General features: G+C 46.8%; 3 non-coding genes across 3 annotated transcripts; all 3 read left to right on the top strand.

Moving 5' to 3' along the window:
- Nucleotides 1–37,705: 37,705 nt before the first annotated feature.
- On the top strand, nucleotides 37,706–37,777 carry TRNAR-UCU (transfer RNA arginine (anticodon UCU)). The gene has a single exon. It is a non-coding gene; the product is annotated as a tRNA-Arg (tRNA).
- A 664-nt stretch (nucleotides 37,778–38,441) lies between these two features.
- On the top strand, nucleotides 38,442–38,514 carry TRNAV-UAC (transfer RNA valine (anticodon UAC)). The gene has a single exon. It is a non-coding gene; the product is annotated as a tRNA-Val (tRNA).
- A 918-nt stretch (nucleotides 38,515–39,432) lies between these two features.
- TRNAV-UAC (transfer RNA valine (anticodon UAC)) lies at nucleotides 39,433–39,505 on the top strand. Its single transcript has one exon. It is a non-coding gene; the product is annotated as a tRNA-Val (tRNA).
- The last annotated feature ends 32,584 nt before the right edge of the window (nucleotides 39,506–72,089 follow it).

Consider the following 72,089-nt stretch of genomic DNA (forward strand, 5'->3'; position numbering starts at 1 on the left):
TGCACAAGTCTTGCCGTCCCCACGACTTGTGTGTCAATCCTCTGTCTGTCCAAGTTCCGCCACTGCTTCTGCCTCCTCCACTTCATCTGGGTCCTCCACCTCTGCCCCAAGCCTGCCTGGTCAGGCCACCAGCGTTCTCACTGCGCAGAAGGAATCACGCACCCCTCATTACTATGCTGGCAGCAGAGCGCAACGGCATCAGGCGGTCTTTAGCTTGACATGTCTTGGGAATAAGAGTCACACAGCTGAGGAGTTGTGGTCAGCTCTGCGGTCCGAGTTTAATAAATGGTTGTCTCCACTCAACCTGCAGCCTGGTAAGGCCGTGTGCGACAATGCTGCAAACCTGGGTGCGGCCCTTCGCCTGGGCAAGGTGACACACGTACCTTGTATGGCTCACGTGTTGAACCTTGTCGTGCAACAATTTTTAACACACTATCCCGGCCTAGATGGCCTTCTGAACAGGGCACGAAAACTGTCTGCTCACTTCCGCCGTTCAAGCGCCGTAGCTGAGCGACTTGCATCGCTCCAGAAGTCTTTCGGCCTGCCGGTTCATCGCCTGAAATGCGATGTGGCGACACGCTGGAATTCAACTCTCCACATGTTACAGCGACTGTGGCAGCACCGCCGAGCCCTGGTGCAATACGCCATGACGTATAGCCTGGGCCAACGAGATGCAGAGGTGGGGCAGATCACCCTGATGGAGTGGTCTCAGATCAAGGACCTATGCACCCTTCTGCACAGTTTCGACATGGCGACGAATGTGTTTAGCGCTGACAATGCCATTATCAGCATGACAATTTTTAGTCATTTACATGCTGGAGCACACGCTAAACACTATTCGGAGTCAGGGGGTGGGACAACAGGAAGGGGAGGAACTACAGGAGGATTTATATGCGCAAGACACAACAACATCACCAAGGTCCAGATGTTCATCATCACCAACGCGGCAGGCATGGGACCATGGGGGACAGGGATCAACAAGGGCGCATGGTAGCAGGCGAGATGTTGAGGAAGGTGCAGGAGAACATGAAGAAATGGAGGATGAACTGTCCATGGACATGGAAGACTCAGCAGATGAGGGAGACCTTGGTCAAATTTCAGTTGAAAGAGGTTGGGGGGAGATGTCAGAGGAAGAAAGAACGGTTAGGACCTCTATGCCACAAATACAGCGTGGACTTGGTCCGCATTGCTGCGCAAGACACATGAGTGCCTTCTTGTTGCCCTACCTCCAACATGACCCTCGTATTGTCAAAATTAGAAGTGATGATGACTACTGGCTTGCAACACTATTAGATCCCCGGTACAAGTCCAAATTTTGTGACATAATTCCAGCCATAGAAAGGGACGCACGTATGCAGGAGTATCAGCAGAAGCTGTTACTCGATCTTAGCTCGGCATTTCCACCAAACAACCGTGCAGGTGCAGGGAGTGAATCTCCCAGTTGTAACTTGACAAACATGGGACGGTCTCGTCATCTTCAACAGTCTACCCGTACCAGTAGGACCGTATCTGGTGCTGGTAACAGCAATTTTATGGAATCTTTTCATAATTTTTTTAGACCCTCTTTTGCAAGGCCACCAGAGACAACAAGTCTGACACATAGTCAACGGCTGGAGAGGATGATACAGGAGTATCTCCAATTGAACATCGATGCCATGACTTTGCAAATGGAGCCTTGCTCCTTTTGGGCTTCAAATCTAGAAAAATGGCCAGAGCTCTCCAGTTACGCCTTGGAGATTTTGTCGTGTCCAGCTGCCAGCGCTGTCTCTGAACGTGTCTTCAGTGCTGCTGGGTGTGGGCTGACAGATAAGCGCACGCGTCTGTCCAGTGACAATGTGGACAGACTGACGTTCATCAAAATGAACAAGTCATGGATCCAGAAGGAATTTACTACCCCTGTGTCATCCTGGGGAGAGTAAATGCTTGTGGATTTGGAATGTGCTTGATGCAAATCAAAACACCCTGTTTGCAACTAGGGCACAAGTGCTGCCACTGATGGGGTGGGTGTCTGTGTGGCCCAATTTTTTTAAAAAAGGGAGACTCCGCTTGGAGTAACCCTTACTTACATTGTTTTTAAAAGAAGCCAAGATGAACAGAGCTGGGATCAGCAAAGACTTTGCTACCTACCCCGGTGTCATCCTGGGGACGGTTAAGAATAGCATATTTTTGAATGTGCTTGATGCAAATCTAGCTGTGAATTGTACAACTGGGGCACAACTGCTGCCACTGAAGGGGTGGGTGTGTGTGGGGCCCAATTTTTGGAAAAAAGGAAGACTCCGCTTGGAGTAACCCTTGCTTACATTGTTTTTAAAAGAAGCCAAGATGAACAGAGCTGGGATCAGCAAAGACTTTGCTACCTACCCCGGTGTCATCCTGGGGACGGTTAAGAATAGCATATTTTTGAATGTGCTTGATGCAAATGTAGCTGTGAATTGTACAACTGGGGCACAACTGCTGCCACTGAAGGGGTGGGTGTGTGTGGGGCCCAATTTTTGAAAAAAAGGGAGACTCCGCTTGGAGTAACCCTTGCTTACATTGTTTTTAAAAGAAGCCAAGATGAACAGAGCTGGGGTTAGAAAAGACTTTGCTACCTACCCCGGTGTCATCATGGGGACGGTTAATTATGGCGTATTTTTAAATGTGCTTGATGCAAATCAAAACATCCTGTTTGCAACTAGGGCACAAGTGCTGCCACTGATAAGGTGTCTGTGTGGCCCAATTTTTTGAAAAAAGGGAGACTCCGCTTGGAGTAACCCTTACTTACATTGTTTTTAAAAGGAGCCAAGATGAACAGAGCTGGGATCAGCAAAGACTTTGCTACCTACCCCGGTGTCATCCTGGGGACGGTTAAGAATAGCATATTTTTGAATGTGCTTGATGCAAATGTAGCTGTGAATTGTACAACTGGGGCACAACTGCTGCCACTGAATGGGTGGGTGTGTGTGGGGCCCAATTTTTGGAAAAAAGGAAGACTCCGCTTGGAGTAACCCTTACTTACATTGTTTTTAAAAGGAGCCAAGATGAACAAGTCATGGTTCAGCAAAGACTTTGGTACCTACCCCGGTGTCATCCTGGGGACGGTTAAGAATAGCATATTTTTGAATGTGCTTGATGCAAATCTAGCTGTGAAGTGTACAACTGGGGCACAAGTGCTGCCACTGAAGGGGTGGGTGTGTGTGTGGCCCAATTTTTGGAAAAAAGGGAGATTCCGCTTGGAGTCACCATGCGGTGTTTTACATGATTTTAGAAGGGCGTGTCATGCCTATATCTGTGTCTCGAGAAATGGGGGGGAGCCAGCACTGCTTATGAGTGGCATGCAGCAATGAAAAAGTAAAAAGTGTAATATTCACAAATTCATTCCTACTGTAACAATTCAATGAGATTTTTGGCAAATAATTGATCAATGATTTGAGCCCCCCTGCCCCGTCACGGCAAATCTCTATAAGGGGGGTCCCTACACTACAGTTATAATATACAAACGTACCATGAGGTCTAGTATAATGCGCAGGACCATATAGGAACATCACCTACCTGAGAAGTGTCAGAACCGCTCCCATGCTGCAAGGGCTGACAACTGCGAGTAGATGGGCAGTCCAGGTGCCAGCGTGTGCGGCAGAACCACACACACCAGCACAATGTCAGAACTAGCAACCACAGTGTCAGACCAGCAGACATGGATGAAGGGCGGAACAGCCCCAGGCAGGTGGTGCTTAAGTAATAATGCCTAAGGAACAGGAGGCGGTGGCTGTATGTGAACAGGCACCAACATAAATTTTGATGGCAACAGAAGGAATTTGCAAACCACACTGGGCGTGCACGGCATGGTGGCAGTCAACCACCTGACCAATAAACGAGAAATGGGGGGGAGCCAGCACTGCTTATGAGTGGCATGCAGCAATGAAAAAGTAAAAAGTGTAATATTCACAAATTCATTCCTACTGTAACAATTCAATGAGATTTTTGGCAAATAATTGATCAATGATTTGAGCCCCCCTGCCCCGTCACGGCAAATCTCTATAAGGGGGGTCCCTACACTACAGTTATAATATACAAACGTACCATGAGGTCTAGTATAATGCGCAGGACCATATAGGAACATCACCTTTGGTGTGTGTGGTTCTGCCGCACACACTGGCACCTGGACTGCCCATCTACTCGCAGTTGTCAGCCCTTGCAGCATGGGAGCGGTTCTGACACTTCTCAGGTAGGTGATGTTCCTATATGGTCCTGCGCATTATACTAGACCTCATGGTACGTTTGTATATTATAACTGTAGTGTAGGGACCCCCCTTATAGAGATTTGCCGTGACGGGGCAGGGGGGCTCAAATCATTGATCAATTATTTGACAAAAATCTCATTGAATTGTTACAGTAGGAATGAATTTGTGAATATTACACTTTTTACTTTTTCATTGCTGCATGCCACTCATAAGCAGTGCTGGCTCCCCCCCATTTCTCATTTATTGGTCAGGTGGTTGACTGCCACCATGCCGTGCACGCCCAGTGTGGTTTGCAAATTCCTTCTGTTGCCATCAAAATTTATGTTGGTGCCTGTTCACATACAGCCACCGCCTCCTGTTCCTTAGGCATTATTACTTAAGCACCACCTGCCTGGGGCTGTTCCGCCCTTCATCCATGTCTGCTGGTCTGACACTGTGGGGGCTAGTTCTGACATTGTGCTGGTGTGTGATGTTCTGCCGCACACGCTGGCACCTGGACTGCCCATCTACTCGCAGTTGTCAGCCCTTGCAGCATGGGAGCGGTTCTGACACTTCTCAGGTAGGTGATGTTCCTATATGGTCCTGCGCATTATACTAGACCTCATGGTACGTTTGTATATTATAACTGTAGTGTAGGGACCCCCTTATAGAGATTTGCCGTGACGGGGCAGGGGGGCTCAAATCATTGATCAATTATTTGCCAAAAATCTCATTGAATTGTTACAGTAGGAATGAATTTGTGAATATTACACTTTTTACTTTTTCATTGCTGCATGCCACTCATAAGCAGTGCTGGCTCCCCCCCATTTCTCGTTTATTGGTCAGGTGGTTGACTGCCACCATGCCGTGCACGCCCAGTGTGGTTTGCAAATTCCTTCTGTTGCCATCAAAATTTATGTTGGTGCCTGTTCACATACAGCCACCGCCTCCTGTTCCTTAGGCATTATTACTTAAGCACCACCTGCCTGGGGCTGTTCCGCCCTTCATCCATGTCTGCTGGTCTGACACTGTGGGGGCTAGTTCTGACATTGTGCTGGTGTGTTTGGTTCTGCCGCACACGCTGGCACCTGGACTGCCCATCTACTCGCAGTTGTCAGCCCTTGCAGCATGGGAGCGGTTCTGACACTTCTCAGGTAGGTGATGTTCCTATATGGTCCTGCGCATTATACTAGACCTCATGGTACGTTTGTATATTATAACTGTAGTGTAGGGACCCCCCTTATAGAGATTTGCCGTGACGGGGCAGGGGGGCTCAAATCATTGATCAATTATTTGCCAAAAATCTCATTGAATTGTTACAGTAGGAATGAATTTGTGAATATTACACTTTTTACTTTTTCATTGCTGCATGCCACTCATAAGCAGTGCTGGCTCCCCCCCATTTCTCGTATATCTGTGTCTCCTCCTCTTTTTCCTTGTCCTGCTCTTTTGTTTTCTCATGAGTATATGTCCTTGTCACTTTCTCATGTGTTTGTGTCGTGTTGTGAGTTGTTTGTCACCTTTTGGACACCTTTGAGGGTGTTTTCTTGGTGTTTTTATGTGTTTGTGAATGCCTGCCATTGTTTCCTATGCGGTTCGAGTTCGGTTCGACGAACCGAACTCGAACGGGACTTCCGTTCGGCGAACCGACCTCGAGCCGAACCGGGACCGGTTCGCTCACCTCTAGTTCTTAGTGCGTCCGTGCTTGCATTTAAATACCGCACGTGTGTGCCTGTCGGTGGCAGCGTACAGGTGCACGATTTGCACAAACTATTATATAACGCACAAGTCTAGTGTATAATACACGTCAGTCAGCAGTGTCTGATAGTGTCAGACTTCTCAGTAATTGTCGCTCCTAAAAACCTGTTAGGTTCTTAGTGTGTCCGTGCTTGCATTTAAAAACCGCACGTGTGTGGCAGTCGGTAGCAGCGTCAGGCTCCATATTGTCCCTGGATAGAGACGTGCATGATGGCCTGTAAACCTGAAGTGCCCATTGTAAGGAAGTGGGTCTATTGTAGTATAGCCCTTAGGCAGGGCAGCCAAAAATTTGGAGGCTCCACATTGTCCCTGGATAGAGATGTGCATGAGGGCCTCAAAACATTGTTCCCATTGCAAAGGAGCGGGTCTCCTGTCGTTGTAATGCCCATTCTGAAAGAATGGGCGAAAAAATTTACCACTGGGGGTATACCTGAAACAACGGCCTAACTATTGTAACGGTCATCATGATGGCGCATGAGGAGAAGGAGGAGCAGTCCAGCGATTAGCCAAAGTCCAGAAGTGTGTTACCATGGGTGAGTGGAGGTACATGGCAAATTCCCGCTACAAACTTTAAATTCCGCTGTCATTTGCTGGTGGTCTGGTGAAGTCTGGCCCAATCCAACCCTTGTTCATCTTGATCAGAGTCAGCCTGTCAGCATTTTCAGTTGACAGGCGGGTGCGTTTATCTGTAATGATTCCACCTGCGGCACTAAAAACACGCTCTGACAAAACGCTAGCGGCAGGGCAGGCCAGGACTTCCAAGGCGTAGAGAGCCAATTCATGCCACGTGTCCAGCTTGGATACCCATTAATTGTAAGGCACAGAGGAATGTCGGAGTACAGTTGTTTGATCTGCAAGGTACTCCTTGAGCATCTGGGCAAACTTAGGATTTCTTGTGGCACTACCCCGCACCTCAGGGGCTGTGGTATGTGAGGGGCTGAGAAAACTGTCCCACATCTTAAAGACTGTTCCCCTACCTCTGGCGGATTGGACTTGTGCCCCTCTCGGCTGTACGCCTTGGTTGTCCACTGATTCCTGACCTATGCCGCTAGCGTTTTGTGAGGGGAATGCTTTGCCTACTTCCATGACTATGGCCTTCTGGAACTGCTGCATTTTGCCTGACCTCTCCGCCTCGGGAATAAGAGACATAAAGTTCTCCTTTTAGCGTGGGTCTAACAGTGTTACCAACCAGTAATGATTGTCGGCCAAGATGTTCTTAACGCGAGGGTCACGAGACAGGCAGCTTACCATAAAGTCAGCCATGTGTGACAGACTCTTAACAGCCATCACTTCAGTATCCTGACCAACACGATGACTGAACATGCTGTCCTCCTCCTCCTCCTCCTCCTCATCATCTACCCTGTCCTCTGGCCAGCCACGCTGAACCGAGGATATGACTGCATGTCATATCCTCAATTTGGCCGGAGAGTTGCTCCATGTCTTCATCCTCCTCCTCGTCATAGTCCTCCACTGCACGTTGTGATGAGACGAGGCTGGGCTGTGTGTTATCACCCACACCCACTACTGTTTCTTGCTCCAACTCATCGCGCTCCGCCTGCAATGCATCATGTTTGTTTTTGAGCAGAGACCATTTTAGAAGGCAGAGAAGCGGTATGTTGACGCTAATAATGTCTTCATCGCCGCTCACCATCTTGGTGGAGTCCTCAAAGTTTTGGCGGATGGTACATAGGTCGGACATCCGTCTCCACTCCTCAGGTGTTATGTATGGAGTTTGACCCATTTCCCTACGGCTTAGGTGATGCAGGTACTCAACAACTGCCCTCTTCTGCTCACATATCCTGACCAACATGTGCAGAGTTGAATTCCAACGCGTGGGGACATCATACACCAGTCTGTGAGCCGGAAGATGCAAATGGCGCTGAAAGCCCGACAAGGCCGGCTGAAGCAGTAGGTGACTTTCGAAAATGTGCAGACAGGCGGCGAACTTCAAAATATATAGTTCCCTTAAATACAAAAGCAAAAGACCAAACTATGGAGAAAAAAGTAACACATTCAATATAAACTTCAATTTAAGCAAAATCCCTTTGTAGGAATAAAACTGATAAAATATGTAATAAAAATTGTAAATGTTTCATTAACCAAAAATACTTTCCTTCAGCAATAAAAAGGCCCCGTCAGTCACAATTCTGCTCTGCTAGCCAATACACAGTAACTTTCCATCAGGTTTCATAGAGTAGTGGTCATCATGTCTTCTTAACACGCAGAAGCTCCTGCGTTCAGTCCCCAGTAAAACCCATGTGTTCTTGGTGTTGAAATAATACCCGATTAAACTACAATATATGAAGTTCTTGGCTTTGTTGCCGAATGACGGGGTGTTTTGGCTTCCATCACAAACAGAACTACAAATTATTTTTTTTTTTCCCCTGGCGGTCAAAACTCGTCTCTAAATGCCATTACTTTGCATGATTTCACAGGTTTCGTAGTGGAGTGGTCATCACGTCTACTTCACACGCAGAAGGTCCTGGGTTCAATCCTCAGTAAAAACAAGCCATTTTCACTGTTGAAGTAATTTGCTATCAACCTGTAATATATGAAATTCTTAATTTTGTTGCCAACTGATAATATATTTTGGCTTCCATCACCAAGAGAACTACGATTTTGGGTTTCTTTTTTATTGACCATTTTAGCAGAAAACATAATCCCATATTATAAAAATCCTGTTTGTTTCAAAATATATAGTTCCTTTAACCCCTTCACCCCCAGCCACTAAAACACCCTAATGACCGGGCCATTTTTTGCAATTCTGACCAGTGTCACTTTGACAGGTTATAACTCTGGAACGCTTCAACGGATCCTGGCAATTCTGAGATTGTTTTTTCGTGACATATTGTACTTCATGTCATTGGTAAATTTAAACCGATAATTTTTGCGTTTATTTGTGAAAATTTAGGAAATTTTGCAAAAATGTTGAAAATTTTGCAATTTTCACACTTTGAAAATTTATGCCCATAAATCTGAGAGATATGTCACACATAATAGTTACTAAATAAACTTTCCCACTTGTCTACTTTACATCAACGCAATTTTCGAAACAAATTTTTTTTCCGTTAGGAAGTTAGAAGGGGTCAAAGGTCATCAGCGATTTCTGATTTTTCCAACAAAATTTAGAAAATAATTTTTTTTAGGGACCACATCACATTTGAAGTGACTTTGAGAGACCTAGGTGACAGAAAATACCCAAAAGTGACCCCATTCTAAAAACTGCACCCCTCACTCTGCTCAAAACCACATCCAAGAAGTTTATTAACCCTTTAGGTGCTTCACAGGAACCAAAGCAATGTGGAAGGAAAAAATGAAAATTTTACTTTTTAACACAAAAATATTACTTTAGCCATAAAATTTTCATTTTCACAAGGGAGAAAAGAGAAAGTGCACCCTACAATTTATTGTGCATTTTCTCCTGAGTACGCTGATACCTCATATGTGGTAAAAATCAATTGTTTGGGCGCACAGCGGAGCTCGGAAGGGAAGGAGCGCCATTTGAATTTTTGAACGCAAAATTAGCTGCACTCATTAGCGGACGCCATGTCGGGTTTGAAGACCCCCTGAGGTGCCTAAACAATGGAGCTCCCCCACAAGTGACCCCATTTTGGAAACTAGAGCCCTCAAATAATTTTTCTAGATGTTTGGTGAGCACTTTGAACACCTGGGGGCTTCACAGAAGTTTAGAACGTTGAGGCGTGAAAAGAAAAAATTTTTTTTTTACCACAAAACGGTTGCTTCAACTAGGTAGCTTTTTTTCCACAAGGGTATCAGGAAAAAATGCACCATAAAATGTATTGTGCATTTTCTCCTGAGTACGCAGATACCTCATATGTGGTGGAAATCAAATGTTTGGACACACGGCAGTGCTCGGAAGGCAAGGAGCGCCATTTGAATTTTTGAGTGCAAAATTAGCTGCACTCATTAGCGGACGCCATGTCGGGTTTGAAGACCCCCTGAGGTGCCTAAACAAAGGAGCTCCCCCACAAGTGACCCCATTTTGGAAACTAGAACCCTCAAATAATTTTTCTAGATGTTTGGTGAGCACTTTGAACACCTGGGGGCTTCACAGAAGTTTAGAACGTTGAGCCGTGAAAAGAAAAAAAAAATTTTTTAACCACAAAACTTGCTTCAACTAGGTAGCTTTTTTTTCACAAGGGTATCAGCAAAAAATTCACCATAAAATTTATAGTGCATTTTTTCCTGAGTACGCAGATACCTCATATGTGGTGGAAAGTAATTGTTTGGGCGCATGGCGGGGCTCAGAAGAGAAGGAGCGCCATTTGACAGCAAAATTGGTTGGAATCATTAGCGGACGCCATGTCACGTTTTGGAGACCCCTTATGCTGCCTAAACAGTGGAGCTCCCCCACAAGTGACCCCATTTTGGAAACTAGACCCCTCAAGGAGTTTTTCTAGATGTTTAGCGAGCCCCAAGGGGCTCCACAGAAGTTGATAATGTTGAGCCATGAATACAATTTTTTTTTTTTCACCACAAAACTGTCATTTGAACCAGGTAGCTTTTTTTTCCACAAGGGTATCTGGAAAAAATGCACCATAAAACGTATTGTGCAATTTCTCCTGAGTACGCAGATACCTCATATGTGGTGGAAAGTAATTGTTTGGGCGCATGGCGGGGCTCAGAATAGAAGGAGCGCCATTTGACAGCAAAATTGGTTGGAATCATTAGCGGACGCCATGTCACGTTTGGAGGCCCCCTATGGTGCCTAAACAGTGGAGCTCCCCCACAAATTACCCCATTTCGGAACTAGACCCCTCAAGGAATTTATCTAGATGTTTGGTGAGCCCCTTATACCCCCAGGGGCTCCACAGAAGTTGATAACGTTGAACCGTGAAAATTATTATTTTTTTAACCACAAAATTTTTGTATCAACCAGGTAGCTTTTTTTTTTACAACGGTACCAGGAAAAAATGTACCATAAAACGTATTGTGCAATTTTTCCTGAGTACGCAGATACCTCATATGTGGTGGAAAGTAATTGTTTGGGCACATGGTGGGGTTCAGAAGAGAAGGAACGCCATTTGACTTTTCAAACGCACAGACGCAGTGCACTGATCGGCTGCTGCAGGACGCACGGTCGGATGAGATACAAAAAGCATTGGGGATACGGAAAAAAAAAAGGTCACGCCAAAAATTGAGCAGGGATGCAGATCCGTTATGTGCATCCCTGATCAGAGCTTGGCGGGACGCACAGACTGATGCGATACAAAAAGCATCGCAAATACGGAAAAAGTCACGCCAAAAATTGAGCAGGGATGCCGATCCGTTATGTGCATCCCTGATCAGCGCTTGGTGGGACGCACGGACGCATGCGATACAAAAAGCGTCGTGAATACGGAAAAAAGTCATGCCAAAAATTGAGCAGGGATGCCGATCCGCTATGTGCATCCCTGATCAGCGCTCGGCGGGACGCACGGACGGATGCGATACAAAAAGCGTCGCAAATACGGAAAAAAGTCACGCCAAAAACTGACCACGGATGCAGATCCGTTATCTGCATCCCTGATCAGCGCTTGGTGGGACGCACGGAAGGATGAAGTGTAAAAATGGACAGGATACAAGAAAAAAAAAAGTTATACTCACAGTACCAAGAGGACTGACCAGAAGAGCTGCAGAGGAACAAGAAGGCAGTGAGATAGACAGCTTTAGGCTATGTCCGCACGTTGCTTTTTACCTGCTTTTTTGCTGCTTTTTCAACTGCAGCATATAATGGCAAAATGGTTGTGTTCTGCTTTTCAAGCAAAGTCTATGGGAATTTGGGTTTCTTGTCCGCACTATGCAGTTCAAACTGCAGCCTTTTTGTTGCAGAACTTTGGTCAAAAACTCAGCTTTGCAGTGCAAAACCCAAATGGCAAAAACAATTGACATGTCAGTTGTTTTTGCCATTTGGGTTTTGCTCTAGCAGGATACAGCTAAACCCTGCATGATATAAGGTGGAGTACGGCTTGGCAGCCCGCCTGATCTAATAGAAGGGCGTTACCTAATAGGCTGCGGGTTTGTGACTGTGTCATCTGCATGTGAACAGCGCTCTATGCAAGCCACTTGTGTGCAGTTTTATCATCTAGCAGTCACCTCCCCTCCATTCCATGAAGGTGTGTGTGTGATCTGCTTCTCCTGCACCTGTGATGCCTTCACTTAGTGGGGGTTTAGCTGTATCCTGCTAGAGCATCAGTTTTTGGCCAGGGCGATGTACACACTGCAGCCCAACTTGCTGTGAGTAATACTTGATTTTTGGAGGACATTATCCTCTTATTGTTGCTTTTTTTATATTTAGTGTAGGGACCTACAGACATGAGGTCCCTTGACGAGGGTGTAGGCTTACGTTTTATGGCCATAAATACCAACAAAAACCTCATATTTTTTTGTTTGTACAGGATACAGCCAGGCCCCTTTCTGTTGGGCCTTGCATTGTAGAGTGTCTGTCCGTGCATGATATACAGTGGAGTACGGCTTGGCAGCCCGCCTGATCTAATAGAAGGGCGTTACCTAATAGGCTGCGGGTTTGTGACTGTGTCATCTGCATGTGAACAGCGCTCTATGCAAGCCACTTGTGTGCAGTTTTATCATCTAGCAGTCACCTCCCCTCCATTCCATGAAGGTGTGTGTGTGATCTGCTTCTCCTGCACCTGTGATGCCTTCACTTAGTGGGGGTTTAGCTGTATCCTGCTAGAGCATCAGTTTTTGGCCAGGGCGATGTACACACTGCAGCCCAACTTGCTGTGAGTAATACTTGATTTTTGGAGGACATTATCCTCTTATTGTTGCTTTTTTTATATTTAGTGTAGGGACCTACAGACATGAGGTCCCTTGACGAGGGTGTAGGCTTACGTTTTATGGCCATAAATACCAACAAAAACCTCATATTTTTTTGTTTGTACAGGATACAGCCAGGCCCCTTTCTGTTGGGCCTTGCATTGTAGAGTGTCTGTCCGTGCATGATATACAGTGGAGTACGGCTTGGCAGCCCGCCTGATCTAATAGAAGGGCGTTACCTAATAGGCTGCGGGTTTGTGACTGTGTCATCTGCATGTGAACAGCGCTCTATGCAAGCCACTTGTGTGCAGTTTTATCATCTAGCAGTCACCTCCCCTCCATTCCATGAAGGTGTGTGTGTGATCTGCTTCTCCTGCACCTGTGATGCCTTCACTTAGTGGGGGTTTAGCTGTATCCTGCTAGAGCATCAGTTTTTGGCCAGGGCGATGTACACACTGCAGCCCAACTTGCTGTGAGTAATACTTGATTTTTGGAGGACATTATCCTCTTATTGTTGCTTTTTTTTATATTTAGTGTAGGGACCTACAGACATGAGGTCCCTTGACGAGGGTGTAGGCTTACGTTTTATGGCCATAAATACCAACAAAAACCTCATATTTTTTTGTTTGTACAGGATACAGCCAGGCCCCTTTCTGTTGGGCCTTGCATTGTAGAGTGTCTGTCCGTGCATGATATACAGTGGAGTACGGCTTGGCAGCCCGCCTGATCTAATAGAAGGGCGTTACCTAATAGGCTGCGGGTTTGTGACTGTGTCATCTGCATGTGAACAGCGCTCTATGCAAGCCACTTGTGTGCAGTTTTATCATCTAGCAGTCACCTCCCCTCCATTCCATGAAGGTGTGTGTGTGATCTGCTTCTCCTGCACCTGTGATGCCTTCACTTAGTGGGGGTTTAGCTGTATCCTGCTAGAGCATCAGTTTTTGGCCAGGGCGATGTACACACTGCAGCCCAACTTGCTGTGAGTAATACTTGATTTTTGGAGGACATTATCCTCTTATTGTTGCTTTTTTTATATTTAGTGTAGGGACCTACAGACATGAGGTCCCTTGACGAGGGTGTAGGCTTACGTTTTATGGCCATAAATACCAACAAAAACCTCATATTTTTTTGTTTGTACAGGATACAGCCAGGCCCCTTTCTGTTGGGCCTTGCATTGTAGAGTGTCTGTCCGTGCATGATATACAGTGGAGTACGGCTTGGCAGCCCGCCTGATCTAATAGAAGGGCGTTACCTAATAGGCTGCGGGTTTGTGACTGTGTCATCTGCATGTGAACAGCGCTCTATGCAAGCCACTTGTGTGCAGTTTTATCATCTAGCAGTCACCTCCCCTCCATTCCATGAAGGTGTGTGTGTGATCTGCTTCTCCTGCACCTGTGATGCCTTCACTTAGTGGGGGTTTAGCTGTATCCTGCTAGAGCATCAGTTTTTGGCCAGGGCGATGTACACACTGCAGCCCAACTTGCTGTGAGTAATACTTGATTTTTGGAGGACATTATCCTCTTATTGTTGCTTTTTTTATATTTAGTGTAGGGACCTACAGACATGAGGTCCCTTGACGAGGGTGTAGGCTTACGTTTTATGGCCATAAATACCAACAAAAACCTCATATTTTTTTGTTTGTACAGGATACAGCCAGGCCCCTTTCTGTTGGGCCTTGCATTGTAGAGTGTCTGTCCGTGCATGATATACAGTGGAGTACGGCTTGGCAGCCCGCCTGATCTAATAGAAGGGCGTTACCTAATAGGCTGCGGGTTTGTGACTGTGTCATCTGCATGTGAACAGCGCTCTATGCAAGCCACTTGTGTGCAGTTTCTTCAGCGCTCTATTGGGAGACCCAGACGATTGGGGTATAGCTACTGCCCTCCGGAGGCCACACAAAGCACTACACTAAAAAGTGCAAGGCCCCTCCTCCTCTGGCTATACCCCCCCGTGGTATCACGGGTTCTCCAGTTTTAGCTTTGTGTGCGAAGGAGGTCAGACATCCACGCATAGCTCCACAGATTTTAGTCAGCAGTAGCTGCTGACTATTTCGGATGGAAGAAAAGAGGACACATATAGTGTCCCCAGCATGCTCCCTTCTCACCCCTGGATGGTGTTGTAAGGTTGAGGTACCTATTGCTGGTACGGAGGCTGGAGCCCACATGCTGCTTTCCTTCCACATCCCCCTGAGGGGCTCTGAGGAAGTGGGATCCTGCCGGCCTCAAAGCTCTGACGCCGGGCTCCATCCACAGACCCATTTGAACCTGCTGGATACGGAGCTGGAGTACCGTTCAGGGACATGGCCCTGCACCATTACAGGTACTCTGTGTCCCCGTACACACAGGCACAGCACACTCCAGACTTGCTGGGTGTGCTAGTGCGCCGGGGACAGTAAAGGGTTACAGTCACTGCAGCTTTGCTGAGTGACTTTGTGTTTTGGGAACTACCGCGCCGGACGCTCCGGGAGCGGCGGCGCGGCTGGGACTTGTAGTTCGCCGGGGACTGGGCGCCGACCGCGCTTTTACGGCGGCGGCGCTTATAACTCCAGTCCCCGGCTTCTGCGGCCTAGTGCCGCTTCGTTCCCGCCCCCTCCCTGTCACTCAGGGAAGGGGACAGGCGCTGAGCAATCAGCAGCGCCGAGGGCTGGGGCCTTTTTACATGCTCCAGCCCTCTCACTGCACTCTGTCGGACGCCGGATTCCCGCTCTGCCTTGGGGGCACGCCCACGGCCCGCCCCTACTCACACGAGCTGGGGAAGAAGCCGGCAGCCATTACTGCAGAGCTCGGACTTTCAGCTCCAAGGCAGGACGGTGGCGATCATACACCCGCTTATAGGCGGGCGGTAAGAGGCACACATAGTGCTGACCACGATATAACTGCAGTGTATACATGTGTATTTTAACTACATAGGTCGCTATATGCCCGCTTGGGGAGCGACACATCAGCAGCAGGAAAGCAGGTGTGCTAAAGCACAGGCTTTCTAGGCTGCTTGTTTTGCACGACTGAGGTGTTCATTTGTGTTTATGCTGATATGCTATACATTGCACTGTACAGTCGCTAGTCTTAGCTATATTCTTCTGGAATGGCTAGACTACAGCAGCAGAAAACCAAGGGTGCTGGGGCACAGGTTTTTTTCTATGCTGCTTGTATGCATGGGCTGCAGTGTGCATTTGTACTTGTGCTTGTATGCTATACATTGCACTGTATGGTCACTCTTCTGGGCTATATTCCCCTAGATGACCAGTCTACAGCAGCAGAAGAGCAGAGGTGCCAGGGCACAGGCTTCTATGCTGCTTGGATTGCATGTGCTGCAGTGTTCATTTGTACTTGTGCTTGTATGCTATACATTGCACTGTAGGGTCACTCTTCTGGGCTATATTCCCCTAGATGACTAGTATACAGCAGCAGAAGAGCAGGGGTGCCAGGGCACAGGCTTCTATGCTGCTTGTATTGCTTGTGCTGCAGTGGTCATTTGTACTTTATGCCTGTATGCTATACATTGCAATGTACGGTCACCAATCTTGGCTATATACTTCTAGATAGCTAGTCGGCAGCGGCAAAAAAGCAACACAGATTTCAGTGCTGTTTTTACTACATGGGATGCTGTTCATGACACCGTCCCATTGTGTGCATGCTCCCCTGTAGCACGTCGTCTGCCGGGGTCTCTAGCACTTCGTCTGCCGGGGCTCTACTAGTTGTGGCCAAAGAAAGCTCCTGTCAACCCTGTCCATGGACAGGGACGGAGTAGTCATAATATAGAGACTTGCACCCATGGGCAATCTACTTGACCAAAAGGCAGCTCTTCAGGGCTTTGATACTGACATCGCTCTCAATCCGGATACACCGGGTGGTAACGCCATACGGAATGATCCTATACCGTCCATCAATGGAAGGTTGGATCTTTCTCCCTCAGCTCCCCCAGTGGAGATAGGAGACGAACAGGAGAAGTTCCTTTTCAGTGTCTCACGCAGATATTGAGTATTTTTCTGGCCACGCTGACTTCAGAGAAGCAGTCCAGGAACACCACGCTTACCAGATAAGCGTCTTCTCCAAACGTTTTTAGGATACACGTTATCCCTTTTTTCCCCTGACGTGGTCAGCGCTGGACCCAGGGTCCAAAGGTGGATTCTCCAATCTCCAGGCTTGCATATAGAGCCATAGTTGCACTGGAGATGGGGCTTCACTTCAAGATGCCATTCACAGACAGATGGACTCTGGTTGAAATCTGTCTAGGAGGCTATCGGCGTGTCGGTTGCTCCGGCATCCACAGCCGTATTGGCAACCTAACCTTTTCTGCTGTTCTTGCGCAGCTGACCTTGAGCAGGGACATCTGTACCGCAGAGGCGTCCGTAACCCCGCAATGTCTGCACTGCGACTTACCCTGTTAATACTGTCCTAAAAGTACAGTCGAGGTTTCGGTCCTTCCCAAGCTCCGGCAGGTCCCAATTGTCCTCGTGCAAAAGGGCTACAAAACCTCAGACGGGCTCAGATTCCGGCCGGGCTCAATCTCGCCCAAGGAAGGCAGTCGGAGGAACCGCTACCAAGGCGGTCTCCTCAGGACTCTCAGCTCTCTCTCTCTCTCTCCGCATCCGCGGTTGATGGCAGACTCCCCCGCCTTTGGCGACATTTAGCTGCCACAGGTCACTGACCGGTGGGTGACGGACATTGTGCTCACGTGCACAGGACAGTGTTCTGTTCTCGTCCTCCGACTCCATTCTTCAGAACGGCCCCACCTCTCCACCGAGCAGATGCCCTGCTGCAGGCGGTGGACGCTCTAAGAGCAGAAGGAGTGGTGATCCCTGTCCCCCCTCAGGAACGAGGGCGAGGGTTTGTACTCCAATCTCTTTGTGGCTCCAAAAATGGACGGTTCCTTCCGTCCTGTTCTGGTTCTGAAACTGCTCAACGAGCATGCGAACGCCAGGCGGTTCCGGATGGGATCCCTCCGATCCGTCATTGCCTCAATGTCTCGAGGAGACTTCCTTGCCTCAACAGACATCAAAGATGCCTATCTCCACGTGCCAATTGCTACGGAGCACCAACGTTTTCTACGTTTTGTGATAGGAGACGAACATCTTCTGTTCGTAGCTCTGCCATTCAGTCTGGCGACAGCCCCACGGGTGGGCACCAAGGTCATGGCAGCAGTGGTAGCAGTCTTGCACTCTCACGGACACCCGGTGATTCCGTACTTGGACGATCTACTCGTCAAAGCAACCTCCCTCGAGGCATGCCAACGCAGCCTGAATGTTACGCTGGAGACTCTCCAGACTTTCGAGTGGATCATCAATTTGGCAAGGTCAAATCTGTCTCCGACTCAATCACTAACGTATCTCGGCATGGAGTTTCATACTCTATCAGCCATAGTGAAGCTTCCGCTGAACCAGCAGCGTTCACTGCGGACAGAGGTGCAGTCTCTCCTTCAAGGCCAGTCGCACCCCTTAAGGCGCCTCATGCACTTCCTAAGGAAGATGGTGGCAGCCATCGAGGCAGTTCTCTTTGCGCAGTTTCATCTGCGCCAACGGCAATGGGACATTCTCCGCCAATGGGATGGGCAGTCAACCTCCCTGGACGGGAAGTCTCCCTTTCCCTGACGGCCGAGGACTCTCTGCAATAGTGGCTTATTCCCACCTCATTGCCATAGCCCCCATCCTGGGCAGTGGTCACGACAGATACGAGTCTGTCAGGGTGGGGAGCAGTTTGTCTCCGCCACATGGCTCAGGGGACGTGGACTCAGCAGGAGTCCACCCTTCAGTTCGATGTGCTGGAAATCGGGGCAGGGTATCTTACCCTATTAGCTTTCCAAAAGTGGCTAGAAGGGAGCAGATCCGAATCCAGTCGGACATCTCCACAGCGGTGGCATACATCAACCACCAAGGAGGGACACGCAGTCAGCAGCCTTCCAGGAAGTCCGGCGAATCCTCATGTGGGTGGAGGACACAGCATCCACCATATCCGCAGTTCACATCCCGGGCGTAGAAAACTGGGAAGCAGACTTCCTCAGTCGCCAGGGCATGGACGCGGGGGAATGGTCCCTTCACCCGGACGTGTTTCAGGAAATCTGTTGCCGCTGGGGGGGGGCCGGACGTCGACCTAATGGCGTCTCGGCACACCAACAAGGTCCCGGCATTTATGGCACGATCGCGCGATCACAGAGCTCTGGCGGCAGACGCCTTAGTGCAAGATTGGTCGCAGTTCCGGCTCACATATGTGTTTCCACCTCTGCCACTCTTGCCCAGAGTACTGCGCAAAAATCAGATCCGATTGCAGCCGCGTCATACTCGTCGCACCAGGCTGGCCGAGGAGATCGTGGTACCCGGATCTGTGGCATCTCACGGTCGGCCGACCGGGGTCACTACCAGACCGACCAGACTTACTGTCTCAATGGCCGTTTTCTCCATCGGAATTCTGCGGCCCTGAACCTGACTGTGTGGCTTGTGTGTCCTGGATCCTAGCGTCTTCAGGATTATCCCAAGGGGTCGTTGCCACCATGAGACAGGCTAGGAAGCCCACGTCTGCTAAGATCTACCACAGAACGTGGAAGATTTTCTTAATCTGGTGCTCTACTCAGGGAGTGTCTCCCTGGCCATTTGCATTGCCTATCTTTCTTTCCTTCCTACAATAGGAGTTAGAAAAGGGCTTGTCGCTAGACTCCCTCAAAGGGCAAGTCTCAGCACTATCCGTTTTTTTTTCAGAAGCGTCTAGCACGTCTTTCTAAGGTGCGCACGTTCCCGCAGGGGATTTGTCATATCGTACTCCCGTTCAAGCGGCCGTTGGATCCATGGGATCTGAACAGGGTTCTAGTTGCTCTCCAGAAGCCGCCTTTCGAGCCTCTGAAGGAAGTTTCCTTTTCTCGCCTGTCACAGAAGGTGGCGTTTCTCGTTGCGATCACATCGCTTCGGCGAGTGTCTGAGCTGGCAGCTCTGTCATCCAAGGCTCCCTTCCTGGTGTTTCACCAGGACAAGGTAGTGCTGCGCATCATTCCGGAGTTTCTCCCTAAGGTAGTATCCTCGTTTCATCTTAATCAGGATATCTCCTTACCGTCCTTTTGCACTCATCCGGTTCACCGGTATGAGAATGATTTACGTTTGCTAGATCTGGTGAGAGCACTCAGAATCTACATTTCCCGCACGGCGCCCGTACGCCGTTCCGATGCCCTTGTCGCTGGTACGCGCAAGAGGTTGCAGGCTTCTAAAGCCACCCTGGCTCGATGGATCAAAGAACCAATTCTGGAAGCCTACCGTTTTGCAGGGCTTCCGGTTCTTTCAGGGCTGAAAGCCCATTCAACCAGAGCCGTGAGTGCGTCCTGGGCGCTACGACACCAGGCTTCGGCTCAACAGGTGTGCCAGGCAGCTACCTGGTCGAGTCTGCACACTTTCACCAAACATTATCAGGTGCATACCTATGCTTCGGCGGATGCCAGCTTAGGTAGAAGAGTCCTGCAGGCGGCAGTGACATCCCCGTAGGGGAGGGCTGTTTTGCAGCTCTAACATGAGGTATCTCTTTACCCACCCAGGGACAGCTTTTGGACGTCCCAATCGTCTGGGTCTCCCAATAGAGCGCTGAAGAAGAAGGGAATTTTGTTACTTACCGTAAATTCCTTTTCTTCTAGCTCTTATTGGGAGACCCAGCACCCGCCCTGTTGTCCTTCGGGATTTCTTGGTTGTTTGCGGGTACACATGTTGTTCATGTTGAACGGTTTTTCAGTTCTCCGACGTTATTCGGAGTTAATTTGTTTAAACCAGTTATTGGCTTCCTCCTTCTTGCTTTGGCACTAAAACTGGAGAACCCGTGATACCACGGGGGGGTATAGCCAGAGGAGGAGGGGCCTTGCACTTTTTAGTGTAGTGCTTTGTGTGGCCTCCGGAGGGCAGTAGCTATACCCCAATCGTCTGGGTCTCCCAATAAGAGCTAGAAGAAAAGGAATTTACGGTAAGTAACAAAATTCCCTTCTTTATCATCTAGCAGTCACCTCCCCTCCATTCCATGAAGGTGTGTGTGTGATCTGCTTCTCCTGCACCTGTGATGCCTTCACTTAGTGGGGGTTTAGCTGTATCCTGCTAGAGCATCAGTTTTTGGCCAGGGCGATGTACACACTGCAGCCCAACTTGCTGTGAGTAATACTTGATTTTTGGAGGACATTATCCTCTTATTGTTGCTTTTTTTATTTTTAAAATATATAGTTCCCATAAATACAAAAGCAAAAGATCAAACTATGGAGAAAAAAGTAACACATTCAATGTAAACTTCAATTTAAGCAAAATCCCTTTGTGGGACTAAAACTGGTAAAATATGTAATAAAAATTGTAAATGTTTTATTAACCAAAAATACTTTCCTTCAGCAATAAAAAGGCCCCGTCAGTCACAATTCTGCTCTGCTAGCCAATACACAGTAACTTTTTGTCAGGTTTCATAGTGTAGTGGTCATCACGTCTGCTTAACACGCAAAAGGTCTTGGGTTCAATCCCCAGTGAATCCAATCTGTTCTTAGTGTTGAAATAATACTTCAATAGTTTGGATCAGCTCACCGTGGAGAAAGCTCAGTCTTGATTTCGTCCTGGAGCACGGACAGGCACTGCCACAGCCCAAAATAATATGAAAGATAAGGATGTCCAGCTCTTCAGGCAAAAAAATCACGTCTTTATTTTATCATGCAGACACAAAGAATGACATGACCAGCACAACGCGTTTCAGGTGAAAGCACTCACCCTTAATCATGATACTGGATAGACGGTGCTGCAAAGCTTATATGCAAATGCTAATCAGTGTAACAGATGTTTAAATTACTTCAGCACCTTACATGCACGAAATAAATTTTACCATGAAAATTATTACATACATATAGAATTAAAAAACAATACAATACAATACAATACACATTTTTTAATGGTTTTCTGGATTTGAAGATATATATATTTTTATAAGCAGTCCAGTTGTAGTGCGCCATTCAGTGTGCGCAGATATAACACTTTCAAATTAGTGCACATACATATGTGCCAATATATCATATTTAAATGAATGAATCTGCACACAATAAATAGCGCACACCGGAATTTTTTATGCATACTTACTCATGTATATCCCCATGTATATGCAAACATATTGCCCTTCTATATTTGAGCTCAATTGTCATACTATGTGAAAACTTTTTAGTTCCGACATGGAAGTTTAATATCTATATTATGTGGATTTCCCTACACTTCGGAATACCTAAATACTTATATATGAACTCCAATGGATTCATATACTTTGAAAGAAGCCTCATTTTTTATTGTTAAAAATTTATTTTAATTATTTTAAATTTTGTTGAGTTTTTTTAAAAAATTTTTTTTTTTTTTTTGGAAAAAATTTTTTTTGAGAAAAAAAAAAATTCTTTTTATTATTATTTTTTTTAGTTAAATTATTATTTAAACTATGCTTTAATTTAAGAAACACATTGTTGTTCTACATTGTAGTAGGGCACAAAGCGCCATGTTGAATGTGGCGCAATATAACCACACAAGTCGCAAGTGATATAAATTAAAAACTCAGAAATTTTAGCTATGTATGCATGCACACTACCCTTCTATATTTGTACTCGATTTATACTGTATGAGGGCTGTTAGGTTTAAACTAGGAAGTTTTATATCTGTATTATATGGATTTCATTCTACTCAGGAAAAACTCATCCAATGATGTATATAAAACATGCTTTAATAAATTTATATACTTAAAAAGAAATACCACAGCCAAATTTATAATGAGCTAACTTTCAGCTTCAACATTAGGGGTTAAACTACAACAATTGTTCCAAAGAGGCTAAAACACACCCTGCAGTTAGCATTTGTTGCAACCACACAGGGGGAGCCAAGTATCTCCAACATCGAGGGAAAAGAGAAATTCACACAACAACTAAATGTGTGTGACGCCTATAGCCACATAAATCGCAAGTGGTATAAATTAAAATCGCACGTTACAACTTTGGCTGTGGGTTCTTGAATTATGACATAATTGTCAGTATATATTTATTTCCCCCTGTATTTTTTTATTTTTTTATTTTTATTTTTAAAACCAATTTACCAATGTTATGACAATATGTCAATGGATTTATTGGGCGCAAAATTGTTTTTCCCACCCACCAAAAGCAGTGCAAGACAAGGCATTGGTTTTTATCACCTAATAAAAAATCATGAGATCCCTGCGGAGATTCAAACCACAAGGAAAAGTAGTTTTTAATTTGAATATCCACCAGGCCTCTCTCTTGCGCAAAAGCTTTTCCATGTTACCCCCTCTATGCGACTTTTGTATTTTTTCTATTCCATATACCCGCAAAGTATCCAATGTGCCTTGGTGTTTATTGATAAAATGTTTTGATAACTGGGATGTACCTCCAGAGGTTTTTTTATGTATTACATCATATATATGTTCTTTTATGCGTATGTGCAGTTCTCGTTTTGTACTTCCAATATATTTTAGTTTACAAGTTATGCATTCTGCCAAATACACTATATATGAGCTTCTACAATTTATGAAAGTTTTTATCGCATAGCTACTGCTAGCATCACTATTTTCAAAGGATGAAATTTTCTTAGGAGTCAATGGGCACATTTTACACTGTTTTCTCGCACAATGGTAAAAACCCTTTAGAGACAGCCAGTTGGTGCCTGAGAGATTCGTTTGTTTATTTTTATTTTTAATGTCACTCGGAGATCACCTATCTCCCAGTGACATTGCTTTTTTGGCAACTACTCTACAATTATTGTTGAGAATTTTTTTCAAGGTTGTATCTGTTTTTAATATAGTTAGATTGCGAAAAAAATCTTTCGTATGTCCGCAAACTGATTGCTATATCGTAAGGCTAAAGTGATAGCTGAATTAGCAGTTGGTTGTTTTTTAGTCGTGGTCTGAGTGGTGGTTTTTGTTGAATTATTTTTTGATTTTACAATCTTTTGTGCTCTATCTAACATCCATTTTTATAACCTCTTTTTTTGAGTCTTGTATTAATGGTGTCTGCTTCAGTTAGAAGGTTTTTCTGAGAGTTACAATTTCTATGTGCTCGTTGCATTTCTCCTACTGGTATGGCCTTGATGGTATGTGAGGGATGGTGACTTGCTGCATGCAAAATTGTATTTCCTGATACCTGTTTTCTATGGGTGCATGTTTCTATTAACCCAGTGTTAAGACCCGTCATTCGTAAGTCTAAAAAATTCACAGTGTGTTGTTGAAAATCCACCTTAAATTTTAGATTAAAAGGATTATTATTTATGTACATAGTGAGGTCAGATACGAGAGACCCACCGCCCGCCCATACCATGATGACGTCATCGATGAATCTCCCGTACCAGACCACACATCCCACAAATGGATTACTGTCACAATAGATATATACCTCTTCCCACCAACTCATAACTAAATTAGCGACTGACGGGGAATACTTAGCACCCATAGAAACTCCAGTTTTTTGAATGAAGAATTGGGAGTCAAACAAAAAGTAATTATTCGCCATAAGAAACCTGATAGCTTCTACTATGAAAGAAATTTTTTCGTTATCAAAATTTGAATATTTTACCAAATGATGTTGGACTGCCATTATTGCTATTTGTTGGGGTATTGAAGTATAAAGAGAAATGACATCTGCTGTTATCCAGCCATAGGTATTTTGCCACTTTATGTCATTAACTTCATTTAAAACACTAATAGTGTCCCTGAGGTATCCTGGGACGCGGCGGGCCAGGGGCTGCAAAACAGAATCAATCCACTGCCCCAGCCTCTCGCCCGCCGAGCCAATGCCCGATACTATGGGCCGCATGGGGGGTGGATTCTCCCCTTTATGTGTTTTAGGTAACCCATAAAGAATGGGTGTTCTGGGATCCTTAATTTTAAGCCGCTCAGCGTATTTTTTGTCATAACAACCAAGGGAAGCCCCCTCATTGATTAGCTTGTGAATTTTCTTGTTGATAGTGATAGTGGGGTCAATGGCGACAGGGACATAAGTATTGGTATCAGACACCAAGAGGCGCATCCAATCAATATAGTCAGCTCTGTCCATTATCACCACCGATCCCCCCTTGTCAGATTTTTTGATTATAATGTCTGAATTTTTTTCAAGTTGACAAAGTGCCTCTCTCTGTTGGACATTTAGGTTACTGAGATTATTATTTTTGCCAGATTCATATAGCAGTCTCAGATCCCTCTCCATATTTTTTTGAAAGTCTATTATGGCTTCACATCTTTCATTTAACGGATAAAAATCAGGATTGGAAATACTAGGTGCAGAATCTCTACCATTAGGGGACTCTAGTTTGTATTGATCTCCCAACTCCTCCAATGTCAGCAATGCCATTTGTTCTTTAAATTTAAAATTTGTATACACGTTTTCATGTTCAACTATGTTGGCATCGGATTGCACAGTATCATCCCCAACAAAATGTTTTTTTACCACAACATTGCGAACAAATTTGTTAATATCACACAAAGTACCAAACAAGTCAAAATTATTAGTTGGTGCAAAATTTAAACCCAGAGCAAGAAGTGCTCTTTGTGTTGCCGATATGTCACAGGAAGATAAATTGATGACATCAAAATTTACATTAGAGTCTATGTCTTTTTGGGACGCAGGGTATAGCCTTTTGGATTTGTGTTTCCTACCTCTTCTTCTGCATTTCCTCTGAAATACTTTTGTTTTTTGTAGTAGTTTTTTGAGGGTTGAAATGTTGATTCAGCAGATGATTCATCTGTGGTGTAACCCACGGAAGTATCTAGATCAGAGGAGCCAAATGAAACTTTGGATTTTATTCTGGGAGTCTTTAGTATGGAGCGCAGACTTTTCCATCTGTTGGTATTTTCCCATCTGCCCCATTCATACACTTGGTTAGCTGAATAGTCATGTAAGTCTCTGTTTACCTTGCGTTTTTTTCATATCCATGATACTTAATTCAATTTTGTCAACTGCTGCTTGTATGCGATTAATCGTATCCATGTAGTCTGCTTCAGAGGTAATTGTTTTTAATGTGGATTTTGCTTCATCCAAGCCTGTCTGAGTCTCCTTGAGTGTGATTTCCTCATGTTCAATAATCAAGCCCATGAGTTTCAAGGAGCATGAGGATAACGTGTCATTCCATTTAGAAACAAAGTTCTCAGAGTAAATTGTGTTAGGAATTTTCTTCAGGCGTAAGCCCCTTGGAATAATGGATTTTTCAACATAATTTTTTAAGGTGGTTATATTCCACCAAATTCTATTTTCTTTCTCTGCTAATCTTTGCAGTGTTTTAACAGATTCATTGCTTATTGCAAAAACAGCAGGTGCATTGATATCTGTGGCTCCAAACAGCAGTTTTGCTTTATTCAAACATTGACTACAGCCATTCATGTTAAAGGCTGAATGAGCAAGAAGGGTAAAGTCCAGAAAACCAACTAGTTGTCTGCTAATTAAATATAGAGAGCAAAACACGGGAGTCCCGATAAGCAGAAAGTAAAAGTTCAATAGTTTGAATCAGCTCACCGTGGAGAAAGCTCAGTCTTGATTTCGTCCTGGAGCACGGACAGGCACTGCCACAGCCCAAAATAATATGAAAGATAAGGATGTCCAGCTCTTCAGGCAAAAAAATTACGTCTTTATTTTATCATGCAGACACAAAGAATGACATGACCAGCACAACGCGTTTCAGGTGAAAGCACTCACCCTTAATCATGATACTGGATAGACGGTGCTGCAAAGCTTATATGCAAATGCTAATCAGTGTAACAGATGTTTAAATTACTTCAGCACCTTACATGCACGAAATAAATTTTACCATGAAAATTATTACATACATATACAATTAAAAAACAATACAATACAATACAATACACATTTTTCAATGGTTTTCTGGATTTGAAGATATATTTATATTTATAAGCAGTCCAGTTGTAGTGCGCCATTCAGTGTGCGCAGATATAACACTTTCAAATTAGTGCACATACATATGTGCCAATATATCATATTTAAATGAATGAATCTGCACACAATAAATAGCGCACACCGGAATTTTTTATGCATACTTACTCATGTATATCCCCATGTATATGCAAACATATTGCCCTTCTATATTTGAGCTCAATTGTCATACTATGTGAAAACTTTTAAGTTCCGACATGGAAGTTTAATATCTATATTATGTGGATTTCCCTACACTTCGGAATACCTAAATACTTATATATGAACTCCAATGGATTCATATACTTTGAAAGAAGCCTCATTTTTTATTGTTAAAAATTTATTTTAATTATTTTAAATTTTGTTGAGTTTTTTTAAAACATTTTTTTTGAAAAAATTTTTTGAGAAAAAAAAAAAAAATCTTTTTATTATTATTTTTTTTAGTTAAATTATTATTTAAACTATGCTTTAATGAAAGAAACACATTGTTGTTCTACATTGTAGTAGGGCACAAAGCGCCATGTTGAATGTGGCGCAATATAACCACACAAGTCGCAAGTGATATAAATTAAAAACGCAGATAGAAATTTTAGCTATGTATGCATGCACACTACCCTTCTATATTTGTACTCGATTTATACTGTATGAGGGCTGTTAGGTTTAAACTAGGAAGTTTTATATCTGTATTATATGGATTTCATTCTACTCAGGAAAACCCATCCAATGATGTATATAAAAAATGCTTTAATAAATTTATATACTTAAAAAGAAATACCACAGCCAAATTTATAATGAGCTAACTTTCAGCTTCAACATTAGGGGTTAAACTACAACAATTGTTTGTATATACATGGGGATATACATGAGTAAGTATGCATAAAAAATTCCAGTGTGCGCTATTTATTGTGTGCAGATTCATTCATTTAAATATGATATATTGGCACATATGTATGTGCACTAATTTGAAAGTGTTATATCTGCGCACACTGAATGGCGCACTACAACTGGACTGCTTATAAAAATATATATATATCTTCAAATCCAGAAAACCATTGAAAAATGTGTATTGTATTGTATTGTATTGTTTTTTAATTGTATATGTATGTAATAATTTTCATGGTAAAATTTATTTCGTGCATGTAAGGTGCTGAAGTAATTTAAACATCTGTTACACTGATTAGCATTTGCATATAAGCTTTGCAGCACCGTCTATCCAGTATCATGATTAAGGGTGAGTGCTTTCACCTGAAACGCGTTGTGCTGGTCATGTCATTCTTTGTGTCTGCATGATAAAATAAAGACGTGATTTTTTTTTTACTGAAGAGCTGGACATCCTTATCTTTCATATTGAAATAATACGCTATCAAACTACAATATATGAAGTTCTCGGCTTTGTTGCCGAATGACGGGATGTTTTGGCTTCCATCACAAACAGAACTACAATTTTTTTTTTTTTTTCCCCCTGGCGGTCACAATTCGTCTCTAAATGCCATTATTTTGCAAGATTTCACAGGTTTCATAGTGGAGTGGTCATCACGTCTACTTCACATGCAGAAGGTCCTGGGTTCAATTCCCAGTAAAAACAAGCCGTATTCGCTGTTGAAGTAATTTGCTATCAACCTGTAATATATGAAATTCTTGATTTTGTTGCCAACTGATAATATATTTTGGCTTCCCTCACCAAGAGAACTACGATTTTGGGTTTCTTTTTTATTGACCATTTTAGCAGAAAACATAATCCCATATTATAAAAATCCTGTTTGTTTCACAATATATAGTTCCTTTAAATACAAAAGCAAACGACTAAACTATGTAGAAAAATGTAACACATTCAATGTAAACTTCAATTTAAGCAAAATCCCTTTGTAGGAATAAAACTGGTAAAATATGTAATAAAAATTGTAAATGTTTCATTAACCAAAAATACATTCCTTCAGCAATAAAAAGGCCCCGTCAATCACAATTCTGCTCTGCTAGCCAATACACAGTAACTTTCCATCAGGTTTCATAGAGTAGTGGTCATCACGTCTGCTTAACACGCAGAAGGTCCTGCGTTCAATCCCCAGTAAAACCAATCTGTTCTTGGTGTTGAAATAATACGCAATTAAACTACAATATATGAAGTTCTTGGCTTTGTTGCCAAATGATGGGATGTTTTGGCTTCCATCACCAACAGAGCTACGAATTTGTTTTTTTTCCCCTGGCGGTGAAAAATCGTCTCTAATTGCCATTACTTTGCAGTATTTCAAAGGTTTCATAGTGTAGAGGTCATCACGTCTGCTTCATACGCAGAAGGTCCTGGTTTCAACCCCAGTGAAACCAATCCATTTTTGGTGTTGAAGTATTTTCCTATCGACTTGTAATATATGAAATTCTTGGTTTCGTTGCCAAATGACAATACATTTTGGCTTCCATCACCAAGAGAACTACGATTTTTGGGTTTCTTTTTTATTGACCATTTTAGCAAAAAACATAATCCCATATTATAAAAATCCTGTTTGTTTCAAAATATATAGTTCCCATAAATACAAAAGCAAAAGACCAAACTATGGAGAAAAAAGTAACACATTCAACATAAACTTCAATTTAAGCAAAATCCCTTTGTAGGAATAAAACTGATAAAATATGTAATAAAAATTGTAAATGTTTCAATAACCAAAAATACTTTCCTTCAGCAATAAAAAGGCCCCGTCAGTCACAATTCTGCTCTGCTAGCCAATACACAGTAACTTTTCGTCAGGTTTCATAGTGTAGTGGTCATCACGTCTGCTTAACACGCAGAAGGTCCTGGGTAGAGATGAGCGAACCGGTCCTGGTTCGGCTCGAGGTCGGTTCACCGAATGGAAGTCCCGTTCGAGTTCGGCTTGTCGAACGTTCGACAAACCTTACTCGAACTGCATAGGAATCAATGGCAGGCAATCACAAACACATAAAAACACCTAGAAAATACCCTCAAAGGTGTCCAAAAGGTGATAAACAACTCACAACACAACACAAACACATGGGAAAGTGACAAGGACATATACTCATGCGAAAACAAAAGAGCTGGACAAGGAAAAAGAGGAGGACACACAGATATATGAGTATATGAAAGGAAACATCGACGCCATTACTGTGCAACTTGATACCTGCTCATTTTAGGCTTCCAATCTGGATAAATTGCCTGAGCTTGCCACGTACGCCTTGGGGATCTTGTCGTGTCCTGCAGCCAGCGTTCTCTCGGAACCTGTCTTCAGTGCTGCTGGGGGTCTGCTGGCAGATAAGCACATGTGTCTGTCCACTGAGAATGTGGAGATGGCTCTCAGAGGACTTTTCTTCCCCTGGGTCTGCCAGGGGACGGGAAAGGCACGCGTATTTTTGAGAGTGCTTCATGCAAAGCATCTTTTTCATTTTGAAAAGGGGGGTCAACTGATGCCAGTCAAGTGGGGTGTGTGTGGTCCAATTAGTGGCAGCGAGGAAGACTGTGGTTGGAGTCCCCTCGCTGTGTTTTACATGCTTTTAGAAGGGCATGACATGGCTTAGAGGTTGACTTTCAGCATCTGGAAACTGTTGGCTACCAAAATGCTGCCTTTCCAACCTTTTTAACCGAGGATTTACGAGACCTTATGCCCATCGCAGTGCCCCAAGAGCCGATGCCCAGGCGCCACTCCTTCTCCAACAAAGGCGTGCACGCGCTACACCAGCCTGTCGCACTAAACATCACTGATTCCTTGAGAAACTCTGTGTGACATGGTGCATTTCACCACAGATAATTGGCCCAGTAAGCATGGACAGGGGCGTTACATGTCGCTGACTGGGCAATGGGTTACTGTGGGGAGAGATGGAGAAGGGTCTGCTGTACAAGTCTTGTCGTCCCCACGAGTTGTTTCAATCCTTCTTCTGTATGTAGAAGTTAATACACTGCTTCTGCCTCTTCAACCTCGTGTGGGTCCTCCACCTTGGCGCAAACCCTGTGTGGTCAGGCCACCCTTCCTTGTAACTGCGCACAAGGAATACCACACACCTCCTTACTATGCTGGCAGCAGAGCTCAATGCCATCAGGCGGTCAAAGGTTTACTTTGAAATGTATGGGAAATGTTAGTCACACCGCTGAGAAGTTGTGGACGGTTAGCTCTGGAGACCGAGTTTCATCAATGGTTGTCTCCACTCAACCAGCAGCCAGGGAAGGCCGGGTGCGACAATGATGCAAACATGGGTGCGGCCCTTCGCTGTGACAATGTGACACACGTGAATTGTGTGGTTCACTTGTTGAACCTGGTTGTCCAGCAATTTTTAAAGCACTATCCTGGCCCACATGGCCTTCTGCAGAGAGCACGGTGTAACGCCTTCCTTGATCCACACACTCAGATGGGCTGTAAATGATAGGCTAGAGGGAAGCCACTCACCAAGCAGGACCCCTAGAACCCTGAAACCCTTTAACCCCTATTCAGGGATTAGGAATTACACAGGGCCCAAGGTGATTAATACCTGTGGAAGGCTGCAGTTCCAGAGAATAGTAGTCAGGCAGGGTCAAAACATTAATTGAGGAATGGGACGGCCAGGACTTAATCAGAAAACAAGCAGAGGTGAAATGCGGATCAGCCAACAAGGTACATAAACAGCAAGCAGGAAAAGTAGTCAGGTAACAAGCACACAAAATCATAAAACTGAACTGGGGGTAAAATTTACCAGAGGTTCATAGCTATGTCTGGCAGTGGTCTGCAGACAGGATGGGCCTAAAAAAGGGTGTGGTGTCTTCCCATTGGTTGTAGCTGAATGATGGTATTTCATCTGTGAGATACCCACCAGCTACATTCAGCCAGAGATTCTGCATCTGTCAAGGTAATGCAGCCCAGTGGGTGAGCATAACCTGCGTCCACCTGCGCCGCTGGCATCGACTCCTCTCCCATCATCAGCACTATGCATGAAAGGAACACGTTGTCACCTGGCGACCGGAGTACAAATTGACGGAGCGTACTCCGTTGGTGACTTAACAGCCGTGTGCGGCAATGATGCAAACCTGGCTGCGGGCCATCGTCAGGGCAATATGACACACGTGCCTTGTATGGCTCACGTGTTGAACCTAATTCTCCAGCAATTTTTAAAACACCATCACGGCCTTCATGGCCTTGTGCAGCGGGCACGCTCGCTATGTGCTCACTTCCATCGTGCGCACACAGCAGCTCAACAACTTTCGTCGCTACAGAAGTCCTTAGGTCTGGTGGTTAAACGCCTGAAATGCGATGTGCCGACACGCAGGAATTTGAATCTGCACATGTTGCAGCGTTTGTGGCAGCACCGCCGAACCCTGCTGCAATACGTTATGACTTATAGCCTGGGATAACTTGATCCAGAGGTGGTGCAGATCACGCTGCTGGAGTGGTGTCAGATCAAGGACCTATGCACCCTGCTACACAGTTTACAAATGTCGACGAAGATGTTTAACACTGGCAATGTCATTCTCAGCGTGACAATTCTGGTCATCTACATGATGGAGCACACTGTAATTATTATTCGGAGTCAGGTGTTGGGACAAGAGGAAGGGGAGGAAGAACAGAAGGAGTCATATGCGGAAGGGATAACAAGATCTACGAGGTCCAGATGGTCAGCGGCACCTATGCGGCAGTCATGGTGAGGGAGAGGGATTAACAAGGGCGCATAGTATCAGCAAAAAGTGTTGAGGAAGGTGCAGGAGCCCATGAAGAAATGGCGATGGGCATGGAAGACTCAGCAGATGAGTGAGAGCTTGCTCACATTTCGGTTGTGCGAGGTTGTGGGGAGAGGGCAGAGGAAGGAGGCACGATTCTCACCTCTCTGCCACCAACACACCAAGGACTTGGTCCTCCTGGATGCACAAAACACATGAGCGCCTTCTTGCTGCACTACCTACAACATGACCCTCGGATTGTACGAATTCAAAGTAATCCTGAATACTGGGTTGCCACACTGTTAGATCCCCGGTACAAGACAAAATTTGGGGAAATAATTCCTGCCATAGAAATGGACGCACGTATGCAGGAGTATCAGCAGAATGCGGTACGCAATCTTAGATCTGCTTTTCCACTAAACACCAGTGCTGCACAGAGTGAATCTCAACGCTTTGTCATGAATAGGAGGAAATGGTCTTTTACTTGTCCACATCTGAGGGACCGAGGGCTGGCTGCTGTGCTGAGATGGCGTTGAGTACGGTGTCCCTGCAGAGTTGCACTTTTGGTCATATACCAAAATGAGTTGAAAAAGGACAGATGCTGGTGGAAAGGGGAACAGGTGTGTTAGAAAGGGGAAAAAAGTTTTGGTCCGTGGATTTGGTGGTTAAGCAACAGTAACATTTGCTGAAGAAACACCATCTGTTACAGTGGGACTGGCAGATTTGGATAAAGTGGTATATATTATGTTACCGCTATATAACGAAAATGAATAAGAAAAGAAAGAGAAAGGTATATATCCCCATCAGCAGTCAGTGTCAACCGTGCTCCCAGTTGGAAAAGGAGAGGTTGGCAACTGGAAGGTTTGGTGGAGGATACAGAGCTGTGTGGCTATGAAACTAATAGTAGCCTGAACCGAGTTAGACGCCATTCGAATCTGGAGACTGGGAGCCCTGTTAGCGTCACAGGGTCCACATGCCCACCCAGCCCAGGAACTCCCTGTTAACAACACAAGGGCGATTGAGTACGCTGACCGTGTGCGTAGGGGCCACACCTGTGGACAGCAGGCGCATCAGCAGCAGCAGGCCTGTTAATGTCACTGGGCTGCACAAGCAGGACTGGTAAGACAGGAGCTGGTCTTAACCGTTCTGCGTTACCAACTGTGGTGGTGGCCTGCATCGACACCCTATCCCTGCCTACCTCTGGCCTAAAGCCGCAATGGGTTCAACACATGGAGGTGTGCTCTTTCGGAGCATAATAGAAGACTGCGCACCTCCTTGTTGGCTCCAGCCCCTTTTATAACCTGTGTCCGCCCCAAACCAGGGTGAACCACAATGCACCTCCTGGAGACAAAAGTAAAGTGACACGTCATGAGTGGCATAACTAGCGTCCTATTTGGAACCGCAACTTCAATGATGACCTCATGGCTGCCATGACCCAAACACCTCACCAGTCATCGTCTGACCATCAATAATGCGGTGACAAGTCATAGGGGTGGGCCTCTGCAAGCCATTTGGGAGGACACCTGATGCCCTGTGGTCTATATGGGACCCCCACATCAGGGGCATGGCCAAAGAGTTCATTACCGGACCTAGTCTCTGATGCAGTAAGTGCCTGAGCATGCTCAGTAGCATGAAATACAGTCTCTGAAAAAAGACTATCAGCTTTAGCATGGTGTCTAGGCACAAAACAGGACTTAGACCTGGCACGGAATGCAAGTACCTGTGCAAAGAGGCTTTTCGCACTAAGTGTGGGAGCATGCGCTGTAGCCCGAAATGAAGACTTAGCCTCAGAAATGGCACAGTCAGGCTGAGCATACTCACTAGGCGAAACACTGGAGTTAGGCTGCGGCTGGGGTAAATCGGCACACGCATGCGCACTAGCTGCCTCTCCACACTTAGACGTGGAGGAGAAATTGCTCTTCGGGTGTGAACTTGGAGATGCTGTCTATGAACAGAAGGAAAAGCTAAAGGAAGCCTCACTTTCTATCCCTCCGAATTATCAAATGCAGCAATGAATTCCCTGAGTTTGCTATAACATTAGCGTAGCAAAATGTGCATGAGGGTGTCATGTAGAGGTGCTAGAAATAGCTTGGCACCAGTAGGGCACTAATGGAATACAACTGCCAGTTCTATGATGCCACAAAATGGCAGTATTTTTTGCTATCATTATAGCTCATTAAAAACAGAGCAGGAGGGTGTCATGCAGAGGTGCTGCACATAGATTTGCACCAGTGGGGCACTAATGGAGTACAACAGCCACTTCTTGTATGCCACTAGGTACACTGAGTGTTTGCTAGTATAATGGCTTAGTAACAATGAGTTTGAGTGTTCAATGCAGGCAGAGGTGCTGCAAATATCTGTGCACTAGTGGGACTATACAGAAGTCCAATAGCCACGTTTAGGATGCCACTAGGTACACTGACTGTTTGCTAGTATAATGGCTTAGTTAAAAAGAGTTTGAGTGTGCAATGCAGGCAGACGTGCTGCACATATCTTTCCACTAGTGTGACTACACAAAAGTCCAATAGCCATGTTTAGGATGCCACTCGGTACACTGACTGTTTGCTAGTATAATGGCTTAGTTAAAAAGAGTTTGAGTGTGCAATGCAGGCAGACGTGCTGCAAATGTCTTTGCACTAGTGTGACTAGACAAAAGTCCAATAGCCACGTTTAGGATGCCACTAGGTACACTGAGTGTTTGCTAGTATAATGGCTTAGTTATAATGAGTTGGAGTGTGCAATGCAGGTAGAGGTGCTGCAAATATCTTTGCACTAGTGGGACTATAGCAAAGTCCAATAGCCACGTTTAGGATGCCACTAGGTACACTGAGTGTTTGCTAGTATAATGGCTTAGTTATAATGAGGTGGAGTGTGCAATGCAGGTAGAGGTGCTGCAAATATCTTTGCACTAGTGGGACTATAGCAAAGTCCAATAGCCACGTTTAGGATGCCACTAGGTACACTGAGTGTTTGCTAGTATAATGGCTTAGTTATAATGAGTTAAAGTGGGCAATGCAGGCAGAGGTGCTGCAAATGTCTTTGCACTAGTGTGACTAGACAAAAGGCCAATAGCCACGTTTAGGATGCCACTAGGTACTCTGAGTGTTTGCTAGTATAATGGCTTAGTTATAATGAGTTGGAGTGTGCAATGCAGGCAGAGGTGCTGCAAATGTCTTTGCACTAGTGTGACTAAACAAAAGTCCAATAGCCACGTTTAGGATGCCACTAGGTACACTGAGTGTTTGCTAGTATAATGGCTTAGTTATAATGAGTTGGAGTGTGCAATGCAGGCAGAGGTGCTGCAAATGTCTTTGCACTAGTGTGACTAGACAAAAGTCCAATAGCCACGTTTAGGATGCCACTAGGTACACTGAGTGTTTGCTAGTATAATGGCTTAGTTATAATGAGTTGGAGTGTGCAATGCAGGTAGAGGTGCTGCAAATATCTTTGCACTAGTGTGACTAGACAAAGGTCCAATAGCCACGTTTAGGATGCCACTAGGTACACTGAGTGTTTGCTAGTATAATGGCTTAGTTATAATGAGTTGGAGTGTGCAATGCAGGCAGAGGTGCTGCAAATGTCTTTGCACTAGTGTGACTAGACAAAAGTCCAATAGCCACGTTTAGGATGCCACTAGGTACACTGAGTGTTTGCTAGTATAATGGCTTAGTTATAATGAGTTGGAGTGTGCAATACAGGCAGAGGTGCTGCAAATGTCTTTGCACTAGTGTGACTAGACAAAAGTCCAATAGCCACGTTTAGGATGCCACTAGGTACACTGAGTGTTTGCTAGTATAATGGCTTAGTTATAATGAGTTGGAGTGTGCAATGCAGGCAGAGGTGCTGCAAATATCTTTGCACTAGCGGGACTATAGCAAAGTCCAATAGCCACGTTTAGGATGCCACTAGGTACACTGAGTGTTTGCTAGTATAATGGCTTAGTTATAATGAGTTGGAGTGTGCAGAGGACAGGAGGGTACAGTGCCAGGATTGTGGGGCTCTGGGTAGAGGAATGGAAGCCTGCCTTTCTATTCCTTCCTAATGGGGAAATGCAGCGACGAAATCCCTGACCTTGGCTACACAGTCGCTGTCGCTGTTTTCAGGACCTGTCACCTATGGCTCTGACCCTGCTGGTACGAGCCCTTAAAAGGACTGATGGAAAGTGCTATCCCTATGCTATCCCTATGCTGTCCAGCGCTGTGTATGGAGCGCATACAGCTGTATCAGCGATAGGACTCAGGACGGAGCTGCGCCAGTGATGTCTGACACCAAGGACGCAGAAGGGAGATAATGGCGTCCTGGAGGAAAATGTCCGGTTTTATAATGCAGCGACATGTGACATGGACATCCTATCACACATGCCGTTGCTTCTCTGGCTAAAAGTACACTTAGCTGTGTGTGTGTCTGGGATTGGCTGACATGCTGGCCTGCCCCACAAGACGCGCGCGCTTAGGGAAGGAAGACAAGGAAAAAAAAAAAAAATGGCGTTCGCCATTATACAAACAGCAGTGATCTGAAGGCGCTGTTCACGCTCACTATACACTGAAATGTCATAATAGTGTGAGTACGCTATCCAACTACAATATATGAAGTTCTCGGCTTTGTTGCCGAATGACGGGACGTTTTGGCTTCCATCACAAACAGAACTACAAATTATTTTTTTTTTTTCCCCTGGCGGTCAAAACTCGTCTCTAAATGCCATTACTTTGCAGGATTTCACAGGTTTCATAGTGGAGTCGTCATCACGTCTACTTCACACACAGAAGGTCCTGGGTTCAATCCCCAGTAAAAACAAGCTGTTTTTGCTGTTGAAGTAATTTGCTATCGACTTATAATATGTGAAATTCTTGGTTTCGTTGAAAAATGACAATACATTTTGGCTTCCATCACAAAGAGAACTACGATTTTGGGTTTCTGTTTTATTGACCATTTTAGCAGAAAACATAATCCCATATTATAAAAATCCTATTTGTTTTAAAATATATAGTTCCTAGAAATACAAAAGCAAACGACTAAACTATGTAGAAAAAAGTAACACATTCAATATAAACTTCAATTTAAGCAAAATCCCTTTGTAGGAATAAAACTGGTAAAATATATAATAAAAATAGTAAATGTTTCATTAACCAAAAATACTTTCCTTCAGCAATAAAAAGGCCCCGTCAGTCACAATTCTGCTCTGCTAGCCAATACACAGTAACTTTTTATCAGGTTTCATAGAGTAGTGGTCATCACGTCTACTTTACACGCAGAAGGTCTTGGTTTCAATCCCCGGTGAAACCCATGTGTTCTTGGTGTTGAAATAATACCCTATCAACCGGCAATATATAAAGTTCTTGGCTTTGTTGCCGAATAATGGTATGTTTTAGCTTCCATACCCAACAGAGCTATGAATTTGTTTTTTTTCCCTGGCGGTCAAAACTCATCTCTAATTGCCATTACTTTGCAGGGTTTCAAAGGTTTTATAGTGTAGAGGTCATCACGTCTGCTTTCTACGCAGAAGGTCCTGGGTTCAACCCCAGTGAAACCAATCCATTTTTGGTGTTGAAGTAATTTCCTATCGACTTGTAATATGTAAAATTCTTGGTTTCGTTGCCAAATGACAATACATTTTGGCTTCCATCACAAAGAGAACTACGATTTTGGTTTCTTTTTTCTTGACCATTTTAGCAGAAAACATAATCCCATATTATAAAAATCCTATTTGTTTTAAAATATATAGTGCCCATAAATACAAAAGCAAACGACTAAACTATGTAGAAAAAAGTAACACATTCAATGTAAACTTCAATTTAAGCAAAATCCCTTTGTAGGAATAAAACTGGTAAAATATGTAATAATAATTGTAAATGTTTCATTAACCAAAAATACTTTCCTTCAGCAATAAAAAGGCCCCGTCAGTCACAATTCTGCTCTGCTAGCCAATACACAGTAACTTTCCATCAGGTTTCATAGTGTAGTGCTCATCACATCTGCTTAACACGCAGAAGGGCTTAGGTTGAATCCCCAGTAAAACCTATCTGTTCATGGTGTTGAAATAAAACCCTATCAACCTGCAATTTATGAAGTTCTTGGCTTTGTTGCCGAATGACGCGATGTTTTGGCTTCCATCACCAACAGAGCTACGAATTTGTTTTTTTCCCCCTGGCGGTGAAAACTCGTCTCTAATTGCCATTACTTTGAAGGATTTCAAAGGTTTCATAGTGTAGTGGAAATCACGTCTGCTTTACATGCAGAAGGTCCTGGGTTCAATCCCCAGTGAAACCCATGTGTTCTTGGTGTTGAAATAATACCCTATCAACCTGCAATATATAAAGTTCTTGGCTTTGTTGCCGAATAACGGGATGTTTTGGCTTCCATAACAAACAGAACTACAAATTATTTTTTTTTTCCCCTGGCGGTCAAAACTCGTCTCTAATTGCCATTACTTTGCATGATTTCACAGGTTTCATAGTGGAGTGGTCATCATGTCTACTTCAAACGCAGCAGGTCTTGGGTTCAATCCCCAGTAAAAACAAGCCGTTTTAGCTGTTAAAGTAATTTGCTATCAACCTGTAATATATGAAATTCTTGGCTTTGTTGCCAACTGATAATATATTTTGGCTTCCATCACCAAGAGAACTACGATTTTGGGATTCTTTTTTATTGACCATTTTAGCAGAAAACATAATCCCATATTATAAAAATCCTGTTTGTTTCAAAATATATAGTTCCTTTAAATACAAAAGCAAACGACTAAACTATGTAGAAAAAAGTAACACATTCAATGTAAACTTCCATTTAAGCAAAATCCCTTTGTAGGAATAAAACTGGTAAAATATGTAATAAAAATTGTAAATGTTTCATTAACCAAAAATACTTTCCTTCAGCAATAAAAACGCCCCGTCAGTTACAATTCTGCTCTGCTAGCCAATACACAGTAACTTTCCATCTGGTTTCATAGAGTAGTGGTCATCACGTCTGCTTAACACGCTAAAGGTCCTGCGTTCAATCTCCAGTAAAAGCAATCTGTTCTTGGTGTTGAAATAATACCCAATTAAATTACAATATATGAAGTTTTTGGCTTTGTTGCCGAATGATGCGATGTTTTGGCTTCCATCACCAACAGAGCTACGAATTTGTTTTTTTTTTTTCCCTGGCGGTCAAAACTCGTCTCTAATTGCCATTACTTTGCAGGCTTTCAAAGGTTTCATAGTGTAGTGGAAATCACGTCTGCTTTACACGCAGAAGGTCCTGGGTTCAATCCCCAGTGAAACCCATGTGTTCTTGGTGTTGAAATAATACCCTATCAACCTGCAATATATAAAGTTCTTGCCTTTGTTGCCGAATAACGGGATGTTTTAGCTTCCATCACCAACAGAGCTACGAATTTGTTTTTTTTCCCCTGGCGGTCAAAACTCGTCTCTAATTGCCATTACTTTGCAGGATTTCAAAGGTTTCATAGTGTAGTGGTCATCATGTCTGCTTCACACGCGGAAGGTTCTGGGTTCAATCCCCAGTGAAACCAATCTGTTTTTGGTGTTGAAGTAATTTTCTATCGACTTGTAATATGTGAAATTCTTGGTTTCGTTGCCAAATGACAATACATTTTGGCTTCCATCACAAAGAGATCTACGATTTTGGGTTTCTTTTTTATTGACCATTTTAGCAGAAAACATAATCCCATATTATTAAAATCCTGTTTGTTTCAAAATGTATAGTTCCCATAAATACAAAAGCAAAAGACTAAACTATGGAGAAAAAAGTAACACATTCAATATAAACTTCAATTTAAGCAAAATCCCTTGTAGGAATAAAACTGGTAAAATATGTAATAAAAATTGTAAATGTTTCATTAACCAAAAATACTTTCCCTCAGCAATAAAAAGGCCCCGTCAGTCACAATTCTGCTCTGCTAGCCAATACACAGTAACTTTCCATCAGGTTTCATAGAGTAGTGGTCATCACGTCTGCTTTACACGCAGAAGGTCTTGGTTCAATCCCCAATGAAACCCATGTGTTCTTGGTGTTGAAATTATATCCTATCAACCTGCAATATATAAAGTTCTTGGCTTTGTTGCCGAATAACGGGATGTTTTAGCTTCCATCACCAACAGAGCTACGAATTTGTTTTTTTTCCCCTGGCGGTCAAAACTCGTCTCTAATTGCCTCTACTTTGCAGGATTTCAAAGGTTTCATAGTGTAGTGGTCATCACGTCTGCTTCACATGCAGAAGGTCCTGCGTTCAATCACCAGTAAAACCAATCTGTTCTTGGTGTTGAAATAATACCCAATAAAACTACAATATATGAAGTTCTTGGCTTTGTTGCCGAATGATGAGATGTTTTGGCTTCCATCACCAACAGAGCTACAAATTTGTTATTTTTTTCCCTGGCGGTCAAAACTCGTCTCTAATTGCCATTACTTTGCAGCCTTTCAAAGGTTTCATAGTGTAGTGGAAATCACGTTTGCTTTACACGCAGAAGGTCCTGGGTTCAATCCCCAGTAAAACCTATCTGTTCGTGGTGTTGAAATAAAACCCTATCAACCTGCAATATATGAAGTTCTTGGCTTTGTTGCCGAATGACGGCATGTTTTGGCTTCCATCACCAACAGAGCTACGAATTTGTTTTTTTTCCCCTGGCGGTGAAAACTCGTCTCTAATTACCATTACTTTGCAGGATTTCAAAGGTTTCATAGTGTAGAGGTCATCACGTTTGCTTCATACGCTGAAGGTCCTGGGTTCAATCCCAGTTAAACCAATCCATTTTTGGTGTTGAAGTAATTTCCTATCGACTTGTAATATGTGAAATTCTTGGTTTCATTGCCAAATGACAATACATTTTTTCTTCCATCACCAAGAGAACTACGATTTTGGGTTTCTTTTTTATTGACCATTTTAGCAGAAAACATAATCCCATATTATAAAAATCCTGTTTGTTTCAAAATATATAGTTCCCATAAAAACAAAAGCAAAAGACCAAACTATGGAGAAAAATGTAACACATTCAATGTAAACTTCCATTTTAGCAAAATCCCTTTGTAGGAATAAAACTGGTAAAATATGTAATAAAAATTGTAAATGTTTCATTAACCAAAAATACTTTCCTTCAGCAATAAAAAGGCCCCGTCAGTCACAATTCTGCTCTGCTAGCCAATACACAGTAACTTTTCGTCAGGTTTCATAGTGTAGTGGTCATCATGTCTGCTTAACCCGCAGAAGGTCCTGGGTAGAGATGAGCGAACTGGTCCCAGTTCGGCTCGAGGTCGGTTCGCCGAATGCAGGTCCCGTTCGAGTTCGTTTCGACGAACCGAACTCGAACCGCATAGGAAACAATGGCAGGCGTTCACAAACACATAAAAACACCTAGAAAACACCCTCAAAGGTGTCCAAAAGGTGACAAACAACTCACAACACAAACACATGGGAAAGTGACAAGGACATATACTCATGCGAAAACAAAAGAGCAGAACAAGGAAAAAGAGGAGGACACACAGATATATGAGTATATGCAAGGAAACATCGATGCCATTATTGTGCAACTTGAGCCCTGCTCATTTTGGGCTTCCAATCTGGATAAATTGCCTGAGCTCGCCACGTACGCCTTGGGGATCTTGTCGTGTCCTGCAGCCAGCGTTCTCTCGGAATCTGTCTTCAGTGCTGCTGGGGGTCTGCTGGCAGATAAGCACACGTGTCTGTCCACTGACAATGTGGACATGGCTCTCAGAGGACTTTTCTTCCCCTGGGTCAGCCAGGGGACGGGAAAGGCACGCGTATTTTTGAGAGTGCTTCATGCAAAGCATCTTTTTCTTTTTCAAAAGGGGGGGGTAAACTGATGCCAGTCAAGTGGGGTGTGTGTGGCCCAATTAGTAACAACGAGGGAGACTGTGGTTGGAGTCCCCTCGCTGTGTTTCTAAAAGAACCAAGATGAACAAGTCATGGCTCTCAGAGGACTTTTCTTCCCCTGGGTCAGCCAGGGGACGGGAAAGGCACGCGTATTTTTGAGAGTGCTTCATGCAAAGCATCTTTTTCTTTTTCAATATGGGGGTCAACTGATGCCAGTCAAGTGGGGTGTGTGTGGCCCAATTAGTGGCAACGAGAGAGACTGTGGTTGGAGTCCCCTCGCTGTGTTTCAAAAAGAACCAAGATGAAAAAGTCATGGCTCTCAGAGGACTTTTCTTCCCCTGGGTCAGCCAGGGGACGGGAAAGGCACGCGTATTTTTGAGAGTGCTTCATGCAAAGCATCTTTTTCTTTTTCAAAAGGGGGGGTCAACTGATGCCAGTCAAGTGGGGTGTGTGTGGCCCAATTAGTGGCAACGAGGGAGACTGTGGTTGGAGTCCCCTCGCTATGTTTTACATGATTTTCGAAGGGCATGACATGCCTAAGAGGTTGAGTTTCATCATCTGCAACTTGTTGGCAACAGAAAGGCTGCCTTTACACCCTTTTGAGACCGAGGATTTTCGAGACCTTATGCCCATTGCAGTGCCCCAAGAGCCGATGGCCAGTCGTCACTCCTTCTCCAAGAAAGGCGTGCCCGCGCTACCACAGGAGGTCGCACACAACCTCACCGATTCCTTGAGAAACTCTGTGTGTGACAGGGTGCATTTCAACACAGATACTTGGACCAGTAAGCATGGACAGGGGAGTTACATGTTGCTGACTGGGCACTGGGTAACTATGGTGAGAGATGGAGAAGGGTTTGCTGTACAAGTCTTGCCGTCCCCACGACTTGTGTGTCAATTCTTCCTCTGTATGTACAAGTTCCTCCACTGCTTCTGCCTCCTCAACCTCGTGTGGGTCCTCCACCTCGGCCCAAACCCTGTGTGGTCAGGCCACCCTTCCTTGTAACTGCGCCCAAGGAATCCCACACACCTCCTTACTATGCTGGCAACAGAGCTCAAGGCCATCAGGCGGTCAAATGTTTACTTTGAAATGTAGGGGAAATGTGAGACACCGCTGAGGAATTGTGGATGGTTAGCTCTGGAGAGTGAGACCGAGTTTCATCAATGGTTGTCTACAGTCAACCAGCAGTCAGGGAAGGTCGGGTGCGACAATGATGCAAACCAGTCTGCGACCCTTCTTCAGGGCAATGTGACACACGTGTCTTGTATGGCTCACGTGTTGAACCTGGTTGTCCAGCAATTTTTAAAATACCATCCTGGCCTACATGGCCTTGTGCAGCGGGCACGCTGCTATGTGCTCACTTTCATCCTTCGCACCCAGCAGCTCAACAACTTTCATCGCTCCGGAAGTCTTAGGGTCTGGCGGTTAAACGCCGGAAATGCGATGTTCCGACACGCAGGAATTGGAATCTGCACATGTTGCAGCGTGTGTGGCAGCACCGCAGAGCCCTGCTGAAATACGGTATGACGTATACCCTGGGCTAACTTGATCCAGAGGTGGTGCAGATCACGCTGCTGGAGTGGTGTCAGATCAAGGACCTATGCACCCTTCTACACAATTTCCAAATGTCGACGGACATGTTTAGCACTGGCAATGCCATTCTCAGCGTGACAATTCTGGTCATCTACATGATGGAGCACACTGTAAGCATTATTCGGAGTCAGGTATTGGTCCAAGAGGAAGGTGAGGAAGTACAGGAGGAGTCATATGCAGAAGGGATAATAAGATCTACAAGGTCCATACGGTAAGCGGCACCTAGGCAGCAGTTATGGTGGGGGATAGGGATTAACAAGGGCGCATAGTATCAGCAAAAATTGTTGAGGAAGGTGCAGGAGCCATGAAGAAATGGAGGACGAACTTGCGATGGGCATGGAAGACTCAGCAGATGAGTGAGAGCTTGCTCACATTTCGGTTGTGCGAGGTTGGGGGGAGAGGGCAGAGGAAGGAGGCACGATTTTCACCTCTCTGCCACCAACACACCAAGGACTTGGTCCTCCTGGATGCACAAGACGCATGAGCGTCTTCTTGCTGCACTACCTACAACATGACCCTCGGATTGTACGAATTCGAAGTAATGCTAACTACTGGGTTGCCACACTGTTAGATCCCCGGTACAAGACAAAATTTGGCGAAATAATTCCTGCCATATAAAGGGACGCACGTGTACAGGAGTATCTTCAGAAGGTGTTACGCAATCTTCGATCTGCTTTTCCACTAAACACCAGTGCTGCACAGAGTGAATCTCAACGGTTTGTCATGGATAGGAGGAAATGGTCTTTTACTTGTCCACATCTGAGGGACCGAGGGCTGGCTGTTGTGCTGAGATGCCATTGAGTACGGTGTCCCTGCAGAGTTGCACTTTTGGTCATATACAAAATGAGTTGAAAAAGGACAGATGCGGGTGAAAAGGGGAACAGGTGTGTTGGAAAGGGGAAAAAAGTTTTGGTCCGTGGGTTTGGTGGTTAAACAAAAGTAACATTTGATAAAGAAACACCATCTGTTACGGTGGGACTGGCAGATTTGGATAAGGTGGTATATACTATGTTACCGCTATATAACGAAAATTAATAAGAAAAGAAAGAGAAAGGTATATATCCCCATCAGCAGTCAGTGTCCACCGTGCTCCCAGATGGAAAAGGAGAGGTTGGCAACTGGAAGGTTCGGTGGAGGATACAGATCTGTGTGGCTATGAAACTAATAGTAGCCTGAACCAAGTTAGACGCCACTCGGATCTTGAGACTGGGAGCCCTGTTAGCGTCAAAGGGTCCACACGCCCACCCAGCCCAGGAACTCCCTGTTAACATCACAGGGGCCATTCAGTACGCTGACCGTGTGCATTGGGGCCACACCTGTGAACAGCAGGCGCATCAGCAGCAGCAGGCCTGTTAATGCCACTGGGCTGCACAAGCAGGACTTGTAGGACAGGAGCTGGTCTTAACCGTTCTGCGTTACCAACTGTGGTGGCGGCCTGCATCGACGCCCTATACCTGCCTACCTCTGGCCTAAAGCCACAATGGGTTCAACACATGGAGGTGTGCTCTTTCGGAGCATAATAGAAGACTGTGCACCTCCTTGTTGTCTCCAGCCCCTTCTATAACCTGGGTCCGCCCCAAACCAGGGTGGACCACAATGCACCTCCTGGAGACAAAAGCAGAGTGATACGTCATGAGTGGCATAACTAGCATCCTATTTGGAACCGCAACTTCAATGATGACCTCATGGCTGTCATGACCCAAACACCTCACCAGTCATCGTCTGACCATCAATAATGAGGTGACAAGTCATAGGGGCGGGCCTCTGCAAGCCATTTGGGAGTGGCCTGGCCACATCGTCATGACACCTGATGCCCTGTGGTCTAAATGGGCCCCCCACATCAGGGGCAGGGCCAAAGAGTTCATTACCGGACCTAGTTTCTGATGCAGTAAGTGCCTGACCATGGTCAGTTGCATGAAATACAGTCTCTGAAAAAAGACTATCAGCTTTAGCATGGTGTCTATGCACAACACAGGACTTAGACCCGGCACGGAGTGCAAGTACCTGTGCAAAGAGGCTTTTCGCACTAAGTGTGGGAGCATGCGCTGTAGCCCGAAATGAAGACTTAGCCTCAGGAATGGCACAGTCAGGCTGAGCATACTCACTAGGCGAAACACTGGAGTTAGGCTGCGGCTGGGGTAAATCGGCACACGCATGCGCACTAGCTGCCTCTCCACACTTAGACGTGGAGGAGAAAGCAGCCAGCTGGACAACCCGAGGCACAGGCCTAAATGGCAGCTGATGCCTGGGCGCAACTGAAACCGCAGCAGGCTGCTTGCGTTTAAGGCGTCACCGTTTTGTAAAAACAAATAACATCAAAAAGAACAGGTGTACTTCTTCCCATGGATAATCTGATATGATCCCTTTTTTCATGGACACGACCATCGCTAACAAATGTAGATGAGGCCAAATCAGCAGCTGCTTCAATGGATCTGAATTGCTCCATAAAGTGGCCTCTCCTCCACCCCAATTTCAAGATCCCAAATACTCCATTCCTCTGTGGTGTCAATCCAATCGCACTTGCTTCCTAACAGCTCTCAAGTTTCCACCAGCCCTGCTGAGTATGGGGTGACAGAGATGGTTGAGTTTGCATAGCTGTTCAGTCGCACTATAGCCTGGGAATCAGAGGTCTGCTCCAAAGCTGCAATGAGTACAGACAAGGAAGTTATTATTATTTTTATTATTATTGATTTATAGAGCACCATTGATTCCATGGTGCTGTACATGAGAAGGGGGTTACATACAGAATACATATACAAGTAACTATAGACAGACTGGTACAGAGGGAAGAGGGCCCTGCCCTTGCGGGATTACATTCTAAAGAATTTTTGGGAGGAGACAGTAGGAGTTGTTTAGGTTGAGCGTCAAGTACGTATGGTGGTGGTGTCATTGAAGGTTATAGTCATTTCTGAACAGATGAGTTTTCAGATTCAGTTTGAAGCTTGCGTGTGTAGCAGATAATCTAACGTGTTGAGGTAGCGGACTCAGGACGAGGGGAATGAAAACACACAGGGTTATTGATGAGGTTGGAGACAACACTTACTGTCAAACCAAAGTCAGCCAGTCGATGAGGTCAGCAGAGGGGGTGGAGGAGGATGCTACTGACGACGAGGTTACGTTGCGTCTTCCTGGCCAGAGACAAAGTACTGGAAGCACGTCAACAACTGAATCCTGGACCACAACTTTGACTCTGAGCAGATGTCGTGTTGGCTATGCAGGTCGCATGGGCTGTAAGCCTTTCCTAGCCTGTGAATTTTTGGACATCGCAAAGGATCACCAAAGTCATGTAATCTGTAAGATTTGTCAACAATCTGTAAGTAGAAGGCAAAAACTCACACTTTTGAGTACTTCCTCAATGAAGTATCACATGGATATGAATTGACAGCGTGAAGGTGTATTGCTCAGCTTTAGCAACTGTCAACGCAATATGCTTATTTGCCGTTCATTGCATGCATTGTTGCAGACTACACACAAGGGGCTGCTGTTTTTTTAGATCTGCCTTTGGTCACTATAGCAATAGAAAATTGCTCTTCGGGGGTGGACTTGGAGATGCTGTCTATGAACAGAAGGAAAAGCTAAAGGTGTGTGTTACAGCAAGGAGCCACCGCAGAAACACTTCGTTCAATTGTGAGGGGAGTTGTGTTGTACTTTGATGATGAGCACTGTAACGTCAGTGAGCAGCATCCTGTGCCACACACCAACATTCTTACGGTGCTGTCTTTACTGTTTACCGTGAGAGGAGCGTAAAGTCTGTATTTCTGGCAACTGGACATCACAGTACCCGGGTACAGTAGGCTGTGCCCAGACAATAATGCGGGCACGCAACACTTTGTTTTATTAGCAAAACACATATCTGTTCTGGGTAGGCCGACTATATAGACAATAAGACTTGCTGCCTCTGCACTGTCAAATTGTCACGTACAGTTTAAATCATAGAGGGACAGCAACACATGTTTGCATTGACTGTTGCTTTTCAAGATTTCCATGACTGTGTTGCAGAGCTGTGTGGTTTGCATTCACACTGTTATCATCTGCATTATCTGTGAGGCTTCAGCTAACAAGGGTATTCAGGGGGGGTCATGTGTTTTGTCTATGTTTAGGTAGATAACTTGGAAGCTCTTGTGATGCGCCACTGGTAAGTCGTGTTCGCACACACACACACACACACACATGCACAAACACACAATTACTGCTACACAGAGGGATTAGCAGGTAGTAGGCAACAGAATAGATTGTTCAATTATTTTAATTGTATGCATGGTTTATTGTTTGTTTTGGTAAAGTTAAACAATCATTTATCAACCCAACTGCCTAGAGTCCTTTTCCTTTTGCCTGGTTTTGCTGCATACTGGGGAGCCCACCCTGTACACGACTTAAAATGAAGCATAAGTCGCAATGTGAATTTCACTGTGCTACAATGCGGCCTAGCGTGCCTGTGCAACCACCGCCTGCCCCATCAAGTGCATCTGCATGCTCTTCATCCTCTGTGACTGTGGGGACAGCAGTCACACATGGTTTTTCACACTGAACTTCCACTCCTTAACCCGCAACAGGGAGTGTGATTGGCAGGTCATCACTTGTTTTGGAAGTGGAAACAGAAGGTATTGTTGAGCTGTCAGACATCGAGAGAACCATCATTGGATGCAGGCTACATTATATCCATGCCTGCACCTTCGTCACAGATTGCCTGCACTACCTGCAGTTAATAATTGCATTCCAGAAATGGAAAGGAGTGTAAAATGCACATGTGTTGTACCTTGCTTGGCAGCAAAGGAACACTAACTTAGTATTCCAGACAATTTTAGGAAGGCAGAAAAAGAGTCAGCTCTTTGTGCAAATTAAATAGCGTGGCAAAAGTGGACAGATGGGTACAGTGGCCGTGTTCTGTGGGTACCAGGACAGTAAAAGAAGCCTCACTTTCTATCCCTCCTAATGATCAAATGCAGCATGGAATTCCCTGAGTTTGCTATAAAATTAGCATAGCTAAATGTGCAGGAGGGTGTCATGCAGAGGTGCTAGAAATAGCTTGGCACCAGTGGGGCACTAATGGAATACAACAGCCAGTTCTATGATGCCACTAAATGGCAGTATTTTTTGCTATCATTATAGCTTATTAAAAACAGAGCAGGAGGGTGTCATACAGAGGTGCTAGAAATAGCTTGGCACCAGTGGGGCACTAATGGAATACAACAGCCAGTTCTATGATGCCACTAAATGGCAGTATTTTTTGCTATCATTATAGCTTATTAAAAACAGAGCAGGAGGGTGTCATGCAGAGGTGCTAGAAATAGCTTGGCACCAGTGGGGCACTAATGGAATACAACAGCCAGTTCTATGATGCCACTAAATGGCAGTATTTTTTGCTATCATTATAGCTTATTAAAAACAGAGCAGGAGGGTGTCATGCAGAGGTGCTAGAAATAGCTTGGCACCAGTGGGGCACTAATGGAATACAACAGCCAGTTCTATGATGCCACTAAATGGCAGTATTTTTTGCTATCATTATAGCTTATTAAAAACAGAGCAGGAGGGTGTCTTGCAGAGGTGCTAGAAATAGCTTGGCACCAGTGGGGCACTAATAGAATACAACAGCCAGTTCTATGATGCCACTAAATGGCAGTATTTTTTGCTATCATTATAGCTTATTAAAAACAGAGCAGGAGGGTGTCATGCAGAGGTGCTGCACATAGATTTGCACCAGTGGGCACTAATGGAGTACAACAGCCACTTCTTGTGTGCCACTAGGTACACTGAGTGTTTGCTAGTATAATGGCTTATTAACAATGAGTTTGAGTGTGCAATGCAGGCAGAGGTGCTGCATATATCTTTGCACTAGTGGGACTATAGCAAAGTCCAATGGCCACGTTTAGGATGCCACTAGGTACACTGAGTGTTTGCTAGTATAATGGCTTAGTTATAATGAGTTTGAGTGTGCAATGCAGCCAGACGTGCTGCAAATATCTTTGCACTAGTGGGACTAGACAAAAGTCCAATAGCCACGTTTAGGATGCCACTAGGTTCACTGAGTGTTTGCTAGTATAATGGCTTAGTAACAATGAGTTTGAGTGTGCAATGCAGGCCGACGTGCTGCAAATATCTTTGCACTAGTGGGACTATTCAAAAGTCCAATAGCCACGTTTAGGATGCCACTAGGTACACTGAGTGTTTGCTAGTATAATGGTTTAGTTATAATGAGTTTGAGTGTGCAATGCAGGCAGACGTGCTGCAAATATCTTTGCACTAGTGGGACTAGACAAAAGTCCAATAGCCACGTTTAGGATGCCACTAGGTTCACTGAGTGTTTGCTAGTATAATGGCTTAGTAACAATGAGTTTGAGTGTGCAATGCAGGCAGACGGGCTGCAAATATCTTTGCACTAGTGGGACTAGACAAAAGTTAAATAGCCACGTTTAGGATGCCACTAGGTTCACTGAGTGTTTGCTAGTATAATGGCTTAGTTATAATGAGTTGGAGTGTGCAATGCAGGCAGAGGTGCTGCAAATATCTTTGCACTAGTGGGACTATACAAAAGTCCAATAGCCACGTTTAGGATGCCACTAAGTACACTGAGTGTTTGCTAGTATAATGGCTTAGTTATAATGAGTTGGAGTGTGCAATGCAGGCAGAGGTGCTGCAAATATCTTTGCACTAGTGGGACTATACAAAAGTCCAATAGCCACGTTTAGGATGCCAATAGGTACACTGAGTGTTTGCTAGTATAATGGCTTAGTTATAATGAGTTTGAGTGTGCAATGCAGGCAGACGTGCTGCAAATATCTTTGCACTAGTGGGACTAGACAAAAGTCCAATAGCCACGTTTAGGTTGCCACTAGGTTCACTGAGTGTTTGCTAGTATAATGGCTTAGTAACAATGAGTTTGAGTGTGCAATGCAGGCAGACGTGCTGCAAATATCTTTGCACTAGTGGGACTATACAAAAGTCCAATAGCCACGTTTAGGATGCCACTAGGTACACTGAGTGTTTGCTAGTATAATGGCTTAGTTATAATGAGTTTGAGTGTGCAATGCAGGCAGACGTGCTGCAAATATCTTTGCACTAGTGGGACTAGACAAAAGTCCAAAAGCCACGTTTAGGATGCCACTAGGTTCACTGAGTGTTTGCTAGTATAATGGCTTAGTAACAATGAGTTTGAGTGTGCAATGCAGGCAGAGGTGCTGCAAATATCTTTGCACTAGTGGGACTAGACAAAAGTCCAATAGCCACGTTTAGGATGCCACTATGTACATGTTACGTCCGGGTGGTGGAAACACTGGACCGTACACCGATTCCCTCTGAGGAGGCAGCCAGGCCGGTCACCCCGCCAGAGGGTCCTGATGCACGGCAGCCGAAGCACTATTGGTAGCCAGACAGTCCGTAGAGGAGCAGGAAAGGTGGATGTCGCTGAGCACACGGAGTTCTGGACGGTAGTCCGGGTGACGAAGCTCAGGGTCCGAGGCCGGGTTGTAGGGTCAGGCGGGATCCGGAACCTGCTGAGCGATGGGACGGGTCACCGAACGGAGCCAGGGACTGGAGACTGGCGGAGCTGCAGAGGTGGTGGAACATCCGCCGAAGTCACCGTCAGGGTCCAGGGATGGACTTGGTTCGGAGCGGCTGGCGTGGCAGGGCAGGCTCTGCGAGACAGACAGGGTTAATACAGGGCAAAGCACAAGGCAAAGCAATACGGGGACCTGAACCCTAGCTTGCTAAACACGTAGAACAGGTGACGCCCTCCAGGCAGGAAGCTCCTAATATACCTGACCCTGGCTGATGCAATATCCTGTTTAGGGAGTGCTGGGCCTTAAAGAGGAGGTCAGTGACCGCGCGCGCCCTAATGCGCATGCGCGACGCCCGGGTGCCGGAGGCGAGAGCAGGGAGCGGTGCCGAGGAGGACGTGTGATGGGAGGCAGGAGGCCCGGGGACCGGAGCGGTGAGTGAGGAACGACGTCGGGACCCGGGGACCGTGACAGTACCCCCCCCAGGCCCCCCTCCCCGCAACCGGGACAGAAAGGCACAAATCAGAGTAGTACCCACATTCTCCCGGGGCTCCCAGGACCTATCCTTGGGACCATAACCCGCCCAGTCCACCAAGAAATACTGCCGACCTCGTACGGTCTTCATGGCCACGATATCCCTTACCGCATAGATGTCATCGTCAGCGATAAGAGGAGCAGCAGGACTGGCAGCAGCGGAGAAGGGACCAAGGACGACAGGCTTGAGCAAGGAGACATGGAAGGAGTTGGGTATCCGCATCGTGGCCGGGAGCTGCAGCTTGTAGGAGACTGCATTAATCTTGCTGATGACTTTAAACGGCCCGATGTAACGAGGACCCAACTTGTACGATGGCAACTTCAATCGGACATATTTGGAGGCAAGCCAGACCAGATCACCAGGGGAGAAACACGGGGGATCCAGGCGCCGTTTGTCCGCATGTCTCTTCATCCGCAAAGAAGCACGCTCTAGGGAATTCTTGACAGAGCTCCATATGGCTGAGAAGTCCTGGGCCAGTGCATCTGCTGCGGGGACATCGGAAGAAGAGGATACTGGCAATGGGACAGAAGGCTGAAGTCCGTAAACGACTTGGAAGGGAGAGCAGGAAGTGGACTCGCTGATGTGGTGGTTGTGGGAGAACTCAGCCCAAGGAAGAAGCGTGGACCAGTCATCGTGATGGGCATTAACGTAGTGGCGCAGGAAGGAGGTCAGGATCTGATTGACCCGTTGCACTTGGCCATTCGACTGAGGATGGTAAGCCGAAGAAAAGTCCAAGGATACTCCCAGATGTTTACAGAGAGCCTTCCAGAAGTGCGAGGTAAACTGAGTTCCTCTGTCGGACACAATGTGTGCGGGAAAGCCATGCAATCGGAATATGTGTTGTATGAAGGAGTCAGCTAGTTCCTGGGCAGAGGGCAGCCCGGCCATGGGAATGAAGTGAGCCATTTTTGAGAAACGGTCCACCACAACCCATATGACTGTGTGTCCGGAGGATGAGGGTAAGTCCGTAATGAAGTCCATTGCAATATGTTGCCACGGAACGGAAGGGATGGGCAGAGGCAGAAGACGTCCATATGGTAGGTGCTTGGGTGTCTTGTTCCGGGCACAGGACGAACAGGCTGAGACGAAGGTTGCGACGTCTTTACGGAGAGACGGCCACCAATAGTGGCGGACAATCGTGTTCCAAGTCTTCTTCTGACCAGCGTGACCAGCGATCTTTGAGGCATGGCCCCATTGCAGGACTCTCTGTCTGTCAGTATCTGAGACATAGGTTTTCCCAGGGGGTATCTGAGTCAGAGCGACAGGAGCCAACAAAATGACTTTACTGGGGCTGATGATGGACTGGAGCGTCTCCTCCTCCAGCTCTACGGGCACGAAAGACCTAGACAAGGCGTCTGCCCGCAAGTTCTTGTCCGCGGGCCGAAAATGGAGTTGGAAATCAAAACGAGCGAAAAACAAGGACCAGCGGGCTTGTCGTGGGTTCAGTCTTTGGGCTGACCGCAGGTACTCCAGATTCTTGTGGTCCGTGTAGATGATCACAGGGTATACAGCTCCCTCCAAGAGGTAGCGCCATTCCTCCAAGGCCAGCTTGACGGCCAGTAGCTCCCGATCACCGATGGTGTAGTTGCGTTCGGGTGCCGAGAAGCTCTTGGAGAAGAATCCGCATGTAACCATCTTTCCGGAGCAGGATTTCTGCATCAACACTGCTCCGGCCCCTGAGGAGGAGGCATCCACCTCTAAGGTGAACTGTCGGTTCAATTCAGGGCGATGGAGAACTTGGGAAGAAGCAAACGCCTGTTTCAAAGAGCAGAACGCGACATCGGCCACCGGTGGCCAGTCCTTAGGATTAGCTCCCTTCTTAGTCAAGGCAGAGAGAGGCGCAGTCAGGGCAGAGAAGTGCGGGATGAATTGACGATAATAGTTTGCAAAGCCAAGGAAGCGTTGGATAGCCTTCAGTCCGGATGGAGGAGGCCAGTTGAGGATGGAAGACACTTTTTGTGGGTCCATCTGCAGACCAGTGTCCGAGATGACATAACCCAGGAAGGGAAGGGACGACTTTTCAAAGATGCACTTCTCGTACTTGGCGTACAGACGGTTCTCTCTAAGCCTTTGGAGTACTAGCTGCACGTTCTCTCTGTGGGTCTGTAGGTCCGGAGAGAAGACCAGGATGTCATCCAGATATACCACGACACAGACATAGAGGAGATCTCTGAACACGTCGTTCACCAATTCTTGGAAGACTGCTGGAGCATTACACAGACCAAAGGGCATGACACAATACTCGTAGTGCCCATCCCGAGTGTTGAATGCGGTCTTCCATTCGTCTCCAGAGCGAATGCGAACCAGGTTATAAGCCCCACGGAGGTCCAACTTGGTGAATACACGAGCTCCTCGGAGCCGATCGAATAGTTCGGGGATGAGTGGCAGAGGGTATTTGTTTTTTACGGTGATCTGGTTTAATCCCCGATAGTCAATGCAAGGGCGCAGATCACCCTCCTTCTTCTTGACAAAGAAAAAACCTGCTCCGGCAGGGGACGAAGATCTCCGAATTAACCCCTTAGCCAGGCTCTCGGTGATATAGGCGGACATGGCCCGTGTTTCAGCAGGGGACAAGGGGTATATCTGTTACATCCGGGTGGTGGACCCTCTGGACCGTACACCGGTTTCCCTAGAGATGGCAGTCAGGCAGGTCACCCTGCCAGAGGGTCTGGGTGCACGGCAGCCGAAGCACAGGTGGTAGTCCGACAGTCCGTAGGGGAGCAGGAATGGTGGATGGAGTTCTGGACGGTAGTCCGGGTGACGAGGCTCAGAGTCCGAGACCAGGTGGTAAGGTCAGGCGGGATCCGGAACCTGCTGAGCGATGGAACGGATCACCAAGCGGAGCCAGGGACTGGAGACTGGCGGAGCTGCAGAGATGGTGGAACATCTGCCGAAGTCACCGTCTGGGTACAGGGATGTGCGTGGTTCGGAGCGGCTGGCGTGGCAGGACAGGCTCTACGAGACAGGACAGGGTTAATGCAGGCAAAGCACAAGGTAAAGCTATAGGGGACCTGAACACTAGCTTGCTAAACACGTAGAACAGGCCCCGCCCACCAGGAAAGAGAAACCTTATATACCCTGTACCTGTCTAAGCAATATCCTGTTTCAGGGTGCTGGCCCTTTAAGAGAGGGTCAGTGACCGCGCGCGCGCCCTAAAGCGCATGTGCGAGGCCTGTGTGCCAGAAGCCAGTCCAGGGAGCGGTGAGGAGGAAGCAGGAGTGCCCGGCTGTGTGTCCGTCGCAGAGGAGCGCCGGGAGCGGGGAGCAGGACGCATGGAGGGTGCAGGGAAGGAAGATGGAACCGGGACCGGAGAGGTGAGCACGGAACGCCGCCGGGAACCGGGGGGCGGGCCACGGGGACCGGAGAGCAGGGACCGGGAACCGGGAAGCGTGACAGTACCCCCTAACCCACACCCCCCTCCCCGCAACCGGGACAGGAAGGCACGTATCAGAGGAGTGCCAACATTCTCCCGGGGCTCCCAGGATCTATCCTCGGGACCATACCCCGCCCAGTCCACCAGGAAATACTGCCGACCTCGTATGGTCTTCATGGCCACGATATCCCTTACCGCATAGATGTCATCGTCAGCGATGGGAGGAGGAGCAGTACCGACATCAGCGGAGAAGGGACCAAAGACAACAGGCTTGAGCAAGGAGACATGGAAGGAGTTGGGTATCCGCATCGTGGCCGGGAGCTGCAGCTTGTAGGAGACTGCATTTATCTTGCTGACGACTTTAAACGGCCCGATGTAACGAGGACCCAACCTGTACGATGGCAACTTCAATCGGACATACTTGGATGCAAGCCAGACCAGATCACCAGGGGAGAAACACGGGGGATCCAGGCGTCGTTTGTCCGCATGTCTCTTCATCCGCAAAGAAGCGCGCTCAAGAGAGGTCTTGACAGAGCTCCATATGGCTGAGAAGTCCTGGACCAGAGCATCTGCTGCGGGGACATCTGAAACCGAGGATACAGGCAATGGGACAGAAGGCTGAAGTCCGTAAACAACTCGGAATGGAGAGCTGGAGGTGGACTCGCTGATGTGATGGTTGTGGGAGAACTCAGCCCAAGGAAGAAGCGTGGACCAGTCATCGTGATGGGCATTAACGTAGTGGCGCAGGAAGGAGGTCAGGATCTGATTGACCCGTTCCACTTGCCCATTCGACTGAGGATGGTAGGCCGAAGAAAAGTCCAGAGATACTCCCAGATGTTTGCAGAGAGCCCTCCAGAAGCGCGAGGTGAACTGCGTTCCTCTGTCGGACACAATGTGTGTGGGAAAGCCATGCAATCGGAATATATGTTGGATGAAGGAGTCAGCTAGCTCCTGGGCAGAGGGCAGCCCGGCCATGGGGATGAAGTGAGCCATTTTTGAGAAACGATCCACCACAACCCATATGACTGTTTGTCCGGAGGATAAGGGTAAGTCCGTAATGAAGTCCATTGCGATATGTTACCACGGAACAGAAGGAATGGGCAGAGGCAGGAGACGTCCATACGGTAGGTGCTTGGGTGTCTTGTTCCGGGCACAGGACGGACAGGCCGAGACGAAGGTTGAGACGTCTTTACGGAGGGACGGCCACCAGTAGTGACGGACAATCGTACTCCAAGTCTTCTTCTGACCAGCATGGCCAGCGATCTTCGAGGCATTGCCCCAGTGTAGGACTCTCTGTCTGTCAGACTCTGAGACATAGGTTTTCCCAGGGGGTATCTGAGTTAAAGCGACAGGGTTCACCGGAATGATTTTGCTGGGGTTGATGATGGGCTGGAATGTCTCCTCCTCCAACTCCATGGGCACGAAGGACCTGGACAAGGCGTCTGCCCGCACGTTCTTGTCCGCAGGCCGAAAATGGAGCTGGAAGTCAAATCGAGCAAAGAACAAGGACCAGCGGGCTTGTCGTGGGTTCAGTCTTTGGGCAGACCGCAGGTACTCGAGATTCTTGTGGTCCGTGTATATGATTACAGGGTATACTGCTCCCTCCAAGAGGTAGCGCCATTCCTCCAAGGCAAGCTTCACGGCCAGTAGCTCCCGATCCCCGATGGTGTAGTTGCGTTCGGGTGCCGAGAAGCTCTTGGAGAAGAATCCACACGTGACCATCTTTCCGGAGGGAGAGTTCTGCATCAACACTGCCCCGGCTCCTGAGGAAGAGGCATCCACCTCCAAGGTGAACTGTCGGTTCAATTCTGGGCGATGGAGAACCGGGGAAGAAGCAAATGCCTTTTTCAAGGAGCAGAACGCGGCATCGGCCGCCGGGGGCCAGTCCTTAGGATTAGCTCCTTTCTTAGTCAAGGCAGAGAGAGGCGCAGTCAGAGCAGAGAAATGCGGGATGAATTGCCGATAATAGTTCGCAAAGCCGAGAAAGCGCTGGATAGCCTTCAGTCCGGAAGGAGGAGGCCAGTTGATGATGGCAGACACTTTCTCAGGATCCATCTGCAGACCAGTGTCCGAGATTACATAACCCAGGAAGGGAAGGGACGCCTTTTCGAAGATGCATTTCTCGTACTTGGCGTACAGACGGTTTTCTCTGAGCCTCTGGAGAACTAGCTGCACGTCTTCTCTGTGGGTCTGTAGATCCGGAGAGAAGATCAGGATGTCGTCCAGATATACCACGACACAGACGTAGAGGAGATCTCTGAACACGTCGTTCACCAGTTCTTGGAAAACTGCCGGAGCATTACACAGACCAAAGGGCATGACACAATACTCGTAGTGCCCATCCCGAGTGTTGAATGCGGTTTTCCATTCGTCTCCAGAGCGAATGCGAACCAGGTTATAGGCCTCTCGGAGATCCAACTTGGTGAATATACGGGCTCCTCGGAGCCGATCGAATAGTTCGGGGATAAGCGGCAGAGGGTATTTGTTCTTGACGGTGATCTGGTTTAAACCCCGGTAGTCAATGCAAGGGCGCAGATCACCCTCCTTCTTCTTAACGAAGAAAAACCCTGCTCCGGCAGGGGATGAGGACCTCCGAATGAACCCCTTTGCCAGGCTCTCGGTAATATAGGCAGACATAGCTCGTGTTTCGGCAGGGGACAAGGGGTATATTCTTCCTCTAGGAGGCGTGGTTCCGGGTAGTAAATCAATGGCGCAGTCGTAGGGACGATGAGGCGGTAGTACCTCTGACTCCTTTTTATCAAATACGTCCGAGAAGGACCAATAGGCAGAAGGCAGTCCTGGTAGAGACTCTGGAACCGGAGGGCGTCGAACGGGCTGGATGGTTTTCAGACATCTCTCGTGGCACGAGGAGCCCCACCGGGTGATTTCACCTGTACTCTAGCTGACCGATGGTTCGTGTGTCCGTAACCATGGGAGTCCCAGCAGGATCTGATGGGACATTTGTGGGAGAACGTAGAAGGTGATCTTCTCGGTGTGCAGAGCGCCGATCCGTACTTCCACAGGCTTGGTGATCAGTGAGACGGTGTCAGAGAGGGGTCTCCCATCTACTGAGGCGATCACCAGCGGTTTTTCTATTGGAGGACTGGCACCTGATACTTATCCACCGTGGCCTGCTGGATGAAGTTGCCTGCTGCTCCAGAATCGAGGTATGCCTCCGCCGTGAACCGGGTCTCTTCTGTAGTCACTTGCACAGTCCATGTAACGGAGTCTGATAGTGTCCCAGCACCTAGGGTGGCTTCTCCTACCAAGCCTAGGCTTTGGAGTTTCCCGGTTTCTCGGGACAAGAGCGTAGCAGGTGTGAGCCATCACCGCAGTAGAAGCAGAGACCCTTTGCCCGTCGTTCTGCTCGGCGTTGCTCAGACTGCCTCAGGCGGTCAATCTGCATGGGCTCGAAGGTAGACGCGCCAGGTGACGCCGACTGGGGAGCGATGGACTTCTGTGGTGGGGAGGAGTGCCGTATCGGACGCCTCTCGCGGGACACCTCTTTGGATCGTTCCTGAAAGCGAAGATCCACGCGAGTCGCTAGAGCAATCAGGGCGTCCAGGGTGGAAGGCACGTCACGACCAGCCAGCTCATCTTTAATGCGACCCGAGAGTCCTTCCCAGAAGGCGGCGGTTAGGGCCTCGTTGTTCCACCCGAGTTCCGAGGCCAAGGTGCGGAAACGAATGGCATATTGGCCCACCGTCAGAGGCCCTTGACGTAGCCGGAGGAGGGATGAAGCGGAAGGCGGCGGAGCGTCCGGGCTCATCAAAGGTGGTACGAAATGCCTGCAGGAATTCCTGAATGTCCGTGGTCACCGGATCCTCCTTCTCCCATAAGGGGTTCATCCAGGCCAGTGCCTCTCCCTCTAGATGGGACATCATGAAGGCGACCTTGGCTTGGTCAGAAGCAAAAAGGTGCGGCAGCAGCTTGAAGTGGAGGGAGCATTGGTTTATGAATCCCCTGCAGGTCTTGGGATCTCCGGCGTACCGGGGTGGTGAGGCCAAACGAAGCTTGGAAGCATCCGAGGAGGCTGCCACGGGAGCTGCGGCCGTGGATCGTGTGGTGGAATCCTGAGATGCCGAGGGTGTGGCCGTTGCTTGTAGCGCGTTCAGACGGGTATCCACAGAAGACATGAAGTTGAGCATGCGGGTCTGGGTCTCGCGCTGTCGTATGAGTTCCTGCTGCAGGGCCGCTAGTGCGTCGGCGGGATCCATGGCCTGTTCTAGCTGTTACGTCCGGGTGGTGGACCCTCTGGACCGTACACCGGTTTCCCTAGAGATGGCAGTCAGGCAGGTCACCCCGCCAGAGGGTCTGGGTGCACGGCAGCCGAAGCACAGGTGGTAGTCCAACAGTCCGTAGGGGAGCAGGAATGGTGGATGGAGTTCTGGACGGTAGTCCGGGTGACGAGGCTCAGAGTCCGAGACCAGGTGGTAAGGTCAGGCGGGATCCGGAACCTGCTGAGCGATGGAACGGATCACCAAGCGGAGCCAGGGACTGGAGACTGGCGGAGCTGCAGAGATGGTGGAACATCCGCCGAAGTCACCGTCTGGGTACAGGGATGTGCGTGGTTCGGAGCGGCTGGCGTGGCAGGACAGGCTCTACGAGACAGGACAGGGTTAATGCAGGCAAAGCACAAGGTAAAGCTATAGGGGACCTGAACACTAGCTTGCTAAACACGTAGAACAGGCCCCGCCCACCAGGAAAGAGAAACCTTATATACCCTGTACCTGTCTAAGCAATATCCTGTTTCAGGGTGCTGGCCCTTTAAGAGAGGGTCAGTGACCGCGCGCGCGCCCTAAAGCGCATGTGCGAGGCCTGTGTGCCAGAAGCCAGTCCAGGGAGCGGTGAGGAGGAAGCAGGAGTGCCCGGCTGTGTGTCCGTCGCAGAGGAGCGCCAGGAGCGGGGAGCAGGACGCATGGAGGGTGCAGGGAAGGAAGATGGAACCGGGACCGGAGAGGTGAGCACGGAACGCCGCCGGGAACCGGGGGGCGGGCCACGGAGACCGGAGAGCGGGGACCGGGAACCGGGAAGCGTGACAATATCCTTCCTCTAGGAGGCGTAGTTCCAGGCAGTAGATCGATGGCACAGTCGTAGGGATGATGAGGCAGTAGTACCTCTGACTCCTTTTTATCAAAAACGTCCGAGAAGGACCAGTAGGCCGAAGGCAGTCCTGGTAGAGACTCTGGAACCGGAGGTCGTCGGATGGGCTGGATGGATTTCAGGCATCTCTCGTGACACGAGGGGCCCCATCGGGTAATTTCACCTGTACTCCAGCTGACCGACGGTTCGTGTGCCCGTAACCATGGGAGTCCCAGCAGGATCTGATGGGACATGCGCGGGAGGACGTAGAAGGTGATCTTCTCGGTGTGCAGGGCACCGATCCGTAATTCCACAGGCTTGGTGATCAGAGAGACGGTGTCAGAGAGGGGTCTCCCATCTACAGAGGCGATCACCAGCGGTTTTTCTAGTGGGAGAACAGGCACCTGGTACTTATCCACCGTGGCCTGCTGGATGAAGTTGCCTGCTGCTCCGGAATCGAGGTATGCCTCTGCCGTGAACCGGGTCTCTTCTGTAGTCACTTGCACAGTCCATGTAACGGAGTTTGAGAGAGTCCCAGCACCTAGGGTGGCCTCTCCTGCCAAGCCTAGGCTTTGGAGTTTCCCGGCTTCTAGGGGCAAGAGCGTAGTAGGTGTGTGCCATCACCGCAGTAGAAGCAGAGACCCTTTGCTAGTCGTTCTGCTCTGCGTTGCTCAGACTGCCTCAGTCGGTCAATCTGCATGGGCTCGACGTTAGACGCGCCAGGTGACGCCGACTGGGGAGCGATGGACTTCTGTGGTGGGGAGGAGTGCCTTATCGGACGCCTCTCGCGGGACACCTCTTTGGATCGTTCCTGAAAGCGAAGATCCACTCGAGTCGCTAGAGCAATCAGGGCATCCAAGGTGGAAGGCACGTCACGACCAGCCAGCTTTTCCTTAATACGACCCGAGAGTCCCTCCCAGAAGGCGGCGGTTAGGGCCTCATTGTTCCACCCTAATTCCGAAGCCAAGGTGCGAAAACGAATAGCATATTGGCCCACCGACAGAGTCCCCTGACGTAGCCGGAGGAGGGAAGAGGCAGAGGCGGAGGCGCGTCCGGGCTCGTCAAAGGTGTTACGAAAAGCCTGCAGGAACTCCTGGATGTCAGTAGTTACCGGATCCTCCTTCTCCCACAAGGGGTTCATCCAGGCCAGTGCCTCCCCCTCTAGATGGGACATCACGAACGCGACCTTGGCTTGGTCAGAGGCAAAAAGGTGCGGCAGCAGCTTGAAATGGAGGGAGCATTGGTTTATGAATCCCCTGCAGGTCTTGGGGTCACCGGCGTACCGGGGTGGTGAGGCCAAACAAAGCTTGGAAGTTTCTGAGGAGGCTGCCACGGGAACTGCGGCCGTGGACTGTGCAGTGGAAGCCGGAGACGCCAAGGACGTGGCCGTTGCTTGTAGCGTGTTCAGGCGGGTATCCACAGAGGACATAAAGGCCAGCATGCGGGACTGGGTCTCGCGCTGTCGTACGAGTTCCTGCTGCAAGGCCGCTAGTGCTTCGGCGGGATCCATGGCCTGTTCTAGCTGTTACGTCCGGGTGGTGGAAACACTGGACCGTACACCGATTCCCTCTGAGGAGGCAGCCAGGCTGGTCACCCCGCCAGAGGGTCCTGATGCACGGCAGCCGAAGCACTATTGGTAGCCAGACAGTCCGTAGAGGAGCAGGAAAGGTGGATGTCGCTGAGCACACGGAGTTCTGGACGGTAGTCCGGGTGACGAAGCTCAGGGTCCGAGGCCGGGTTGTAGGGTCAGGCGGGATCCAGAACCTGCTGAGCGATGGGACGGGTCACCGAACGGAGCCAGGGACTGGAGACTGGCGGAGCTGCAGAGGTGGTGGAACATCCGCCGAAGTCACCGTCAGGGTCCAGGGATGGACTTGGTTCGGAGCGGCTGGCGTGGCAGGGCAGGCTCTGCGAGAAAGACAGGGTTAATACAGGGCAAAGCACAAGGCAAAGCAACACGGGGACCTGAACACTAGCTTGCTAAACACGTAGAACAGGCGACGCCCTCCAGGCAGGAAGCTCCTAATATACCTGACCCTGGCTGATGCAATATCCTGTTTAGGGAGTGCTGGGCCTTAAAGAGGAGGTCAGTGACCGCGCGCGCGCCCTAATGCGCATGCGCGACGCCCGGGTGCCGGAGGCGAGAGCAGGGAGCGGTGCCGAGGAGGACGTGTGACGGGAGGCAGGAGGCCCGGGGACCGGAGCGGTGAGTGAGGAACGACGTCGGGACCCGGGGAGCGTGACAGTACACTGAGTGTTTGCTAGTATAATGGCTTATTTATAATGAGTTGGAGTGTGCAATGCAGGCAGAGGTGCTGCAAATATCTTTGCACTAGTGGGACTATAGCAAAGTCCAATAGCCACGTTTAGGATGCCACTAGGTACACTGAGTGTTTGCTAGTATAATGGCTTAGTTATAATGAGTTGGAGTGTGCAATGCAGGCAGAGGTGCTGCAAATATCTTTGCACTAGTGGGACTAGAAAAAAGTCCAATAGCCACGTTTAGGATGCCACTAGGTACACTGAGTGTTTGCTAGTATAATGGCTTAGTTGTAATGAGTTTGAGTGTGCAATGCAGGCAGAGGTGCTGCAAATATCTTTGCACTAGTGGGACTATAGCAAAGTCCAATAGCCACGTTTAGGATGCCACTAGGTACACTGAGTGTTTGCTAATATAATGGCTTAGTTATAATGAGTTTGAGTGTGCAATGCAGGCAGAGGTGTTGCAAATGTCTTTGCACTAGTGGGACTATAGCAAAGTCCAATAGCCACGTTTAGGATGCCACTAGGTACACTGAGTGTTTGCTAGTATAATGGCTTAGTTATAATGAGTTTGAGTGTGCAATGCAGGCAGAGGTGCTGCAAATATCTTTGCACTAGTGGGACTATAGCAAAGTCCAATAGCCACGTTTAGGATGCCACTAGGTACACTGAGTGTTTGCTAGTATAATGGCTTAGTTATAATTAGAGTTGAGCGCGGTTCGAGGTTCGAGGTTCTCCAGTTCTAGGCTCGAGTGATTTTGGGGCCTGTTCTAGATCGAACTAGAACTCGAGCTTTTTGCAAAAGCTCGATAGTTCTAGAAACGTTCGAGAACGGTTCTAGGAGCAAAAAAACAGCTAATTCCTAGCTGGCTTTCCGCTGTAATAGTGTAAGTCACTCTGTGACTCACACTATTATGACATTTCAGTGTATAGTGTGCGTGAACAGCGCCTTCAGATCACTCCTGTTTGTATAATGGCGATCGCCAATTTTTTTTTTTTTCCTTGTCTTCCTTCACTAAGCGCGCGCGTGTAGTGGGGAGGGCCATTATGTCAGCCAATCCCAGACACACACACAGCTAAGTGGACTTTTAGCCAGAGAAGCAACGGCATGTGTGATAGGATGTCCATGTCACATGTCCCTGCATTATAAAACCGGACATTTTCCTCCAGCACGGCATTATCTGCCTTCTGCGTCCTTGGTGTCAGACATCACTGGCGCAGCTCCGTCCTGAGTCCTATCTCCGATACTGCTGTATACGCTCCATACACAGCGCTAGACAGCTTAGGGATAGCACTTTCTATCAGTTCTTTTAAGGGCTCGTACCGGCAGGGTCAGAGCTATAGGTGACAGGTCCTGAAAACAGAGACAGCGTCTGTGTAGCTAAGGTCAGGGATTTCGTCGCTGCATTTCCCCATTAGGAGGGAATAGAAAGGCAGGCTTCCGTTCCTCTACCCAGAGCCCCACAATCCTGGCACTGTACCCTCCTGTCCTCTGCACACTCCAACTCATTATAACTAAGCCATTATGCTAGCAAACACTGAGTGTACCTAGTGGCATCCTAAACGTGGCTATTGGACTTCTGTATAGTCCCAGTAGTGCACAGGAATTTGCAGCACCTCTGCCTGCCTTGCACACTCAAACTCATTATAACTAAGCCATTATACTAGCAAACACTCAGTTTACCTAGTGGCATCCTAAACGTGGCTATTGGACTTTTGTCTAGTCCCACTAGTGCAAAGATATTTGCAGCACGTCTGCCTGCATTGCACACTCAAACTCATTGTTACTAAGCCATTATACTAGCAAACACTCAGTGTACCTAGTGGCATCCTGAACGTGGCTATTGGATTTTTGTATAGTCCCACTAGTGCAAAGATATTTAAGATATTTACAGCACGTCTGCCTGCATTGCACACTCAAACTCATTGTTACTAAGCCATTATACTAGCAAACACTCAGTGTACCTAGTGGCATCCTAAACGTGGCTGTTGGACTTTTGTCTAGTCCCACTAGTGCAAAGATATTTGCAGCACGTCTGCCTGCATTGCACACTCAAACTCATTGTTACTAAGCCATTATACTAGCAAACACTCAGTGTACCTAGTGGCATCCTAAACGTGGCTATTGGACTTTTGTATAGTCCCACTAGTGCAAAGATATTTGCAGCACGTCTGCCTGCATTGCACACTCAAACTCATTGTAACTAAGCCATTATACTAGCAAATACTCAGTGTACCTAGTGGCATCCTAAACGTGGCTATTGGACTTTTGTCTAGTCCCACTAGTGCAAAGATATTTGCAGCACGTCTGCCTGCATTGCACACTCAAACTCATTGTTACTAAGCCATTATACTAGCAAACACTCAGTGTACCTAGTGGCATCCAAAACGTGGCTATTGGACTTTTGTATAGTCCCACTAGTGCAAAGATATTTGCAGCACGTCTGCCTGCATTGCACACTCAAACTCATTGTTACTAAGCCATTATACTAGCAAACACTCAGTGTACCTAGTGGCATCCTAAACGTGGCTATTGGACTTTTGTCTAGTCCCACTAGTGAAAAGATATTTGCAGCACGTCTGCCTGCATTGCACACTCAAACTCATTGTTACTAAGCCATTATACTAGCAAACACTCAGTGTACCTAGTGGCATCCTAAACGTGGCTATTGGACTTTTGTATAGTCCCACTAGTGCAAAGATATTTGCAGCACGTCTGCCTGCATTGCACACTCCAACTCATTATAACTAAGCCATTATACTAGCAAACACTCAGTGTACCTAGTGGCATCCTAAACGTGGCTATTGGACTTTTGTCTAGTCCCACTAGTGCAAAGACATTTGCAGCACGTCTGCCTGCATTGCACACTCAAACTCATTATAACTAAGCCATTATACTAGCAAACACTCAGTGTACCTAGTGGCATCCTAAACGTGGCTATTGGACTTTTGTCTAGTCCCACTAGTGCAAAGATATTTGCAGCACGTCTGCCTGCATTGCACACTCAAACTCATTGTTACTAAGCCATTATACTAGCAAACACTCAGTGTACCTAGTGGCATCCTAAACGTGGCTATTGGACTTTTGTATAGTCCCACTAGTGCAAAGATATTTGCAGCACGTCTGCCTGCATTGCACACTCAAACTCATTGTTACTAATACATTATATTACCAAAAATTAAATAAACTTAGTGGCATACAAGAAGTGGCTGTTGTACTCCATTAGTGCCCCACTGGTGCCAAGCTACTTCTAGCACCTCTGCATGACACCCTCCTGCTCTGTTTTTAATAAGCTATAATGATAGCAAAAAATACTGCCATTTAGTGGCATCATAGAACTGGCTGTTGTATTCCATTAGTGCCCCACTGGTGCCAAGCTATTTCTAGCTCCTGTGCATGACACCCTCCTGCTCTGTTTTTAATAAGCTATAATGATAGCAAAAAATACTGCCATTTAGTGGCATCATAGAACTGGCTGTTGTATTCCATTAGTGCTCCACTGGTGCCAAGCTATTTCTAGCACCTCTGCATGACACCCTCTTGCTCTGTTTTTAATAAGCTTTAATGATAGCAAAAAATACTGCCATTTAGTGGCATCATAGAACTGGCTGTTGTATTCCATTAGTGCCCCACTGGTGCCAAGCTATTTCTAGCACCTCTGCATGACACCCTCCTGCTCTGTTTTTAATAAGCTATAATGATAGCAAAAAATACTGCCATTTAGTGGCATCATAGAACTGGCTGTTGTATTCCATTAGTGCCCCACTAGTGCCAAGCTATTTCTAGCACCTCTGCATGACACCCTCCTGCTCTGTTTTTAATAAGCTATAATGATAGCAAAAAATACTGCAACTTAGTGGTATACAAAAAATGCCTGTAGGACTCCTTTATTGTGCCACTGGTGCCAAGCAATCTCAAGCACCTCTGCATTCTACCCTCATGCACATTTTGCTATGCTAATTTTATAGAGAACTCAGGGAATTCCTTGCTGCATTTGATCATTAGGAGGGATAGAAAGTGAAGCTTCTTTTACTGGCCTGATACCCACAGAGCACGGCCACTGTACCCATCTGTCCACTTTTGCCACGCTATTTACTTTGCACAAAGAGCTGACTCTTTTTCTGCCTTCCTAAAATTGTCTGGAATACTAAGTTAGTGTTCCTTTGCTGCCAAGCAAGGTCTAACACATGTGCATTCTACACTCCTTTCCATTTCTGGAATGCAATTATTAACTGCAGGTAGTCCAGGCAATCTGTGACGAAGGTGCAGGCGTGGATATAATGTAGCCTGCATCCAATGATGGTTCTCTCGATGTCTGACAGCTCAACAATACCTTCTGTTTCCACTTCCAAAACAAGTGATGACCTGCCAATCACACTCCCTGTTGCGGGTTAAGGAGTGGAAGTTCAGTGTGAAAAACCATGTGTGACTGCTGTCCCCACAGTCACAGAGGATGAAGAGCATGCAGATGCACTTGATGGGGCAGGCGGTGGTTGCACAGGCACGCTAGGCCGCATTGTAGCACAGTGAAATTCACATTGCGACTTATGCTTCATTTTAAGTCGTGTACAGGGTGGGCTCCCCAGTATGCAGCAAAACCAGGCAAAAGGAAAAGGACTCTAGGCAGTTGGGTTGATAAATGATTGTTTAACTTTACCAAAACAAACAATAAGAACCATGCATACAATTAAAATAATTGAACAATCTATTCTGTTGCCTACTACCTGCTAATCCCTCTGTGTAGCAGTAATTGTGTGTTTGTGCGTGTGTGTGTGTGTGCGAACACGACTTACCAGTGGCGCATCACAAGAGCTTCCAAGATATCTACCTAAACATAGCAAAACACATGACCCCCCCTGAATACCCTTGTTAGCTGAAGCCTCACAGATAATGCAGATGATAACAGTGTGAATGCAAACCACACAGCTCTGCAACACAGTCATGGAAATCTTGAAAAGCAACAGTCAATGCAAACATGTGTTGCTGTCCCTCTATGATTTAAACTGTACGTGACAATTTGACAGTGCAGAGGCAGCAAGTCTTATTGTCTATATAGTCGGCCTACCCAGAACAGATATGTGTTTTGCTAATAAAACAAAGTGTTGCGTGCCCGCATTATTGTCTGGGCATAGCCTACCGTACCCGGGTACTGTGATGTCCAGTTGCCAGAAATACAGACTTTACGCTCCTCTCACGGTAAACAGTATAGACAGCACCGTAAGAATGTTGGTCTGTGGTACAGGATGCTGCTCACTGACGTTACAGTGCTCATCATCAAAGTACAACATTTCTCCCCTCACAATTGAACGAAGTGCTTCCGCGGTGGCTCCTTGCTGTAACACACACCTTTAGCTTTTCCTTCTGTTCATAGACAGCATCTCCAAGTCCACCCCCGAAGAGCAATTTTCTATTGCTATAGTGACCAAAGGCAGATCCAAAAAAACAGCAGCCCCTTGTGTGTAGTCTGCAACAATGCATGCAATGAATGGCAAATAAGCATATTGCGTTGACAGTTGCTAAAGCTGAGCAATACACCTTCACGCTGTCAATTCATATCCATGTGATACTTCATGGAGGAAGTACTCAAAAGTGTGAGTTTTTGACTTCTACTTACAGATTGTTGACAAATCTTACAGATTCCATGACTTTGGTGATCCTTTGCGATGTCCAAAAATTCACAGGCTAGGAAAGGCTTACAGCCCATGCGACCTGCATAGCCAACACGACTTCTGCTCAGAGTCAAAGTTGTGGTCCAGGATTCAGTTGTTGACGTGCTTCCAGTACTTTGTCTCTGGCCAGGAAGACGCAACGTAACCTCGTCGTCAGTAGCATCCTCCTCCACCTCCTCTGCTGACTTCATCGACTGGCTGACTTTGGTTTGACAGTAAGTATTGTCTCCAACCTCATCAATAACCCTGTGTGTTTTCATTCCCCTCGTCCTGAGTCCTCCGAGACAACCTCTTCCTGCTTTGACCGAATAGTAAAGTTGTCCTTCCAATCAGGTATCTGTGCTCCTCATCATGTTCCCCATTGTCTCCACCAGGAGGATTTACTTTTTGGAAATGAGGGTGTAGATTAGGCTCAGCACCTTCTTCATCGGGGCCTGGATCCCAGTCACAAAGCTTCAGGCTGTCTGCGCAGATCATTTCCCCTGTCTCATGGAACTCGCTACCTCAACACGTTAGATTATCTGCTACACACGCAAGCTTCAAACTGAATCTGAAAACTCATCTGTTCAGAAATGACTATAACCTTCAATGACACCACCACCATACGTACTTGACGCTCAACCTAAACAACTCCTACTGTCTCCTTCCAAAAATCCTTTAGAATGTATTCCCGCAAGGGCAGGGCCCTCTTCCCTCTGTACCAGTCTGTCTATAGTTACTTGTATATGTATTCTGTATGTAACCCCCTTATCATGTACAGCACCATGGAATCAATGGTGGTCTATAAATTAATAATAATAAAAATAATAATAACTTCCTTGTCTGTACTCATTACAGCTTTGGAGCAGACCTCTGATTCCCAGGCTATAGTGCGACTGAACAGCTATGAAAACTCAACCATCTCTGTCACCCCATACTCAGCAGGGCTGGTGGAAACTTGAGAGCTGTTAGGAAGCAAGTGCGATTGGATTGACACCACAGAGGAATGGAGTATTTGGGATCTTGAAATTGGGGTGGAGGAGAGGCCACTTTATGGAGCAATTCAGATCCATTGAAGCAGCTGCTGATTTGGCCTCATCTACATTTGTTAGCGATGGTCGTGTCCATGAAAAAAGGGATCATATCAGATTATCCATGGGAAGAAGTACACCTGTTCTTTTTGATGTTATTTGTTTTTACAAAACGGTGATGCCTTAAACGCAAGCAGCCTGCTGCGGTTTCAGTTGCGCCCAGGCATCAGCTGCCATTTAGGCCTGTGCCTCGGGTTGTCCAGCTGGCTGCTTTCTCCTCCACGTCTAAGTGTGGAGAGGCAGCTAGTGCGCATGCGTGTGCCGATTTACCCCAGCCGCAGCCTAACTCCAGTGTTTCGCCTAGTGAGTATGCTCAGCCTGACTGTGCCATTCCTGACGCTAAGTCTTCATTTCGGGATACAGCGCATGCTCCCACACTTAGTGTGAAAAGCCTCTTTGCACAGGTACTTGCATTCCATGCCGGGTCTAAGTCCTGTTTTGTGCCTAGACACCATGCTAAAGCTGATAGTCTTTTTTCAGACTCTATTTCATGCAACTGAGCATGCTCAGGCACTTACTGCATCAGAGACTAGGTCCGGTAATGAACTCTTTGAACCTGCCCCTGATGTGGGGGGCCCATATAGACCACAGGGCATCAGGTGTCCTGACGATGTGGCCAGGCCACTCCCAAATGGCTTGCAGAGGCCCGCCCCTATGACTTGTTACCTCATTATTGATGGTCAGACGATGACTGGTGAGTGGAGATGAGCGAACCGGTCGCGGTTCGGCTCGAGTCGGTTCGCCGAACGGGGGTCCCGTTCGAGTTCGGTTCGTCGAACGTTCGACGAACCGAACTCGAACCAATAGGCTATAATGGGAGGCAATCACAAACACATAAAAATGCATTATAAATGTACACAAACAGTTAATAAACATTGCCATAACAGCTACCGGTCTCCGCGATCCCTTCTGCACTCTGTCTCCTGCTGCTATTCCATCCGATGATCGCTGAATCCTCCCGGTGACCATCACTGCCAGCAGTGATGCAGGACCTATCGTGACGTCAAAATAGCCATGTGACCAGTCACGTGGCTATTATCTCATTGGCTACAGACTGGTCACATGACTATGACACGTCATGTAGGACGTGGGAGTGCATCTCTCCGGTACACGGTGCACATATGTGTATCGCCATGTACCGGCGACATGCTCTAGCACACGGTCGACTCCCCGTTCCGTTAGGGACCGGCTGACACAGCCGGTCATTAACGGAGGTTGCCATAGCAACGCAGTTAGCGGTGACGTCACCGCTAACCGCGGCTCCGAGAGCACTGTTGCTATGGTAACGCGTCTGTCAGCGTTACCGCTGTTACCGCTGACAGTCAGCACTGATCACTCACGGAGTGAAGGCTGCACGCTGCTTCCCGATTGTAGTGAGGATTGTAGTGAGGATGAGGTTCCCCAGCCCCAAGTGATGAGCTGGGTAAACTCATCCTCACTACAATCGTCACTACTACTACACTAGTGACGATTGTAGTGAGGATGAGGTTCCTCAGCCCCAAGTGATGAGCTGGGTAAACTCATCCTCACTACAATCGTCACTACTACTACACTAGTGATGATTGTAGTGAGGATGAGGTTCCTCAGCCCCAAGTGATGAGCTGGGTAAACTCATCCTCACTACAATCGTCACTACTACTACACTAGTGACGATTGTAGTGAGGATGAGGTTCCTCAGCCCCAAGTGATGAGCTGGGTAAACTCATCTTCACTACAATCATCACTACTACTACACTAGAAAGAAAGAAGACAGAAGAGCAGGATCGTGGAGGGCTGACAGGGGGTAATAAAGATGGAGTCTCTAATGTGTCTGTGTATTTATTTCTATTAAAGTATTTTTTCTCTGTGTGGTGTTTTTTTTAACCCTTTATTGGAGATTCTTAATGGCCGGGTCAAACGTGCCTGACATTAAGAATCTCTGGCTTAATACTGGCTAGTAAAACAAAGCCAGTATTAACTCATGATTACCCAACAAGCCACCCGGCTTCAGGGCTGTTGAAAGAGTTGGATACAGCGCCAGATGATGGCGCTTCTATGAGAGCGCCATTTTCTGGGATGGCTGCGGACTGAAATCCACAGGAGAGGCGCCCAGAAACCTCGGGCTAACCTGTGCTGCGGATTCCAATCCCCAGCTGCCTAGTTGTACCCGGCTGGACACAAAAATGGGGTGAAACCCACGTCATTTGTTTTTTAATTATTTCATGAAATAAGTGAAATAATTAAAAAAAACGGGCTTCCCTATATTTTTGGTTCCCAGCCGGGTACAAATAGGCAACTGGGGGTTGGAGGCAGCCCGTGGCTGCCTGCTGTACCTGGCTAGCATACAAAAATATGGCGAAGCCCACGTCATTTTTTTGGTGGGCAAAAAAATTCTGCATACAGTCCTGGATGGAGTATGCTGAGCCTAGTAGTTCTGCAGCTGCTGTCTGCTCTTCTCCATACAGACAGACAGCAGCTGCAGAACTACAAGGCTCAGCATACTCCATCCAGGACTGTATGCAGGAGTTTTTTGCCCCCCTGAAAAAATTATGTGGGCTTCGCCATATTTTTGTATGCTAGCCAGGTACAGCAGGCAGGTACGGCTGCCCCCAACCCCCAGTTGCCTATTTGTACCCGGCTGGGAACCAAAAATAAAGGGAAGCCCTTTTTTTATTATTTCATGAATTTCATGAAACAATTAGAAAACAAATGACGTAGGCTTCGCCCCATTTTTGTGTCCAGCCAGGTACAACTAGGCAGCTGGGGATTGGAATCCGCAGCACAGGTTGGCCTGAGCTTTCTGGGCCCCACTGCTGCGAATTGCAGTCTGCAGCCGCCTCAGAAAATGGCATTTTCATAGAAGCGCCATCTTCTGGCTCTGTATCCAACTCTTCCAGCACCTGCCTGCTATACATGGCTAGCATACAAAAATATGGCGAAGCTCACGTCCTTTTTTTGTAG

The sequence above is a fragment of the Anomaloglossus baeobatrachus genome, chromosome 2, assembly GCF_048569485.1.
Source record: "Anomaloglossus baeobatrachus isolate aAnoBae1 chromosome 2, aAnoBae1.hap1, whole genome shotgun sequence".
NCBI lineage: Eukaryota > Metazoa > Chordata > Amphibia > Anura > Aromobatidae > Anomaloglossus > Anomaloglossus baeobatrachus.